Source organism: Sminthopsis crassicaudata, chromosome 2, assembly GCF_048593235.1.
Source record: "Sminthopsis crassicaudata isolate SCR6 chromosome 2, ASM4859323v1, whole genome shotgun sequence".
In the NCBI taxonomy this organism is placed as follows: domain Eukaryota; kingdom Metazoa; phylum Chordata; class Mammalia; order Dasyuromorphia; family Dasyuridae; genus Sminthopsis; species Sminthopsis crassicaudata.
Genome location: NC_133618.1, coordinates 156668762 through 156740850, shown reverse-complemented (window position 1 = coordinate 156740850; position 72089 = coordinate 156668762).

Genomic DNA, 72089 nt, shown 5'->3' with positions numbered 1-72089 from the left:
GGACAAATACCTTTAAAAATTGGATGACAATGGAAGTGAAGCGAAGCAGAAGTGTGGACATACTGACAGCAACATTCTCAGAGGAAGGACTCCACACGACTCTGCCATTCTCTGTCACCATAGAGCACAATCCCAAAGACTGAGGATGAAGCAAACTCTGGAGAGACAAGTGATATTGTTTGTAGACATACTATTTTCAACTTCTTTCTTTCATTCTTTCATGTTATGTTAATTTGAATCTTCTTTTACCAAATGATGAAAATAAAAAGCTTTCATGATTGCACATAAATAACTTCTACCTGTTTGCTTATAATCTCTGGGCTGGGGAGGGAGAAGAAGGGAAGAGAAACGAGGGAGCAACACAATTCAGAAATGAAAATTTCAAGTAAAAGCCAAATGCAAAGAAATTATTTTGCCAGGTCTTTGGGGGAAAAATGCGTGTATGTGTGTGTGTGTGTGTGTGTGTGTGTGTGTGTGTGTGTGTGTGTGTGCGTGAATAGTTAGATAGATAGATAGATAGATAGATAGAGAGATAGACAGATAAACAATTAGTCCCTTTTACTCATGAGTGAGAAAGGAGATATCCTTTCAAATCAAAGATATGGAGAAGGAGAGGGAGCCCACTCCAAGATCTTTGCTGAAAAACAAAAATAGAAGATGACAGAAAAAGATAATAACAAATGCTGGAGCGAATGTGGGAAAACTAGGACCCTGATACTTTGTTGGTGGAACTGTGAATACATCCAGCCATTGTGGAGAGCAGTTTGCAACTGTGCTCAAAAAGTTATCACACTGTGCAAACCCTTTGACCCAGTAGTGTTTTCCAAAGAGACCTTAAAGGAGAGAAAGAAACCCACAAGTGAAAAAAGGGTTGTGGCAGCCCTCTGTGTAGTGGCAAGACACTGGAAACTGAGTGGATGCCCATCAGATGGGGAGTAGTTGAATAAATCATATTATATGAGTGATATGCAATGTTACTGTTCCATGCAAAGAACAATCAGGAGGTTGATATCAGAGAGTCCTAGAAAGACTTACGTGACCTGTTGCTGAGTCAAATGTTCAGACCCAGGTGATCATTATGCATGGCTACAGGGACTATAGGAATTATAAGGGAGACTATAGGGAGAACTATTCTCCTGGATGTGGCTCTCTTCAACAGTGAGAGATTTCAAACCACTCCCACTTGTTCAGTGATGAAGAGAATCAGATACACCTAGAGGGAAAACTGAGAACAGAGTGTGGGACACAACATAGCATTTTAACTCTTACTCTCGTTGTTTGTTGCACTTTGTTTTCTTTCTCAGTTGTTCTCCATTCATGTTGATCTGATGTTCTAAACAGCAAGATAACTATATATATATATATGTATATATATATATATATTTAACATGTAATTCAACATATTTAACATGTATTGGACTAACTGCCACAAATGAAGTAGGTGGGAGGAAAAGGAGTAATTGTGGAAGGAAAGATTTTGCAAAGGTCAATGCCTTGTAAAGAAATAAATAAATGCAAAAAAAAAACCTCAAATAGGGTCAGAAGAGTTGGACAACCATGAAAGAACTCAACAAAATTACATATGATATATGTAATAATAAATTTGTATTAACAGCTAGGGTCTGCATGGAATTCCATGAGAAATGGAAGAGGATTTGTACTCTGTCTTGTGTCCCTGGAATAAGGGCAAAAGAAGAAGAAGAGAAGAGAAATTAGGGAGCAACAGAATTTAGGAATAGAAATTTAAAAGCCTAGTGTTAAAAATGGTTTTGCCAAGTCTTTGGAAGGATAAATATGTGTGTGTGAGTGTGTGTGTGTGTATGTGTGTGTGTATGTGTGTGTTTGTGTGTGAATACACAGATAGATAGATCGATATACAATTTTCTTTGCAGCAAGATAATTATAAATATATATATATATATACATATACACACACACTCAAATATATATATATATATATATATATATATATATATATATATATATATATATATATATATATATATATATATATATATATATGGATTTAACCTGTATTTCAACCTAATTAACATGTATTGCACTACCTGCCAGTTAGGGGAGTGGGTGTGAGGAAGGAGTGGTCATTTAGGAAGGAAAGGTTTGCAAAGGACAGTGTTTTTCTAAATAAAGACATATGATTTGTATATAAACAAATAAATAAGTAATCGAATAAATAAATAAAAAAAGAAATAGGTAGATAGATAAATAAATAAATAAAAGATAAATAAATAAATAAATACACAAAATAAAAAAATAAAAACCAAAATATGATCAGAAGATTTGGACAAGCATGAAAGAACTCAACAGCAATACATTTAGCATAAATATAATAATAAAAATGTAAAAACAGCTAGGGTCATATATGAGTATATATGCATGTGTATTATATAATCATCACCACACACATACCTCCATAAATATGTGTAAACTCCTAAGAGAAGAAAAACGTCGTATATATATACCTTGAAGCGGCAGGGCTGAAACTGAAAGGACTCTGGTATTTGAAGTTCTTTATGAAGCAATACTTTTGCTTGGAATTGAAGTAAGCCAATTTAAACTTCCAAAAGGGAAAGACTTGGACACAGAGAACACAGACAGAGTCTAAGGAGAAGACCTTCTTCTTACACACAGTTTATTTCCAAGGATAAAAAAATGCACCAGTCCTTACAGAGTGGGGAAAATCTACACTTGTCCCAAGGGGAGCATCCAGGCAAACCAAGTTAATCAGACAGAGTTGCGGAGAAGGCTGTCAGTAGAATTCCAAAATCAACATGGAATTGCATTGGAAATGGAAGAGAATTTGCCACCTGTCTGGAAGGGCCCAGGTGTGAACATCATTCTGAATGACAGGCCCATTGTTAGGCTCCAAGGTGAGAACTCAGCCAGCCCAGGAGTTCTCACCTCCAGCTAGTGAAATAGAAGGAGGGGCTACCCAGAGGAAGACTTATAAAAGGCCTCAGCAATTCAGTCCTTCTGTCTTTTGCTGAACAGAGCTCAGGAAAAAAGGCCAGCATTCTCCTTCCTGCCAAGAGGATCTGAGAAGGAAGAGATCCGAAGCGTGGCGCCATGGATGTCAAAAAGTTAGTTGCAAAGTTCAATGCAGAGCTCACTTGCTCCATCTGTCAGAGATACCTGACTGACCCAGTGATAATCCCTTGTGGTCACTGCTTTTGCAAAGGGTGTGTGGACCCAAACAAGGCAAGCTTCACCTGCCCCTGCTGCTGCAAGGTCATGAGGTGCAGAAGTAACTTGACCATCACCAGGAGCCTGCAGAAACTCTCCCTCACTACCAACTTGATAAGATCTCATCTACAGCAGACCATCTTGGCTGTGACACCCCGCGAGCCTTGGGAGGAAAAAGAGAAGCCGCGCTGTGAGGAAGACCCCGGAACCGTCTCTGTATCTGGCTCCTGTGCCCCATAGCACAAAGAGGACCAAACCCTTCCAGTGGAAGGGGCTGCTGGGGACTGCAAGGGGAAACTCCCCTAGACTCGGAGCACCTTGCAAGGAAAACAACCGCAATTGCAAATGGCTTGGACAAATACCTTTAAAAATTGGATGACAATGGAAGTGAACCCAAGCAGAAGTGTGGACATACTGACAGCAACATTCTCAGAGGAAGGACTCCACACGCCTCTGCCATTCTCTGTCACCATAGAGCACAATCCCAAAGACTGAGGATGAAGCAAACTCTGGAGAGACAACTGATATTGTTTGTAGACAGACTATTTTCAACTTCTTTCTTTCATTCTTTCATGTTATGTTAATTTGAATCTTCTTGTACCAAATGATGAAAATAAAAAGCTTTCATGATTGCACATAAATAACTTCTACCTGTTTGCTTATAATCTCTGGGCTGGGTAGGGAGAAGAAGGGAAGAGAAACGAGGGAGCAACACAATTCAGAAATGAAAATTTCAAGTAAAAGCCAAATGCAAAGAAATTACTTTGCCAGGTCTTTGGGGGAAAAATGCATGTATGTGTGTGTGTGTGTGTGTGTGTGTGTGTGTGTGTGTGTGTGTGTGTGCGTGAATAGTTAGATAGATAGATAGATAGATAGATAGAGAGATAGACAGATAAACAATTAGTCCCTTTTACTCATGAGTGAGAAGGGAGATATCCTTTCAAATCAAAGATATGGAGAAGGAGAGGGAGCCCACTCCAAGATCTTTGCTGAAAAACAAAAATAGAAGATGACAGAAAAAGATAATAACAAATGCTGGAGCGGATGAGGGAAAACTAGGACCCTGATACTTTGTTGGTGGAACTGTGAATACATCCAGCCATTGTGGAGAGCAGTTTGCAACTGTGCTCAAAAAGTTATCACACTGTGCAAACCCTTTGACCCAGTAGTGTTTTCCAAAGAGACCTTAAAGGAGAGAAGGAGACCCACAAGTGAAAAAAGGGTTGTGGCAGCCCTCTGTGTAGTGGCAAGACACTGGAAACTGAGTGGATGCCCATCAGATGGGGAGTGGTTGAATAAATCATATTATATGAGTGATATGCAATGTTACTGTTCCATGCAAAGAACAATCAGGAGGTTGATATCAGAGAGTCCTAGAAAGACTTACGTGACCTGTTGCTGAGTCAAATGTTCAGACCCAGGTGATCATTATGCATGGCTACAGGGAGTATAGGAATTATAAGGGAGACTATAGGGAGAACTATTCTCCTGGATGTGGCTCTCTTCAACAGTGAGAGATATCAAACCACTCCCACTTGTTCAGTGATGAAGAGAATCAGATACACCTAGAGGGAAAACTGAGAACAGAGTGTGGGACACAACATAGCATTTTAACTCTTACTCTCGTTGTTTGTTGCACTTTGTTTTCTTTCTCAGTTGTTCTCCATTCACGTGGATCTGATGTTCTAAACAGCAAGATAACTATATAAATATATAAATATATATATATATATATATTTAACATGTAATTCAACATATTTAACATGTATTGGACTAACTGCCACAAATGAAGTAGGTGGGAGGAAAAGGAATAATTGTGGAAGGAAAGATTTTGCAAAGGTCAATGCCTTGTAAAGAAATAAATAAATGCAAAAAAAAAAACCTCAAATAGGGTCAGAAGAGTTGGACAACCATGAAAGAACTCAACAAAATTACATATGATATATGTAATAATAAATTTGTATTAACAGCTAGGGTCTGCATGGAATTCCATGAGAAATGGAAGAGTATTTGTACTCTGTCTTGTGTCCCTGGAATAAGGGCAAAAGAAGAAGAAGAGAAGAGAAATTAGGGAGCAACAGAATTTAGGAATAGAAATTTAAAAGCCTAGTGTTAAAAATGGTTTTGCCAAGTCTTTGGAAGGATAAATATGTGTGTGTGAGTGTGTGTGTGTGTATGTGTGTGTGTATGTGTGTGTTTGTGTGTGAATACACAGAGAGATAGATCGTTATACAATTTTCTTTGCAGCAAGATAATTATAAATATATATATATATACATATACACACACACTTATATATATATATATATATATATATATATGGATTTAACCTGTATTTCAACCTAATTAACATGTATTGGACTACCTGCCAGTTAGGGGAGTGGGTGTGAGGAAGGAGTGGTCATTTAGGAAGGAAAGGTTTGCAAAGGACAGTGTTTTTCTAAATAAAGACATATGATTTGTATATAAACAAATAAATAAGTAATCGAATAAATAAATAAAAAAAGAAATAGGTAGATAGATAAATAAATAAATAAAAGATAAATAAATAAATAAATACACAAAATAAAAAAATAAAAACCAAAATATGATCAGAAGATTTGGACAAGCATGAAAGAACTCAACAGCAATACATTTAGCATAAATATAATAATAAAAATGTAAAAACAGCTAGGGTCATATATGAGTATATATGCATGTGTATTATATAATCATCACCACACACATACCTCCATAAATATGTGTAAACTCCTAAGAGAAGAAAAACGTCGTATATATATACCTTGAAGCGGCAGGGCTGAAACTGAAAGGACTCTGGTATTTGAAGTTCTTTATGAAGCAATACTTTTGCTTGGAATTGAAGTAAGCCAATTTAAACTTCCAAAAGGGAAAGACTTGGACACAGAGAACACAGACAGAGTCTAAGGAGAAGACCTTCTTCTTACACACAGTTTATTTCCAAGGATAAAAAAATGCACCAGTCCTTACAGAGTGGGGAAAATCTACACTTGTCCCAAGGGGAGCATCCAGGCAAACCAAGTTAATCAGACAGAGTTGCGGAGAAGGCTGTCAGTAGAATTCCAAAATCAACATGGAATTGCATTGGAAATGGAAGAGAATTTGCCACCTGTCTGGAAGGGCCCAGGTGTGAACATCATTCTGAATGACAGGCCCATTGTTAGGCTCCAAGGTGAGAACTCAGCCAGCCCAGGAGTTCTCACCTCCAGCTAGTGAAATAGAAGGAGGGGCTACCCAGAGGAAGACTTATAAAAGGCCTCAGCAATTCAGTCCTTCTGTCTTTTGCTGAACAGAGCTCAGGAAAAAAGGCCAGCATTCTCCTTCCTGCCAAGAGGATCTGAGAAGGAAGAGATCCGAAGCGTGGCGCCATGGATGTCAAAAAGTTAGTTGCAAAGTTCAATGCAGAGCTCACTTGCTCCATCTGTCAGAGATACCTGACTGACCCAGTGATAATCCCTTGTGGTCACTGCTTTTGCAAAAGGTGTGTGGACCCAAACAAGGCAAGCTTCACCTGCCCCTGCTGCTGCAAGGTCATGAGGTGCAGAAGTAACTTGACCATCACCAGGAGCCTGCAGAAACTCTCCCTCACTACCAACTTGATAAGATCTCATCTACAGCAGACCATCTTGGCTGTGACACCCCGTGAGCCTTGGGAGGAAAAAGAGAAGCCGCGCTGTGAGGAAGACCCCGGAACCGTCTCTGTATCTGGCTCCTGTGCCCCATAGCACAAAGAGGACCAAACCCTTCCAGTGGAAGGGGCTGCTGGGGACTGCAAGGGGAAACTCCCCTAGACTCGGAGCACCTTGCAAGGAAAACAACCGCAATTGCAAATGGCTTGGACAAATACCTTTAAAAATTGGATGACAATGGAAGTGAACCCAAGCAGAAGTGTGGACATACTGACAGCAACATTCTCAGAGGAAGGACTCCACACGCCTCTGCCATTCTCTGTCACCATAGAGCACAATCCCAAAGACTGAGGATGAAGCAAACTCTGGAGAGACAACTGATATTGTTTGTAGACAGACTATTTTCAACTTCTTTCTTTCATTCTTTCATGTTATGTTAATTTGAATCTTCTTGTACCAAATGATGAAAATAAAAAGCTTTCATGATTGCACATAAATAACTTCTACCTGTTTGCTTATAATCTCTGGGCTGGGTAGGGAGAAGAAGGGAAGAGAAACGAGGGAGCAACACAATTCAGAAATGAAAATTTCAAGTAAAAGCCAAATGCAAAGAAATTACTTTGCCAGGTCTTTGGGGGAAAAATGCATGTATGTGTGTGTGTGTGTGTGTGTGTGTGTGTGTGTGTGTGTGTGTGTGTGTGTGTGTGCTTGAATAGTTAGATAGATAGATAGATAGAGAGATAGACAGATAAACAATTAGTCCCTTTTACTCATGAGTGAGAAGGGAGATATCCTTTCAAATCAAAGATATGGAGAAGGAGAGGGAGCCCACTCCAAGATCTTTGCTGAAAAACAAAAATAGAAGATGACAGAAAAAGATAATAACAAATGCTGGAGCGGATGAGGGAAAACTAGGACCCTGATACTTTGTTGGTGGAACTGTGAATACATCCAGCCATTGTGGAGAGCAGTTTGCAACTGTGCTCAAAAAGTTATCACACTGTGCAAACCCTTTGACCCAGTAGTGTTTTCCAAAGAGACCTTAAAGGAGAGAAAGAAACCCACAAGTGAAAAAAGGGTTGTGGCAGCCCTCTGTGTAGTGGCAAGACACTGGAAACTGAGTGGATGCCCATCAGATGGGGAGTAGTTGAATAAATCATATTATATGAGTGATATGCAATGTTACTGTTCCATGCAAAGAACAATCAGGAGGTTGATATCAGAGAGTCCTAGAAAGACTTACGTGACCTGTTGCTGAGTCAAATGTTCAGACCCAGGTGATCATTATGCATGGCTACAGGGACTATAGGAATTATAAGGGAGACTATAGGGAGAACTATTCTCCTGGATGTGGCTCTCTTCAACAGTGAGAGATTTCAAACCACTCCCACTTGTTCAGTGATGAAGAGAATCAGATACACCTAGAGGGAAAACTGAGAACAGAGAGTGTGGGACACAACATAGCATTTTAACTCTTACTCTCGTTGTTTGTTGCACTTTGTTTTCTTTCTCAGTTGTTCTCCATTCATGTTGATCTGATGTTCTAAACAGCAAGATAACTATATATATATATATATATATATATATATATATATATGTATATATATATATATATATATTTAACATGTAATTCAACATATTTAACATGTATTGGACTAACTGCCACAAATGAAGTAGGTGGGAGGAAAAGGAGTAATTGTGGAAGGAAAGATTTCGCAAAGGTCAATGCCTTGTAAAGAAATAAATAAATGCAAAAAAAAAACCTCAAATAGGGTCAGAAGAGTTGGACAACCATGAAAGAACTCAACAAAATTACATATGATATATGTAATAATAAATTTGTATTAACAGCTAGGGTCTGCATGGAATTCCATGAGAAATGGAAGTGTATTTGTACTCTGTCTTGTGTCCCTGGAATAAGGGCAAAAGAAGAAGAAGAGAAGAGAAATTAGGGAGCAACAGAATTTAGGAATAGAAATTTAAAAGCCTAGTGTTAAAAATGGTTTTGCCAAGTCTTTGGAAGGATAAATATGTGTGTGTGAGTGTGTGTGTGTGTATGTGTGTGTGTATGTGTGTGTTTGTGTGTGAATACACAGATAGATAGATCGATATACAATTTTCTTTGCAGCAAGATAATTATAAATATATATATATATACATATACACACACACTCAAATATATATATATATATATGGATTTAACCTGTATTTCAACCTAATTAACATGTATTGGACTACCTGACAGTTAGGGGAGTGGGTGTGAGGAAGGAGTGGTCATTTAGGAAGGAAAGGTTTGCAAAGGACAGTGTTTTTCTAAATAAAGACATATGATTTGTATATAAACAAATAAATAAGTAATCGAATAAATAAATAAAAAAAGAAATAGGTAGATAGATAAATAAATAAATAAAAGATAAATAAATAAATAAATAAATACACAAAATAAAAAAATAAAACCAAAATATGATCAGAAGATTTGGACAAGCATGAAAAAACTGAACAGCAATACATTTAGCATAAATATAATAATAAAACTGTAAAAACAGCTAGGGTCATATATGAGTATATATGCATGTGTATTATATAATCATCACCACAAACATACCTCCATAAATATGTGTAAACTCCTAAGAGAAGAAAAACGTCGTATATATATACCTTGAAGCGGCAGGGCTGAAACTGAAAGGACTCTGGTATTTGAAGTTCTTTATGAAGCAATACTTTTGCTTGGAATTGAAGTAAGCCAATTTAAACTTCCAAAAGGGAAAGACTTGGACACAGAGAACACAGACAGAGTCTAAGGAGAAGACCTTCTTCTTACACACAGTTTATTTCCAAGGATAAAAAAATGCACCAGTCCTTACAGAGTGGGGAAAATCTACACTTGTCCCAAGGGGAGCATCCAGGCAAACCAAGTTAATCAGACAGAGTTGAGGAGAAGGCTGTCAGTAGAATTCCAAAATCAACATGGAATTGCATTGGAAATGGAAGAGAATTTGCCACCTGTCTGGAAGGGCCCAGGTGTGAACATCATTCTGAATGACAGGCCCATTGTTAGGCTCCAAGGTGAGAACTCAGCCAGCCCAGGAGTTCTCACCTCCAGCTAGTGAAATAGAAGGAGGGGCTACCCAGAGGAAGACTTATAAAAGGCCTCAGCAATTCAGTCCTTCTGTCTTTTGCTGAACAGAGCTCAGGAAAAAAGGCCAGCATTCTCCTTCCTGCCAAGAGGATCTGAGAAGGAAGAGATCCGAAGCGTGGCGCCATGGATGTCAAAAAGTTAGTTGCAAAGTTCAATGCAGAGCTCACTTGCTCCATCTGTCAGAGATACCTGACTGACCCAGTGATAATCCCTTGTGGTCACTGCTTTTGCAAAGGGTGTGTGGACCCAAACAAGGCAAGCTTCACCTGCCCCTGCTGCTGCAAGGTCATGAGGTGCAGAAGTAACTTGACCATCACCAGGAGCCTGCAGAAACTCTCCCTCACTACCCACTTGATAAGATCTCATCTACAGCAGACCATCTTGGCTGTGACACCCCGTGAGCCTTGGGAGGAAAAAGAGAAGCCGCGCTGTGAGGAAGACCCCGGACCGTCTCTGTATCTGGCTCCTGTGCCCCATAGCACAAAGAGGACCAAACCCTTCCAGTGGAAGGGGCTGCTGGGGACTGCAAGGGGAAACTCCCCTAGACTCGGAGCACCTTGCAAGGAAAACAACCGCAATTGCAAATGGCTTGGACAAATACCTTTAAAAATTGGATGACAATGGAAGTGAACCCAAGCAGAAGTGTGGACATACTGACAGCAACATTCTCAGAGGAAGGACTCCACACGCCTCTGCCATTCTCTGTCACCATTGAGCACAATCCCAAAGACTGAGGATGAAGCAAACTCTGGAGAGACAAGTGATATTGTTTGTAGACATACTATTTTCAACTTCTTTCTTTCATTCTTTCATGTTATGTTAATTTGAATCTTCTTGTACCAAATGATGAAAATAAAAAGCTTTCATGATTGCACATAAATAACTTCTACCTGTTTGCTTATAATCTCTGGGCTGGGGAGGGAGAAGAAGGGAAGAGAAACGAGGGAGCAACACAATTCAGAAATGAAAATTTCAACTAAAAGCCAAATGCAAAGAAATTATTTTGCCAGGTCTTTGGGGGAAAAATGCATGTATGTGTGTGTGTGTGTGTGTGTGTGTGTGTGTGTGTGTGTGTGTGCGTGAATAGTTAGATAGATAGATAGATAGATAGAGAGATAGACAGATAAACAATTAGTCCCTTTTACTCATGAGTGAGAAAGGAGATATCCTTTCAAATCAATGATATGGAGGAGAGGGAGTCCACTCCAAGATCTTTGCTGAAAAACCCAAATAGAAGATGACAGAAAAAGATAATAACAAATGCTGGAGCGGATGTGGGAAAACTAGGACCCTGATACTTTGTTGGTGGAACTGTGAATACATCCAGCCATTGTGGAGAGCAGTTTGCAACTGTGCTCAAAAAGTTATCACACTGTGCAAACCCTTTGACCCAGTAGTGTTTTCCAAAGAGACCTTAAAAGAGAGAAGGAGACCCACAAGTGAAAAAAGGGTTGTGGCAGCCCTCTGTGTAGTGGCAAGACACTGGAAACTGAGTGGTTGCCCATCAGATGGGGAGTGGTTGAATAAATCATATTATATGAGTGATATGCAATGTTACTGTTCCATGCAAAGAACAATCAGGAGCTTGATATCAGAGAGTCCTAGAAAGACTTACGTGACCTGTTGCTGAGTCAAATGTTCAGACCCAGGTGATCATTATGCATGGCTACAGGGAGTATAGGAATTATAAGGGAGACTATAGGGAGAACTCTTCTCCTGGATGTGGCTCTCTTCAACAGTGAGAGATTTCAAACCACTCCCACTTGTTCAGTGATGAAGAGAATCAGATACACCTAGAGGGAAAACTGAGAACAGAGTGTGGGACACAACATAGCATTTTAACTCTTACTCTCGTTGTTTGTTGCACTTTGTTTTCTTTCTCAGTTGTTCTCCATTCATGTTGATCTGATTTTCTAAACAGCAAGATAACTGTATAATATATATATATATATATATATATATTATATTTAACATGTAATTCAACATACTTAACCTGTATTGGACTAACTGCCACAAATGAAGTGGGTGGGAGGAAAAGGAGTAATTGTGGAAGGAAAGATTTTGCAAAGGTCAATGCCCTGTAACGAAATGAATAAATGCGAAAAAAAATAAAAACAACCCAAATAGGGTCAGAAGAGTTGGACAATCATGAAAGAACTCAACAAAATTACTATATATGTAATGATAAATCTGTATTAACAGCTAGGGTCTGCATGGAATTCCATGAGAAATGGAAGAGAATTTGCACTCTGTCTTGCGTCCCTGGAATAAGAGCAAAAGAGGAAGAAGAGAAGAGAAAATAGGGAGCAACAGAATTTAGGAATAGAAATTTAAATTAAAAGCGTAGTGTTAAAAATGGTTTTGCCAATTCTTTGGGGGGGGATAAATGTGTGTGTGTGTGTGTGTGTGTGTGTGTGTGTGTGTGTATGTGTGTGTATGTGTGTGTTTGTGTGTGAATACACAGATAGATAGATAGATCGATATACAGTTTTCTTTGCAGCAAGATAATTATAAATATATATATATATATATGTATATATATATAAATATACACATACACACACAATTATATATCTGTATTTCAACCTACTTAACACGTATTGGACTACCTGCCAGTTAGGGGAGGGTGTGTGAGGAAGGAGTGGTCATTTAGGAAGGAAAGGTTTGCAAAGGACAATGTTTTTCTAAATAAAGACATATGCTTTGCATATAAATAAAAAAATAAGTAATAGAATAAATAAATAAATAGGTAGATAGATAGATACATAAATAAATAAAAAAATAAATAAATAAATAAATACACAAAATAAATAAATAAAAAACAAAATAGGATCAGAAGATTTGGGCAAGCATGAAACAAATCAACAGCAATACATTTAGGATAAATATAATAATAAAACTGTAGTAACAGCTAGGGTCATATATGAATATATATGCATTTGTACTGTATAATCATCACCACAAACATACCTCCATAAATATGTGTAAACTCCTAAGAGAAGAAAAACTTAGTATATATATATATACCTTGAAGCGGCAGGGCTGCAACTGAAAGGACTCTGGTATTTGAAGTTCTTTATGAAGCAATACTTTTGCTTGGAATTGAAGTAAGACAATTTAAACTTCCAAAAGGAAAAAACTTGGACGTAGAGAAGACAGAGTCTAAGGAGAAGACCTTCTTCTTACACACAGTTTATTTCCAAGGATAAAAAAAAATGTACCAGTCCTTACACAGTTGGGAAAATCTACACTTGTCCCAAGGAGAGTATCCAGGCAAACCAAATTAATCAGACGAGCTGAGGAGAAGGCTGTCATTAGAATTCCAAAATCAACATGGAATTGCATTGGAAAAGGAGGAGAATTTGCCCCCTGTCAGGAAGGGCCCAGGTGTGAACATCATTCTGAAGGACAGGCTGATTTTCTCAACAGCAAGATAACTGTATATATATATATATATATATATATATATATATACATATATATATATATATTTAACATGTAATTCAACATACTTAACATGTATTGGACTAACTGCCACAAATGAAGTGGTTGGGAGGAAAAGGAGTAATTGTGGAAGGAAAATTTTGCAAAGGTCAATGCCTTGTAAAGAAATGAATAAATGCAAAAAAAAAAAAAAAAAAACCCGAATAGGGTCAGAAGAGTTGGTCAACCATGAAAGAACTCATCAAAATTACATATGATATATGTAATAATAAATCTGTATTAACAGCTAGGGTCTGCATGGAATTCCATGAGAAATGGAAGAGAATTTGTATTCTGTCTTGCGTCCCTGGAGTAAGGCCAAAAGAGGAAGAAGAGAAGTGAAATTAGGGAGAAACAGAATTTAGGAATAGAAATTTAAATTAAAAGCGTAGTGTTAAAAATGGTTTTGCCAAGTCTTTGGGGGGGGATAAATGTGTGTGTGTGTATGTGTGTATTTGTGTGTGAATACACAGATAGATAGAATGATAGATAGATATACAATTTTCTTTGCAGCAAGATAACTATAAATATATATATATATATATATACATATACACACACACAAATATATATATATATATATACATATACACACACACACAAATATATATATATATATATATATATACATATACACACACACACAAATATATATATATATATATATATATGGATGGATTTAACCTGTATTTCAACCTACTTAACATGTATTGGACTACTTGCCAGTTAGGGGAGGGGGTGTGAGGAAGGAGGGGTCATTACGAAGGAAAGTTTTGCAAGTTTCAGTGGTTTCTAAATAAAGACATATGCTTTGTATATAAATAAATAAATAAGTATTTGAATGAATAAATATTTAGATAGATAGATAATTAAATAAATAAATATACGAAATAAATAAATAAAAAACAAAACAAAACAGGATCAGAAGAGTTGGACAAGCATGAAAGAACTCAACAGCAATACATTTAGGATAAATATAATAATTAAACTGTAGTAACAGCTAGGGTCATATATGAGTATGTATGCATGTGTATTATATAATCATCACCACAAACGTACCTCCATAAATATGTGTAAACTCCTAAGAGAAGAAAAACGTTGTATATATATAATTTGAAGCGGCAGGGCTGCAACTGAAAGGACTCTGGTATTTGAAGTTCTTTATGAAGCAATACTTTTGCTTGGAATTGAAGTAAGACAATTTATACATCAAAAAGGAAAAGACTTGGACACAGAGAAGACAGACAGAGTCTAAGGAGAAGACCTTCTTCTTACACACAGTTTATTTCCAAGGATAAAAAAAATGCACCAGTCCTTACAGAGTGGGGAAAATCTACACTTGTCCCAAGGGGAGCATCCAGGCAAACCAAGTTAATCAGACAGAGTTGAGGAGAAGGCTGTCAGTAGAATTCCAAAATCAACATGGAATTGCATTGGAAATGGAAGAGAATTTGCCACCTGTCTGGAAGGGCCCAGGTGTGAACATCATTCTGAATGACAGGCCCATTGTTAGGCTCCAAGGTGAGAACTCAGGCAGCCCAGGAGTTCTCACCTCCAGCTAGTGAAATAGAAGGAGGGGCTACCCAGAGGAAGACTTATAAAAGGCCTCAGCAATTCAGTCCTTCTGTCTTTTGCTGAACAGAGCTCAGGAGAAAAGGCCAGCATTCTCCTTCCTGCCAAGAGGATCTGAGAAGGAAGAGATCCGAAGCCTGGAGCCATGGATGTCAAAAAGTTAGTTGAAAAATTCAATGCAGAGCTCACTTGCTCCATGTGCCAGAGATACAAGACTGACCCAGTGATAGTCCCTTGTGGTCACTCCTTTTGCAAAGGGTGTGTGGACCCAAACAAGGCAAGCTTCACCTGCCCCTGCTGCCACAAGGTCATGAGGTGCAGAAGTAACTTGAGCATCACCAGGAGCCTGCAGAAACTCTCCCTCACTGCCCACTTGATAAGACCTCATCTACAGCAGACCATCTTGGATCTGACAACCCGTGAGCCTTGGGAGGAAAAAGAGAAGCCGCACTGCGAGGAAGACCCGGGAAATGTCTCTGTATCTGGCTCCTGTGCCACAGAGCCCAAAGAGGACCAAGATCTTCCAGTGGAAGGAGCAGCTGGGGACTGCATATGAAACTCCCCTAGACTTGGAGCAACTTGCATGGAAAACAACAGCCATTGCAAATGGCTTGGAGAACAAAAAAAGTTTAAAAAAAATTTGGGGGCTTTATTGCATTGGATACTCCCTAGCAGATTGTTTCCTTTCTTTGGGATCAGAAGAATTAACGGAAGAGCTTGAAATTTGATACTCAAAAGTATGACAAAAAAAATTAATCCCTGAAAGTTTTATGCCAAATTTATCAATGTTGCAGGGGATGTGGGAAAGCTAGGCCACTGATGCAGTGCTGAAGAAGTGCTGGGCCTATGCAGGCATTCTGAAAGGCAATTGGGGACTTCACCCAAAAGACAAGAAAGTCGGACATTCAGCTCCAGCTCTAGCACTGCTTAGCTTCAGCTCCAAAGACATCTCCCAAATGGAAGAAATGGCCAATTTTCCTACAAAGATAAATAGCACCTCTTTTCTCTGAAGGCTAAGGACTGGAAATCAAAGGGATGCCCATCAATGGGGGAATGACTACACTAGCTATGGTATGGGATGATTGGGGAAGTTTATTGGGCTAGAAACAAGGACCAGAAGGATCATTTTAGTAAAACGTGGAAAGTCATACACAACCTGATGCAAAGGGAATTCAACCCGAGCAGGAGAAGTGTAGACATACTGACAGCAACATTCTCTGATGAAGAAATCTGCACGACTCTGCCATTCTCTGTCATGATCAAGGACAATCCCAAAGACTGAGGATGAAGCAAACTCTGGAGAGATAACTGATATTGTTTGTAGACATACTATTTTTTACCTTGATTCTTTCATTCTTTCATGTTATGTAAACTTGATTCGTCTTGTACAAAATGATTAAAATAAAATGCTTTCATGACTGCACATAAATAAACTCTACCTGATTGCTTATAATCTCTGGGCTGGGGGAGGGAGTGGAAGAAGGAATAGAAAAGAGAGAGCACCCCAATTTAGAAACAAAAATTTAAACTAAAAGCCAAGTGTAAAGAAATTGTTTTGTCAGGTCTTTGGGCAAGAAAAATGTATGTGTGTGTTTGTGTTTGTGTGTGTGTGTGTGTGTGTGTGTGTGTGTGTATAGATGCATATATATATTTAGATAGATAGATAGATAGATAGATAGAGATATATAGAGATAAACAAATAGTTCTTTTTAATTGTAATTGAGAAAAAAGATATCCTTCCAGATCAATGACATGGAGAAGGAGAGGGTGGCCAACTCCGGTCTTTGCTGAAAAAACCCAAATAGAAGTTAACAGGAAAAATTAATAAATGCTGGAGGGGATGTGGGAAAACTGGGGCACTGATACTGTTAGTGGAACTATGAATACATCCAGCCATTCTGTAGAGCAGTTTGCATGTATGCTGAAAAAGTTATCACACTGTGCATATCCATTGACCCAGTAGTGTTTTCTAAAGAGACTTTAAAGGAGGGAAAGGGACCCACATGTGCAAAAAGGTTTGTGGCAGCCCTCTGTGTAGTGGCAAAACACTGGAAACTGAATGGATGCCCATCACATGGGGAATGGCTGAATAAATTATAGTATATGAGTGATATGGAATATTACTGTTCTATGAGAAGAACAATCAGCAGGGTGATATCAGAGAGGACTGGAGAGACTTACATGACCTGTTGTTGAGTAAAATCAGCAGACCCAGGAGATCATTATGCAGGGCTATAGGGACTATAGGACTATAGGCAATAAGATAGGGAGATCACTTCTCCTGGATGTGGCTCTCTTCAACAAAGAGAGATTTCAAACCACTCCCACTTCTTCAGTGATGAAGAGAATCAGCTGCAGACAGAGGGAAAACTGTGAGAACAGAGTGTGGGACACAACATAGCATTCTATCTATGGCTCTTGTTGTTTGTTGCACTTTGTTTTCTTTTTCATTTGTTCTTCTCCATCCATTTTGATCTGATTTTTTTCGCAGCAAGATAACTGCATAAATATTGATACATGGATTTAACATGTGTTTCAACGTACTTAACATGGCAGTTACGGGAGGGGGTGTGGGGAAGGAGGGGTCATTTAGGAAGGAAAGGTTTGCAAGCGTCAGTGTTTTCTAAATAAAGACATATGCTTTGTATATAAATAAATAAATAAGTATTTGAATGAATAAATATTTAGATAGATAGATAATTAAATAAATAAATATACAAAATAAATAAATAAAAAAAAAAAAACAAATAGTATCAGAAGTGTTGGACAAGCATGAAAGAACTCAACAGCAATACATTTAGGATAAATATAATAATAAAACTGTAATAACAGCTAGTGTCATATATGAGTATGTATGCATGTGTATTATATAATCATCACCACAAACATACCTCCATAAATATGTGTAAACTCCTAAGAGAAGAAAAATGTAGGATATATATACCTTGATGCGGCAGGGCTGAAACTGAAAGGACTCTGGTATTTGAAGTTCTTTATGAAGCAATACTTTTGCTTGGAATTGAAGTAAGCCAATTTAAACTTCCAAAAGGGAAAGACTTGGACACAGAGAACACAGACAGAGTTTAAGGAAAAGACCTTCTTCTTACACACAGTTTATTTCCAAGGATAAAAAAAATGCACCAGTCCTTACAGAGTGGGGAAAATCTACACTTGTCCCAAGGGGAGCATCCAGGCAAACCAAGTTAATCAGACAGAGTTGAGGAGAAGGCTGTTAGTAGAATTCCAAAATCAACATGGAATTGCATTGGAAATGGAAGAGAATTTGCCACCTGTCTAGAAGGGCCCAGGTGTGAACATCATTCTGAATGACAGGCCCATTGTTAGGCTCCAAGGTGAGAACTCAGGCAGCCCAGGAGTTCTCACCTCCAGTTTGTGAAATAGAAGGAGGGGCTACCCAGAGGAAGACTTATAAAAGGCCTCAGCAATTCAGTCCTTCTGTCTTTTGCTGAACAGAGCTCAGGAGAAAAGGCCAGCATTCTCCTTCCTGCCAAGAGGATCTGAGAAGGAAGAGATCCGAAGCCTGGAGCCATGGATGTCAAAAAGTTAGTTGAAAATTTCAATGCAGAGCTCACTTGCTCCATGTGCCAGAGATACAAGACTGACCCAGTGATAGTCCCTTGTGGTCACTCCTTTTGCAAAGGGTGTGTGGACCCAAACAAGGCAAGCTTCACCTGCCCCTGCTGCCACAAGGTCATGAGGTGCAGAAGTAACTTGAGCATCACCAGGAGCCTGCAGAAACTCTCCCTCACTGCCCACTTGATAAGATCTCATCTACAGCAGATCATCTTAGCTGTGACACCCCGTGAGCCTTGGGAGGAAAAAGAGAAGCCGCGCTGCGAGGAAGACCCCGGAACCGTCTCTGTATCTGGCTCCTGTGCCACAGAGCCCAAAGAGGACCAAGATCTTCCAGTGGAAGGAGCAGCTGGGGACTGCAAAGGGAAACTCCCCTAGACTCGGCACCTTGCAAGGAAAACAACAGCCATTGCAAATGGCTTGGAGAACAAAAAAAGTTTAAAAAAAATTTGGGGGCTTTATTGCATTGGATACTCCCTAGCAGATTGTTTCCTTTCTTTGGGATCAGAAGAATTAACAGAAGAGCTTGAAATTTGATACTCAAAAGTATGACAAAAAAATTAATCCCTGAAAGTTTTATGCCAAATTTATCAATGTTGCAGGGGATGTGGGAAAGCTAGGCCACTGATGCAGTGCTGAAGAAGTGCTGGGCCTATGCAGGCATTCTGAAAGGCAATTGGGGACTTCACCCAAAAGACAAGAAAGTCGGACATTCAGCTCCAGCTCTAGCACTGCTTAGCTTCAGCTCCAAAGACATCTCCCAAATGGAAGAAATGGCCAATTTTCCTACAAAGATAAATAGCACCTCTTTTCTCTGAAGGCTAAGGACTGGAAATCAAAGGGATGCCCATCAATGGGGGAATGACTACACTAGCTATGGTATGGGATGATTGGGGAAGTTTATTGGGCTAGAAACAAGGACCAGAAGGATCATTTTAGTAAAACGTGGAAAGTCATACACAACCTGATGCAAAGGGAATTCAACCCGAGCAGGAGAAGTGTAGACATACTGACAGCAACATTCTCTGATGAAGAAATCTGCACGACTCTGCCATTCTCTGTCATGATCAAGGACAATCCCAAAGACTGAGGATGAAGCAAACTCTGGAGAGATAACTGATATTGTTTGTAGACATACTATTTTTTACCTTGATTCTTTCATTCTTTCATGTTATGTAAACTTGATTCGTCTTGTACAAAATGATTAAAATAAAATGCTTTCATGACTGCACATAAATAAACTCTACCTGATTGCTTATAATCTCTGGGCTGGGGGAGGGAGTGGAAGAAGGAATAGAAAAGAGAGAGCACCCCAATTTAGAAACAAAAATTTAAACTAAAAGCCAAGTGTAAAGAAATTGTTTTGTCAGGTCTTTGGGCAAGAAAAATGTATGTGTGTGTTTGTGTTTGTGTGTGTGTGTGTGTGTGTGTGTGTGTGTGTATAGATGCATATATATATTTAGATAGATAGATAGATAGATAGATAGAGATATATAGAGATAAACAAATAGTTCTTTTTAATTGTAATTGAGAAAAAAGATATCCTTCCAGATCAATGACATGGAGAAGGAGAGGGTGGCCAACTCCGGTCTTTGCTGAAAAAACCCAAATAGAAGTTAACAGGAAAAATTAATAAATGCTGGAGGGGATGTGGGAAAACTGGGGCACTGATACTGTTAGTGGAACTATGAATACATCCAGCCATTCTGTAGAGCAGTTTGCATGTATGCTGAAAAAGTTATCACACTGTGCATATCCATTGACCCAGTAGTGTTTTCTAAAGAGACTTTAAAGGAGGGAAAGGGACCCACATGTGCAAAAAGGTTTGTGGCAGCCCTCTGTGTAGTGGCAAAACACTGGAAACTGAATGGATGCCCATCACATGGGGAATGGCTGAATAAATTATAGTATATGAGTGATATGGAATATTACTGTTCTATGAGAAGAACAATCAGCAGGGTGATATCAGAGAGGACTGGAGAGACTTACATGACCTGTTGTTGAGTAAAATCAGCAGACCCAGGAGATCATTATGCAGGGCTATAGGGACTATAGGACTATAGGCAATAAGATAGGGAGATCACTTCTCCTGGATGTGGCTCTCTTCAACAAAGAGAGATTTCAAACCACTCCCACTTCTTCAGTGATGAAGAGAATCAGCTGCAGACAGAGGGAAAACTGTGAGAACAGAGTGTGGGACACAACATAGCATTCTATCTATGGCTCTTGTTGTTTGTTGCACTTTGTTTTCTTTTTCATTTGTTCTTCTCCATCCATTTTGATCTGATTTTTTTCGCAGCAAGATAACTGCATAAATATTGATACATGGATTTAACATGTGTTTCAACGTACTTAACATGGCAGTTACGGGAGGGGGTGTGGGGAAGGAGGGGTCATTTAGGAAGGAAAGGTTTGCAAGCGTCAGTGTTTTCTAAATAAAGACATATGCTTTGTATATAAATAAATAAATAAGTATTTGAATGAATAAATATTTAGATAGATAGATAATTAAATAAATAAATATACAAAATAAATAAATAAAAAAAAAAAAACAAATAGTATCAGAAGTGTTGGACAAGCATGAAAGAACTCAACAGCAATACATTTAGGATAAATATAATAATAAAACTGTAATAACAGCTAGTGTCATATATGAGTATGTATGCATGTGTATTATATAATCATCACCACAAACATACCTCCATAAATATGTGTAAACTCCTAAGAGAAGAAAAATGTAGGATATATATACCTTGATGCGGCAGGGCTGAAACTGAAAGGACTCTGGTATTTGAAGTTCTTTATGAAGCAATACTTTTGCTTGGAATTGAAGTAAGCCAATTTAAACTTCCAAAAGGGAAAGACTTGGACACAGAGAACACAGACAGAGTTTAAGGAAAAGACCTTCTTCTTACACACAGTTTATTTCCAAGGATAAAAAAAATGCACCAGTCCTTACAGAGTGGGGAAAATCTACACTTGTCCCAAGGGGAGCATCCAGGCAAACCAAGTTAATCAGACAGAGTTGAGGAGAAGGCTGTTAGTAGAATTCCAAAATCAACATGGAATTGCATTGGAAATGGAAGAGAATTTGCCACCTGTCTAGAAGGGCCCAGGTGTGAACATCATTCTGAATGACAGGCCCATTGTTAGGCTCCAAGGTGAGAACTCAGGCAGCCCAGGAGTTCTCACCTCCAGTTTGTGAAATAGAAGGAGGGGCTACCCAGAGGAAGACTTATAAAAGGCCTCAGCAATTCAGTCCTTCTGTCTTTTGCTGAACAGAGCTCAGGAGAAAAGGCCAGCATTCTCCTTCCTGCCAAGAGGATCTGAGAAGGAAGAGATCCGAAGCCTGGAGCCATGGATGTCAAAAAGTTAGTTGAAAATTTCAATGCAGAGCTCACTTGCTCCATGTGCCAGAGATACAAGACTGACCCAGTGATAGTCCCTTGTGGTCACTCCTTTTGCAAAGGGTGTGTGGACCCAAACAAGGCAAGCTTCACCTGCCCCTGCTGCCACAAGGTCATGAGGTGCAGAAATAACTTGAGCATCACCAGGAGCCTGCAGAAACTCTCCCTCACTGCCCACTTGATAAGATCTCATCTACAGCAGATCATCTTAGCTGTGACACCCCGTGAGCCTTGGGAGGAAAAAGAGAAGCCGCGCTGCGAGGAAGACCCCGGAACCGTCTCTGTATCTGGCTCCTGTGCCACAGAGCCCAAAGAGGACCAAGATCTTCCAGTGGAAGGAGCAGCTGGGGACTGCAAAGGGAAACTCCCCTAGACTCGGCACCTTGCAAGGAAAACAACAGCCATTGCAAATGGCTTGGAGAACAAAAAAAGTTTAAAAAAAATTTGGGGGCTTTATTGCATTGGATACTCCCTAGCAGATTGTTTCCTTTCTTTGGGATCAGAAGAATTAACAGAAGAGCTTGAAATTTGATACTCAAAAGTATGACAAAAAAATTAATCCCTGAAAGTTTTATGCCAAATTTATCAATGTTGCAGGGGATGTGGGAAAGCTAGGCCACTGATGCAGTGCTGAAGAAGTGCTGGGCCTATGCAGGCATTCTGAAAGGCAATTGGGGACTTCACCCAAAAGACAAGAAAGTCGGACATTCAGCTCCAGCTCTAGCACTGCTTAGCTTCAGCTCCAAAGACATCTCCCAAATGGAAGAAATGGCCAATTTTCCTACAAAGATAAATAGCACCTCTTTTCTCTGAAGGCTAAGGACTGGAAATCAAAGGGATGCCCATCAATGGGGGAATGACTACACTAGCTATGGTATGGGATGATTGGGGAAGTTTATTGGGCTAGAAACAAGGACCAGAAGGATCATTTTAGTAAAACGTGGAAAATCATACACAACCTGATGCAAAGGGAATTCAACCCGAGCAGGAGAAGTGTAGACATACTGACAGCAACATTCTCTGATGAAGAACTCTGCACGACTCTGCCATTCTCTGTCATGATAAGGACAATCCCAAAGACTGAGGATGAAGCATACTCTGGAGAGATAACTGATATTGTTTGTAGACATACTATTTTTTACCTTGATTCTTTCATTCTTTCATGTTATTTAAACTTGATTCGTCTTGTACAAAATGATTAAAATAAAATGCTTTCATGACTGCACATAAATAAACTCTACCTGATTGCTTATAATCTCTGGGCTGGGGGAGGGAGTGGAAGAAGGAATAGAAAAGAGAGAGCACCCCAATTTAGAAACAAAAATTTAAACTAAAAGCCAAGTGTAAAGAAATTGTTTTGTCAGGTCTTTGGGCAAGAAAAATGTATGTGTGTGTTTGTGTTTGTGTGTGTGTGTGTGTGTGTGTGTGTGTGTGTGTGTATAGATGCATATATATATTTAGATAGATAGATAGATAGATAGATAGATAGAGATATATAGAGATAAACAAATAGTTCTTTTTAATTGTAATTGAGAAAAAAGATAACCTTCCAGATCAATGACATGGAGAAGGAGAGGGTGGCCAACTCCGGTCTTTGCTGAAAAAACCCAAATAGAAGTTAACAGGAAAAATTAATAAATGCTGTAGGGGATGTGGGAAAACTGGGGCACTGATACTGTTAGTGGAACTATGAATACATCCAGCCATTCTGTAGAGCAGTTTGCATCTATGCTGAAAAAGTTATCACACTGTGCATATCCATTGACCCAGTAGTGTTTTCTAAAGAGACTTTAAAGGAGGGAAAGGGACCCACATGTGCAAAAAGGTTTGTGGCAGCCCTCTGTGTAGTGGCAAAACACTGGAAACTGAATGGATGCCCATCACATGGGGAATGGCTGAATAAATTATAGTATATGAGTGATATGGAATATTACTGTTCCATGAGAAGAACAATCAGCAGAGTGATATCAGAGAGGACTGGAGAGACTTACATGACCTGTTGTTGAGTAAAATCAGCAGACCCAGGAGATCATTATGCATGGCTATAGGGACTATAGGACTATAGGCAATAAGATAGGGAGATCACTTCTCCTGGATGTGGCTCTCTTCAACAAAGAGAGATTTCAAACCACTCCCACTTCTTCAGTGATGAAGAGAATCAGCTGCAGAAAGAGGGAAAACTGTGAGAACAGAGTGTGGGACACAACATAGCATTCTATCTATGGCTCTTGTTGTTTGTTGCACTTTGTTTTCTTTTTCATTTGTTCTTCTCCATCCATTTTGATCTGATTTTTTTCGCAGCAAGATAACTGCATAAATATAGATACATGGATTTAACATGTGTTTCAACGTACTTAACATGGCAGTTAGGGGAGGGGGTGTGGGGAAGGAGGGGTCATTTAGGAAGGAAAGGTTTGCAAGCGTCAGTGTTTTCTAAATAAAGACATATGCTTTGTATATAAATAAATAAATAAGTATTTGAATGAATAAATATTTAGATAGATAGATAATTAAATAAATAAATATACAAAATAAATTAAAAAAAAAAAAAAACCAAATAGTATCAGAAGTGTTGGACAAGCATGAAAGAACTCAACAGCAATACATTAAAGATAAATATAATAATAAAACTGTAATAACAGCTAGGGTCATATATGAGTATGTATGCATGTGTACTATATAATCATCACCACAAACATACCTCCATAAATATGTGTAAACTCCTATGAGAAGAAAAACGTCGTATATATATACCTTGAAGCGGCAGGGCTGCAACTGAAAGGACTCTGGTATTTGAAGTTCTTTATGAAGCAATACTTTTGCTTGGAATTGAAGTAAGACAATTTAAACATCAAAAAGGGAAAGACTTGGACACAGAGAACACAGACAGAGTCTAAGGAGAAGACCTTCTTCTTACACACAGTTTATTTCCAAGGATAAAAAAAATGCACCATTCCTTACAGAGTGGGGAAAATCTACACTTGTCCCAAGGGGAGCATCCAGGCAAACCAAGTTAATCAGACAGAGTTGAGGAGAAGGCTGTTAGTAGAATTCCAAAATCAACATGGAATTGCATTGGAAATGGAAGAGAATTTGCCCCCTGTCAGGAAGGGCCCAGGTGTGAACCTCATTCTGAATGACAGGCCCATTGTTAGGCTCCAAGGTGAGAACTCAGCCAGCCCAGGAGTTCTCACCTCCAGTTTGTGAAATAGAAGGAGGGGCTACCCAGAGGAAGACTTATAAAAGGCCTCAGCAATTCAGTCCTTCTGTCTTTTGCTGAACAGAGCTCAGGAGAAAAGGCCAGCATTCTCCTTCCTGCCAAGAGGATCTGAGAAGGAAGAGATCCGAAGCCTGGAGCCATGGATGTCAAAAAGTTAGTTGAAAAATTCAATGCAGAGCTCACTTGCTCCATGTGCCAGAGATACAAGACTGACCCAGTGATAGTCCCTTGTGGTCACTCCTTTTGCAAAGGGTGTGTGGACCCAAACAAGGCAAGCTTCACCTGCCCCTGCTGCCACAAGGTCATGAGGTGCAGAAGTAACTTGAGCATCACCAGGAGCCTGCAGAAACTCTCCCTCACTGCCCACTTGATAAGACCTCATCTACAGCAGACCATCTTGGATCTGACAACCCGTGAGCCTTGGGAGGAAAAAGAGAAGCCGCGCTGCGAGGAAGACCCCGGAACCGTCTCTGTATCTGGCTCCTGTGCCACAGAGCCCAAAGAGGACCAAGATCTTCCAGTGGAAGGAGCAGCTGGGGACTGCAAAGGGAAACTCCCCTAGACTCGGCACCTTGCAAGGAAAACAACAGCCATTGCAAATGGCTTGGAGAACAAAAAAAGTTTAAAAAAAATTTGGGGGCTTTATTGCATTGGATACTCCCTAGCAGATTGTTTCCTTTCTTTGGGATCAGAAGAATTAACAGAAGAGCTTGAAATTTGATACTCAAAAGTATGACAAAAAAAATTAATCCCTGAAAGTTTTATGCCAAATTTATCAATGTTGCAGGGGATGTGGGAAAGCTAGGCCACTGATGCAGTGCTGAAGAAGTGCTGGGCCTATGCAGGCATTCTGAAAGGCAATTGGGGACTTCACCCAAAAGACAAGAAAGTCGGACATTCAGCTCCAGCTCTAGCACTGCTTAGCTTCAGCTCCAAAGACATCTCCCAAATGGAAGAAATGGTCAATTTTCCTACAAAGATAAATAGCACCTCTTTTCTCTGAAGGCTAAGGACTGGAAATCAAAGGGATGCCCATCAATGGGGGAATGACTACACTAGCTATGGTATGGGATGATTGGGGAAGTTTATTGGGCTAGAAACAAGGACCAGAAGGATCATTTTAGTAAAACGTGGAAAGTCATACACAACCTGATGCAAAGGGAATTCAACCCGAGCAGGAGAAGTGTAGACATACTGACAGCAACATTCTCTGATGAAGAACTCTGCACGACTCTGCCATTCTCTGTCATGATAAGGACAATCCCAAAGACTGAGGATGAAGCATACTCTGGAGAGATAACTGATATTGTTTGTAGACATACTATTTTTTACCTTGATTCTTTCATTCTTTCATGTTATTTAAACTTGATTCGTCTTGTACAAAATGATTAAAATAAAATGCTTTCATGACTGCACATAAATAAACTCTACCTGATTGCTTATAATCTCTGGGCTGGGGGAGGGAGTGGAAGAAGGAATAGAAAAGAGAGAGCACCCCAATTTAGAAACAAAAATTTAAACTAAAAGCCAAGTGTAAAGAAATTGTTTTGTCAGGTCTTTGGGCAAGAAAAATGTATGTGTGTGTTTGTGTTTGTGTGTGTGTGTGTGTGTGTGTGTGTGTGTGTGTGTGTATAGATGCATATATATATTTAGATAGATAGATAGATAGATAGATAGATAGAGATATATAGAGATAAACAAATAGTTCTTTTTAATTGTAATTGAGAAAAAAGATAACCTTCCAGATCAATGACATGGAGAAGGAGAGGGTGGCCAACTCCGGTCTTTGCTGAAAAAACCCAAATAGAAGTTAACAGGAAAAATTAATAAATGCTGTAGGGGATGTGGGAAAACTGGGGCACTGATACTGTTAGTGGAACTATGAATACATCCAGCCATTCTGTAGAGCAGTTTGCATCTATGCTGAAAAAGTTATCACACTGTGCATATCCATTGACCCAGTAGTGTTTTCTAAAGAGACTTTAAAGGAGGGAAAGGGACCCACATGTGCAAAAAGGTTTGTGGCAGCCCTCTGTGTAGTGGCAAAACACTGGAAACTGAATGGATGCCCATCACATGGGGAATGGCTGAATAAATTATAGTATATGAGTGATATGGAATATTACTGTTCCATGAGAAGAACAATCAGCAGAGTGATATCAGAGAGGACTGGAGAGACTTACATGACCTGTTGTTGAGTAAAATCAGCAGACCCAGGAGATCATTATGCATGGCTATAGGGACTATAGGACTATAGGCAATAAGATAGGGAGATCACTTCTCCTGGATGTGGCTCTCTTCAACAAAGAGAGATTTCAAACCACTCCCACTTCTTCAGTGATGAAGAGAATCAGCTGCAGAAAGAGGGAAAACTGTGAGAACAGAGTGTGGGACACAACATAGCATTCTATCTATGGCTCTTGTTGTTTGTTGCACTTTGTTTTCTTTTTCATTTGTTCTTCTCCATCCATTTTGATCTGATTTTTTTCGCAGCAAGATAACTGCATAAATATAGATACATGGATTTAACATGTGTTTCAACGTACTTAACATGGCAGTTAGGGGAGGGGGTGTGGGGAAGGAGGGGTCATTTAGGAAGGAAAGGTTTGCAAGCGTCAGTGTTTTCTAAATAAAGACATATGCTTTGTATATAAATAAATAAATAAGTATTTGAATGAATAAATATTTAGATAGATAGATAATTAAATAAATAAATATACAAAATAAATTAAAAAAAAAAAAAAACCAAATAGTATCAGAAGTGTTGGACAAGCATGAAAGAACTCAACAGCAATACATTAAAGATAAATATAATAATAAAACTGTAATAACAGCTAGGGTCATATATGAGTATGTATGCATGTGTACTATATAATCATCACCACAAACATACCTCCATAAATATGTGTAAACTCCTATGAGAAGAAAAACGTCGTATATATATACCTTGAAGCGGCAGGGCTGCAACTGAAAGGACTCTGGTATTTGAAGTTCTTTATGAAGCAATACTTTTGCTTGGAATTGAAGTAAGACAATTTAAACATCAAAAAGGGAAAGACTTGGACACAGAGAACACAGACAGAGTCTAAGGAGAAGACCTTCTTCTTACACACAGTTTATTTCCAAGGATAAAAAAAATGCACCATTCCTTACAGAGTGGGGAAAATCTACACTTGTCCCAAGGGGAGCATCCAGGCAAACCAAGTTAATCAGACAGAGTTGAGGAGAAGGCTGTTAGTAGAATTCCAAAATCAACATGGAATTGCATTGGAAATGGAAGAGAATTTGCCCCCTGTCAGGAAGGGCCCAGGTGTGAACCTCATTCTGAATGACAGGCCCATTGTTAGGCTCCAAGGTGAGAACTCAGCCAGCCCAGGAGTTCTCACCTCCAGTTTGTGAAATAGAAGGAGGGGCTACCCAGAGGAAGACTTATAAAAGGCCTCAGCAATTCAGTCCTTCTGTCTTTTGCTGAACAGAGCTCAGGAGAAAAGGCCAGCATTCTCCTTCCTGCCAAGAGGATCTGAGAAGGAAGAGATCCGAAGCCTGGAGCCATGGATGTCAAAAAGTTAGTTGAAAAATTCAATGCAGAGCTCACTTGCTCCATGTGCCAGAGATACAAGACTGACCCAGTGATAGTCCCTTGTGGTCACTCCTTTTGCAAAGGGTGTGTGGACCCAAACAAGGCAAGCTTCACCTGCCCCTGCTGCCACAAGGTCATGAGGTGCAGAAGTAACTTGAGCATCACCAGGAGCCTGCAGAAACTCTCCCTCACTGCCCACTTGATAAGACCTCATCTACAGCAGACCATCTTGGATCTGACAACCCGTGAGCCTTGGGAGGAAAAAGAGAAGCCGCGCTGCGAGGAAGACCCCGGAACCGTCTCTGTATCTGGCTCCTGTGCCACAGAGCCCAAAGAGGACCAAGATCTTCCAGTGGAAGGAGCAGCTGGGGACTGCAAAGGGAAACTCCCCTAGACTCGGCACCTTGCAAGGAAAACAACAGCCATTGCAAATGGCTTGGAGAACAAAAAAAGTTTAAAAAAAATTTGGGGGCTTTATTGCATTGGATACTCCCTAGCAGATTGTTTCCTTTCTTTGGGATCAGAAGAATTAACAGAAGAGCTTGAAATTTGATACTCAAAAGTATGACAAAAAAAATTAATCCCTGAAAGTTTTATGCCAAATTTATCAATGTTGCAGGGGATGTGGGAAAGCTAGGCCACTGATGCAGTGCTGAAGAAGTGCTGGGCCTATGCAGGCATTCTGAAAGGCAATTGGGGACTTCACCCAAAAGACAAGAAAGTCGGACATTCAGCTCCAGCTCTAGCACTGCTTAGCTTCAGCTCCAAAGACATCTCCCAAATGGAAGAAATGGTCAATTTTCCTACAAAGATAAATAGCACCTCTTTTCTCTGAAGGCTAAGGACTGGAAATCAAAGGGATGCCCATCAATGGGGGAATGACTACACTAGCTATGGTATGGGATGATTGGGGAAGTTTATTGGGCTAGAAACAAGGACCAGAAGGATCATTTTAGTAAAACGTGGAAAGTCATACACAACCTGATGCAAAGGGAATTCAACCCGAGCAGGAGAAGTGTAGACATACTGACAGCAACATTCTCTGATGAAGAACTCTGCACGACTCTGCCATTCTCTGTCATGATAAGGACAATCCCAAAGACTGAGGATGAAGCATACTCTGGAGAGATAACTGATATTGTTTGTAGACATACTATTTTTTACCTTGATTCTTTCATTCTTTCATGTTATTTAAACTTGATTCGTCTTGTACAAAATGATTAAAATAAAATGCTTTCATGACTGCACATAAATAAACTCTACCTGATTGCTTATAATCTCTGGGCTGGGGGAGGGAGTGGAAGAAGGAATAGAAAAGAGAGAGCACCCCAATTTAGAAACAAAAATTTAAACTAAAAGCCAAGTGTAAAGAAATTGTTTTGTCAGGTCTTTGGGCAAGAAAAATGTATGTGTGTGTTTGTGTTTGTGTGTGTGTGTGTGTGTGTGTGTGTGTGTGTGTGTATAGATGCATATATATATTTAGATAGATAGATAGATAGATAGATAGATAGAGATATATAGAGATAAACAAATAGTTCTTTTTAATTGTAATTGAGAAAAAAGATAACCTTCCAGATCAATGACATGGAGAAGGAGAGGGTGGCCAACTCCGGTCTTTGCTGAAAAAACCCAAATAGAAGTTAACAGGAAAAATTAATAAATGCTGTAGGGGATGTGGGAAAACTGGGGCACTGATACTGTTAGTGGAACTATGAATACATCCAGCCATTCTGTAGAGCAGTTTGCATCTATGCTGAAAAAGTTATCACACTGTGCATATCCATTGACCCAGTAGTGTTTTCTAAAGAGACTTTAAAGGAGGGAAAGGGACCCACATGTGCAAAAAGGTTTGTGGCAGCCCTCTGTGTAGTGGCAAAACACTGGAAACTGAATGGATGCCCATCACATGGGGAATGGCTGAATAAATTATAGTATATGAGTGATATGGAATATTACTGTTCCATGAGAAGAACAATCAGCAGGGTGATATCAGAGAGGACTGGAGAGACTTACATGACCTGTTGTTGAGTAAAATCAGCAGACCCAGGAGATCATTATGCATGGCTATAGGGACTATAGGACTATAGGCAATAAGATAGGGAGATCACTTCTCCTGGATGTGGCTCTCTTCAACAAAGAGAGATTTCAAACCACTCCCACTTCTTCAGTGATGAAGAGAATCAGCTGCAGAAAGAGGGAAAACTGTGAGAACAGAGTGTGGGACACAACATAGCATTCTATCTATGGCTCTTGTTGTTTGTTGCACTTTGTTTTCTTTTTCATTTGTTCTTCTCCATCCATTTTGATCTGATTTTTTTCGCAGCAAGATAACTGCATAAATATAGATACATGGATTTAACATGTGTTTCAACGTACTTAACATGGCAGTTAGGGGAGGGGGTGTGGGGAAGGAGGGGTCATTTAGGAAGGAAAGGTTTGCAAGCGTCAGTGTTTTCTAAATAAAGACATATGCTTTGTATATAAATAAATAAATAAGTATTTGAATGAATAAATATTTAGATAGATAGATAATTAAATAAATAAATATACAAAATAAATAAATAAAAAAAAACAAGATCAGAAGAGTTGGACAAGCATGAAAGAACTCAATAGCAATAAATTTAGGATAAATATAATAATAAAACTGTAGTAACAGCTAGGGTCATATATGAGTATATATGCATTTGTACTATATAATCATCCCCACACACGTACCTCCATAAATATGTGTAAACTCCTAAGAGAAGAAAAACGTAGTATATATATACCTTGAAGAGGCAGGGCTGCAATGAAAGGACTCTGGTATTTGAAGTTCTTTTTGAAGCAATACTTTTGCTTGGAATTGAAGTAAGCCAATTTAAACTTCCAAAAGGGAAAGACTTGGACACAGAGAGGACAGACAGAGTCTAAGGAGAAGACCTTCTTCTTACACACAGTTTATTTCCAAGGATAAAAAAAATGCACCAGTCCTTACAGAGTGGGGAAAATCTACACTTGTCCCAAGGGGAGCATCCAGGCAAACCAAGTTAATCAGACAGAGTTGAGGAGAAGGCTGTCAGTAGAATTCCAAAATCAACATGGAATTGCATTGGAAATGGAAGAGAATTTGCCACCTGTCTGGAAGGGCCCAGGTGTGAACATCATTCTGAAGGACAGGCCCATTGTTAGGCTCCAAGGTGAGAACTCAGCCAGCCCAGGAGTTCTCACCTCCAGCTAGTGAAATAGAAGGAGGGGCTACCCAGAGGAAGACTTATAAAAGGCCTCAGCAATTCAGTCCTTCTGTCTTTTGCTGAACAGAGCTCAGGAGAAAAGGCCAGCATTCTCCTTCCTGCCAAGAGGATCTGAGAAGGAAGAGATCCAAAGCGTGGGGCCATGGATGTCAAAAAGTTAGTTGAAAAGTTCACTGCAGAGCTCACTTGCTCCATCTGCCAGAGATACCTGACTGACCCAGTGAGGATCCCTTGTGGTCACTGCTTTTGCAAAGGGTGTGTGGACCCAAACAAGGCAAGCTTCACCTGCCCCTGCTGCTGCAAGGTCATGAGGTGCAGAAGTAACTTGAGCATCACCAGGAGCCTGCAGAAACTCTCCCTCACTACCCACTTGATAAGATCTCATCTACAGCAGACCATCTTGGCTGTGACACCCCGTGAGCCTTGGGAGGAAAAAGAGAAGCCGCGCTGTGAGGAAGACCCCGGAACCGTCTCTGTATCTGGCTCCTGTGCCCCATGGCACAAAGAGGACCAAACCCTTCCAGTGGAAGGGGCTGCTGGGGACTGCAAGGGGAAACTCCCCTAGACTCGGAGCACCTTGCAAGCAAAACAACAGCAATTGCAAAGGGCTTGGACAAAAACCTTCAAAAATTGGACGACAATGGAAGTGAAGCGAAGCAGAAGTGTGGACATACTGACAGCAACATTCTCAGAGGAAGGACTCCACACGACTCTGCCATTGTCTGTCACCATTGAGCACAATCCCAAAGACTGAGGATGAAGTAAACTCTGGAGAGACAACTGATATTGTTTGTAGACATACTATTTTCAACTTCTTTCTTTCATTCCTTCATGTTATGTAAATTTCAGTCTTCTTGTACAAAATGATGAAAATAAAAAGCTTTCATGATTGCACATAAATAACTTCTACCTGTTTGCTTATAATCTCTGGGCTGGGGAGGGAGAAGAAGGGAAGAGAAACGAGGGAGCAACACAATTCAGAAATGAAAATTTCAACTAAAAGCCAAATGAAAAGAAATTATTTTGCCAGGTCTTTGGGGGAAAAATGCGAGTGTGTGTGTGTGTGTGTGTGTGTGTGTGTGTGTGTGTGTGTGTGAATAGTTAGATAGATAGATAGAGAGATAGACAGATAAACAATTAGTCCCTATTACTCATGAGTGAGAAAGGAGATATCCTTTCAAATCAAAGATATGGAGAAGGAGAAGCTGCACACTCCAGGATCTCCTGAAAAACCCAAAGAGAAGATGACAGAAAAAGATAATAACAAATGCTGGAGCGGATGTGGGAAAACTAGGACCCTGATACTATGTTGGTGGAACTGTGAATACATCCAGCCATTGTGGAGAGCAGTTTGCAACTGTGCTCAAAAAGTTATCACACTGTGCAAACCCTTTGACCCAGTAGTGTTTTCCAAAGAGACCTTAAAGGAGAGAAAGAGACTCACAAGTGAAAAAAGGGTTGTGGCAGCCCTCTGTGTAGTGGCAAGACACTGGAAACTGAGTGGGTGCCCATCAGATGGGGAGTGGTTGAATAAATCATATTATATGAGTGATATGCAATGTTACTGTTCCATGCAAAGAACAATCAGGAGGTTGATATCAGAGAGTCCTAGAAAGACTTACGTGACCTGTTGCTGAGTCAAATGTTCAGACCCAGGTGATCATTATGCATGGCTACAGGGACTATAGGAATTATAAGGGAGACTATAGGGAGAACTATTCTCCTGGATGTGGCTCTCTTCAACAGTGAGAGATTTCAAACCACTCCCACTTGTTCAGTGATGAAGAGAATCAGATACACCCAGGGGGAAAACTGTGAGAAGAGAGTGTGGGACACAACATAGCATTTTAACTCTTACTCTCGTTGTTTGTTGCACTTTGTTTTCTTTCTCAGTTGTTCTCCATTCATGTTGATCTGATTTTCTAAAAAGCAAGATAACTGTACAATATATATATATATATATATATATATATATGTATATATATATATATATATTTAACATGTTATTCAACATATTTAACATGTATTGGACTAACTGCCACAAATGAAGTGGGTGGGAGGAAAAGGAGTAATTGTGGAAGGAAAGATTTTGCAAAGGTCAATGCCTTGTAACGAAATGAATAAATGCAAAAAAAAAAAAAAACACCCAAATAGGGTCAGAAGAGTTGGACAACCATGAAAGAACTCAACAAAATTACCTATGATATATGTAATAATAAATCTGTATTAACAGCTAGGGTCTGCATGGAATTCCATGAGAAATGGAAGAGGATTTGTACTCTGTCTTGTGTCCCTGGAATAAGGGCAAAAGAGGAAGAAGAGAAGAGAAAATAGGGAGCAACAGAATTTAGGAATAGAAATTTAAATTAAAAGCGTAGTGTTAAAAATGGTTTTGCCAAGTTTTTTGGGGGGGATAAATGTGTGTGTGTGTGTGTGTGTGTGTGTGTGTGTGTGTGGGTGTGTGTGTGTGTGTATGTGTGTGTATGTGTGTATGTGTGTGTGTGAATATACAGATAGAGGGATCGATATACAATTTTCTTTGCAGTAAGATAATTATAAACATATATATATATATATACATACACACAAATATATATATATATGGATTTAACCTGTATTTCAACCTACTTAACATGTATTGGACTACCTGCCAGTTAGGGGAGGGGGTGTGAGGAAGGAGTGGTAATTTAGGAAGGAAAGGTTTGCAAAGGATAGTGTTTTTCTAAATAAAGACATATGCTTTGCATATAAATAAATAAATAAGTAATCGAATAAATAAATAAATAGGTAGATAGATAGATAAAGAAATAAATAAAAAGATAAATAAATAGATAAATACACAAAATAATTAAAAAAACAGGATCAGAAGTGTTGGACAAGCATGAAAGAAATCGACAGCAATACATTTAGGATAAATATAATAATAAAACTGTAGTAACAGGTAGGGTCATATATGAGTATATATGCATTTGTACTATATAATCATCACCACAAACATACCTCCACAAATATGTGTAAACTCCTAAGAGAAGAAAAATGTAGGATATATATACCTTGAAGAGGCAGGGCTGCAACTGAAAGGACTCTGGTATTTGAAGTTCTTTATGAAGCAATACTTTTGCTTGGAATTGAAGTAAGCCAATCTAAACTTCCAAAAGGAAAAGACTTGGACACAGAGAAGACAGACAGAGTCTAAGGAGAAGACCTTCTTCTTACACACAGTTTATTTCCAAGGATAAAAAAATGCACCAGTCCTTACAGAGTGGGGAAAATCTACACTTGTCCCAAGCGGAGCATCCAGGCAAACCAAGTTAATCAGACAGAGTTGAGGAGAAGGCTGTCAGTAGAATTCCAAAATCAACATGGAATTGCATTGGAAATGGAAGAGAATTTGCCACCTGTCTGGAAGGGCCCAGGTGTGAACATCATTCTGAATGACAGGCCCATTATTAGGCTCTAAGGTGAGAACTCAGCCAGTCCAGGAGTTCTCACCTCCAGATTGTGAAATCGAAGCAGGGCTTATCCAGTGGAAACCTTATAAAAGGCCTCAGCAATTCAGTCCTTCTGTCTTTTGCTGAACAGAGCTCAGGAGAAAAGGCCAGCATTCTCCTTCCTGCCAAGAGGATCTGAGAAGGAAGAGATCCGAAGCCTGGAGCCATGGATGTCAAAAAGTTAGTTGAAAAGTTCACTGCAGAGCTCACTTGCTCCATCTGCCAGAGATACCTGACTGATCCAGTGAGGATCCCTTGTGGTCACTGCTTTTGCAAAGGGTGTGTGGACCCAAACAAGGCAAGCTTCACTTGCCCCTGCTGCTGCAAGGTCATGAGGTGCAGAAGTAACTTGACCATCACCAGGAGCCTGCAGAAACTCTCCCTCACTACCCACTTGATAAGATCTCATCTACAGCAGACCATCTTGGCTGTGACACCCCGTGAGCCTTGGGAGGAAAAAGAGAAGCCGTGCTGTGAGGAAGACCCCGGAACCGTCTCTGTATCTGGCTCCTGTGCCCCATAGCACAAAGATGACCAAACCCTTCCAGTGGAAGGGGCTGCTGGGGACTGCAAGGGGAAACTCCCCTAGACTCGGAGCACCTTGCAAGCAAAACAACAGCAATTGCAAAGGGCTTGGACAAATACCTTCAAAAATTGGATGACAATGGAAGTGAAGCGAAGCAGAAGTGTGGACATACTGACAGCAACATTCTCAGAGGAAGGACTCCACACGCCTCTGCCATTCTCTGTCACCATTGAGCACAATCCCAAAGACTGAGGATGAAGCAAACTCTGGAGAGACAACTGATATTGTTTGTAGACATACTATTTTCAACTTCTTTCTTTCATTCCTTCATGTTATGTAAATTTCAGTCTTCTTGTACAAAATGATGAAAATAAAAAGCTTTCATGATTGCACATAAATAACTTCTACCTGTTTGCTTATAATCTCTGGGCTGGGGAGGGAGAAGAAGGGAAGAGAAACGAGGGAGCAACACAATTCAGAAATGAAAATTTCAACTAAAAGCCAAATGAAAAGAAATTATTTTGCCAGGTCTTTGGGGGAAAAATGCGTGTATGTGTGTGTGTGTGTGTGTGTGTGTGTGTGTGTGTGTGTGTGTGCGTGAATAGTTAGATAGATAGATAGATAGATAGAGAGATAGACAGATAAACAATTAGTCCCTTTTACTCATGAGTGAGAAAGGAGATATCCTTTCAAATCAAAGATATGGAGAAGGAGAAGCTGCACACTCCAGGATCTCCTGAAAAACCCAAAGAGAAGATGACAGAAAAAGATAATAACAAATGCTGGAGCGGATGCGGGAAAACTCGGACCCTGATACTATGTTGGTGGAACTGTGAATACATCCAGCCATTGTGGAGAGCAGTTTGCAACTGTGCTCAAAAAGTTATCACACTGTGCAAACCCTTTGACCCAGTAGTGTTTTCCAAAGAGACCTTAAAGGAGAGAAAGAAACCCACAAGTGAAAAAAGGGTTGTGGCAGCCCTCTGTGTAGTGGCAAGACACTGGAAACTGAGTGGATGCCCATCAGATGGGGAGTGGTTGAATAAATCATATTATATGAGTGATATGCAATGTTACTGTTCCATGCAAAGAACAATCAGGAGGTTGATATCAGAGAGTCCTAGAAAGACTTACGTGACCTGTTGCTGAGTCAAATGTTCAGACCCAGGTGATCATTATGCATGGCTACAGGGACTATAGGAATTATAAGGGAGACTATAGGGAGAACTATTCTCCTGGATGTGGCTCTCTTCAACAGTGAGAGATTTCAAACCACTCCCACTTGTTCAGTGATGAAGAGAATCAGATACACCCAGGGGGAAAACTGTGAGAAGAGAGTGTGGGACACAACTTAGCATTTTAACTCTTACTCTCGTTGTTTGTTGCACTTTGTTTTCTTTTTCAGTTGTTCTCCATTCATGTTGATCTGATTTTCTAAACAGCAAGATAACTGTGTAATATATATATATATTTAACATGTAATTCAACATACTTAACCTGTATTGGACTAACTGCCACAAATGAAGTGGGTGGGAGGAAAAGGAGTAATTGTGGAAGGAAAGATTTTGCAAAGGTCAATGCCTTGTAACGAAATGAATAAATGCAAAAAAAAATAAAAACAACCCAAATGGGGTCAGAAGAGTTGGACAATCATGAAAGAACTCAACAAAATTACTATATATGTAATGATAAATCTGTATTAACAGCTAGGGTCTGCATGGAATTCCATGAGAAATGGAAGAGAATTTGCACTCTGTCTTGTGTCCCTGGAATAAGAGCAAAAGAGGAAGGAGAGAAGAGAAAATAGGGAGCAACAGAATTTAGGAATAGAAATTTAAATTAAAAGCGTAGTGTTAAAAATGGTTTTGCCAATTCTTTGGGGGGGGATAAATGTGTGTGTGTGTGTGTGTGTGTGTGTGTGTGTGTGTATGTGTGTGTTTGTGTGTGAATACACAGATAGATAGATAGATCGATATACAGTTTTCTTTGCAGCAAGATAATTATAAATATATATATATATGTATATATATATAAATATACACATACACACACAATTATATATCTGTATTTCAACCTACTTAACACGTATTGGACTACCTGCCAGTTAGGGGAGGGTGTGTGAGGAAGGAGTGGTCATTTAGGAAGGAAAGGTTTGCAAAGGACAATGTTTTTCTAAATAAAGATATATGCTTTGCATATAAATAAAAAATAAGTAATAGAATAAATAAATAAATAGGTAGATAGATAGATAAATAAATAAAAAGATAAATAAATAAATAAATACACAAAATAAATAAATAAAAAACAAAATAGGAACAGAAGATTTGGGCAAGCATGAAACAAATCAACAGCAATACATTTAGGATAAATATAATAATAAAACTGTAGTAACAGCTAGGGTCATATATGAATATATATGCATTTGTACTGTATAATCATCACCACAAACATACCTCCATAAATATGTGTAAACTCCTAAGAGAAGAAAAACTTAGTATATATATATACCTTGAAGCGGCAGGGCTGAAACTGAAAGGACTCTGGTATTTGAAGTTCTTTATGAAGCAATACTTTTGCTTGGAATTGAAGTAAGGCAATTTAAACTTCCAAAAGGAAAAAAACTTGGACGTAGAGAAGACAGAGTCTAAGGAGAAGACCTTCTTCTTACACACAGTTTATTTCCAAGGATAAAAAAAAATGTACCAGTCCTTACACAGTTGGGAAAATCTACACTTGTCCCAAGGAGAGCATCCAGGCAAACCAAATTAATCAGACGAGTTGAGGAGAAGGCTGTCAGTAGAATTCCAAAATCAACATGGAATTGCATTGGAAAAGGAGGAAAATTTGCCCCCTGTCTGGAAGGGCCCAGGTGTGAACATCATTCTGAATGACAGGCTGATTTTCTCAACAGCAAGATAACTGTATATATATATATATATATATATATATATATATATATATATATATATATATATATATATATATACATATATATATATTTAACATGTAATTCAACATACTTAACATGTATTGGACTAACTGCCACAATTGAAGTGGTTGGGAGGAAAAGGAGTAATTGTGGAAGGAAAATTTTGCAAAGGTCAATGCCTTGTAAAGAAATGAATAAATGCAAAAAAAAAAAAACCCCGAATAGGGTCAGAAGAGTTGGTCAACCATGAAAGAACTCATCAAAATTACATATGATATATGTAATAATAAATCTGTATTAACAGCTAGGGTCTGCATGGAATTCCATGAGAAATGGAAGAGAATTTGTATTCTGTCTTGCGTCCCTGGAGTAAGGCCAAAAGAGGAAGAAGAGAAGTGAAATTAGGGAGCAACAGAATTTAGGAATAGAAATTTAAATTAAAAGCGTAGTGTTAAAAATGGTTTTGCCAAGTCTTTGGGGGGGGATAAATGTGTGTGTGTGTATGTGTGTATTTGTGTGTGAATACACAGATAGATAGAATGATAGATAGATATACAATTTTCTTTGCAGCAAGATAACTATAAATATATATATATATATACACATATACACACACACACAAATATATATATATATATGGATGGATTTAACCTGTATTTCAACCTACTTAACATGTATTGGACTACTTGACAGTTAGGGGAGGGGGTGTGAGGAAGGAGGGGTCATTACGAAGGAAAGTTTTGCAAGTTTCAGTGGTTTCTAAATAAAGACATATGCTTTGTATATAAATAAATAAATAAGTATTTGAATGAATAAATATTTAGATAGATAGATAATTAAATAAATAAATATACGAAATAAATAAATAAAAAACAAAACAAAACAGGATCAGAAGAGTTGGACAAGCATGAAAGAACTCAACAGCAATACATTTAGGATAAATATAATAATTAAACTGTAGTAACAGCTAGTGTCATATATGAGTATGTATGCATGTGTATTATATAATCATCACCACAAACATACCTCCATAAATATGTGTAAACTCCTAAGAGAAGAAAAACGTCGTATATATATACCTTGAAGCGGCAGGGCTGCAACTGAAAGGACTCTGGTATTTGAAGTTCTTTATGAAGCAATATTTTTGCTTGGAATTGAAGTAAGACAATTTATACATCAAAAAGGAAAAGACTTGGACACAAAGAAGACAGACAGAGTCTAAGGAGAAGACCTTCTTCTTACACACAGTTTATTTCCAAGGATAAAAAAAATGCACCAGTCCTTACAGAGTGGGGAAAATCTACACTTGTCCCAAGGGGAGCATCCAGGCAAACCAAGTTAATCAGACAGAGTTGAGGAGAAGGCTGTCAGTAGAATTCCAAAATCAACATGGAATTGCATTGGAAATGGAAGAGAATTTGCCACCTGTCAGGAAGGGCCCAGGTGTGAACATCATTCTGAATGACAGGCCCATTGTTAGGCTCCAAGGTGAGAACTCAGGCAGCCCAGGAGTTCTCACCTCCAGCTAGTGAAGTAGAAGGAGGGGCTACCCAGAGGAAGCCTTATAAAAGGCCTCAGCAATTCAGTCCTTCTGTCTTTTGCTGAACAGAGCTCAGGAGAAAAGGCCAGCATTCTCCTTCCTGCCAAGAGGATCTGAGAAGGAAGAGATCCGAAGCCTGGAGCCATGGATGTCAAAAAGTTAGTTGAAAAGTTCAATGCAGAGCTCACTTGCTCCATGTGCCAGAGATACAAGACTGACCCAGTGATAGTCCCTTGTGGTCACTCCTTTTGCAAAGGGTGTGTGGACCCAAACAAGGCAAGCTTCACCTGCCCCTGCTGCCACAAGGTCATGAGGTGCAGAAGTAACTTGAGCATCACCAGGAGCCTGCAGAAACTCTCCCTCACTGCCCACTTGATAAGACCTCATCTACAGCAGACCATCTTGGATCTGACAACCCGTGAGCCTTGGGAGGAAAAAGAGAAGCCTCGCTGCGAGGAAGACCCCGGAACCGTCTCTGTATCTGGCTCCTGTGCCACAGAGCCCAAAGAGGACCAAGATCTTCCAGTGGAAGGAGCAGCTGGGGACTGCAAAGGGAAACTCCCCTAGACTCGGCACCTTGCAAGGAAAACAACAGCCATTGCAAATGGCTTGGAGAACAAAAAAAGTTTAAAAAAAATTTGGGGGGTTTATTGCATTGGATATTCCCTAGCAGATTGTTTCCTTTCTTTGGGATCAGAAGAATTAACGGAAGAGCTTGAAATTTGATACTCAAAAGTATGACAAAAAAAAATTAATCCCTGAAAGTTTTATGCCAAATTTATCAATGTTGCAGGGGATGTGGGAAAGCTAGGCCACTGATGCAGTGCTGAAGAAGTGCTGGGCCTATGCAGGCATTCTGAAAGGCAATTGGGGACTTCACCCAAAAGACAAGAAAGTCGGACATTCAGCTCCAGCTCTAGCACTGCTTAGCTTCAGCTCCAAAGACATCTCCCAAATGGAAGAAATGGCCAATTTTCCTACAAAGATAAATAGCACCTCTTTTCTCTGAAGGCTAAGGACTGGAAATCAAAGGGATGCCCATCAATGGGGGAATGACTACACTAGCTATGGTATGGGATGATTGGGGAAGTTTATTGGGCTAGAAACAAGGACCAGAAGGATCATTTTAGTAAAACGTGGAAAGTCATACACAACCTGATGCAAAGGGAATTCAACCCGAGCAGGAGAAGTGTAGACATACTGACAGCAACATTCTCTGATGAAGAACTCTGCACGACTCTGCCATTCTCTGTCATGATCAAGGACAATCCCAAAGACTGAGGATGAAGCATACTCTGGAGAGATAACTGATATTGTTTGTAGACATACTATTTTTTACCTTGATTCTTTCATTCTTTCATGTTATTTAAACTTCATTCGTCTTGTACAAAATGATTAAAATAAAATGCTTTCATGACTGCACATAAATAAACTCTACCTGATTGCTTATAATCTCTGGGCTGGGGGAGGGAGTGGAAGAAGGAATAGAAAAGAGAGAGCACCACAATTAAGAAACAAAAATTTAAACTAAAAGCCAAGTGTAAAGAAATTGTTTTGTCAGGTCTTTGGGCAAGAAAAATGTATGTGTGTGTGTGTGTTTGTGTGTGTGTGTGTGTGTGTGTGTGTGTGCATAGATGCATATATATATTTAGATAGATAGATAGATAGATAGAGATATATAGAGATAAACAAATAGTTCTTTTTAATTGTAATTGAGAAAAAAGATATCCTTCCACATCAATGACATGGAGAAGGAGAGGGAGGCCAACTCCGGTCTTTGCTAAAAAAACCCAAATAGAAGTTAACAGGAAGAATTAATAAATGCTGTAGGGGATGTGGGAAAACTGGGGCACTGATACTGTTAGTGGAACTATGAATACATCCAGCCATTCTGTAGAGCAGTTTGCATCTATGCTGAAAAAGTTATCACACTGTGCATATCCATTGACCCAGTAGTGTTTTCTAAAGAGACTTTAAAGGAGGGAAAGGGACCCACATGTGCAAAAAGGTTTGTGGCAGCCCTCTGTGTAGTGGCAAAACACTGGAAACTGAATGGATGCCCATCACATGGGGAATGGCTGAATAAATTATAGTATATGAGTGATATGGAATATTACTGTTCCATGAGAAGAACAATCAGCAGGGTGATATCAGAGAGGACTGGAGAGACTTACATGACCTGTTGCTGAGTAAAATCAGCAGACCCAGGAGATCATTATGCATGGCTATAGGGACTAGAGGACTATAGGCAATAAGATAGGGAGATCACTTCTCCTGGATGTGGCTCTCTTCAACAATGAGAGATTTCAAACCACTCCCACTTCTTCAGTGATGAAGAGAATCAGCTGCAGACAGAGGGAAAACTGTGAGAACAGAGTGTGGGACACAACATAGCATTCTATCTATGGCTCTTGTTGTTTGTTGCACTTTGTTTTCTTTTTCATTTGTTCTTCTCCATCCATTTTGATCTGATTTTTTTCGCAGCAAGATAACTGCATAAATATAGATACATGGATTTAACATGTGTTTCAACGTACTTAACATGGCAGTTAGGGGAGGGGGTGTGGGGAAGGAGGGGTCATTTAGGAAGGAAAGGTTTGCAAGCGTCAGTGTTTTGTAAATAAAGACATATGCTTTGTATATAAATAAATAAATAAGTATTTGAATGAATAAATATTTAGATAGATAGATAATTAAATAAATAAATATACAAAATAAATAAATAAAAAAAAAACACCAAATAGTATCAGAAGTGTTGGACAAGCATGAAAGAACTCAACAGCAATACATTTAGGATAAATATAATAATAAAACTGTAATAACAGCTAGTGTCATATATGAGTACGTATGCATGTGTATTATATAATCATCACCACAAACATACCTCCATAAATATGTGTAAACTCCTATGAGAAGAAAAACGTCGTATATATATACCTTGAAGCGGCAGGGCTGCAACTGAAAGGACTCTGGTATTTGAAGTTCTTTATGAAGCAATACTTTTGCTTGGAATTGAAGTAAGACAATTTAAACATCAAAAAGGGAAAGACTTGGACACAGAGAGGACAGACAGAGTCTAAGGAGAAGACCTTCATCTTACACACAGTTTATTTCCAAGGATAAAAAAAATGCACCAGTCCTTACAGAGTGGGGAAAATCTACACTTGTCCCAAGGGGAGCATCCAGGCAAACCAAGTTAATCAGACAGAGTTGAGGAGAAGGCTGTCAGTAGAATTCCAAAATCAACATGGAATTGCATTGGAAATGGAAGAGAATTTGCCCCCTGTCTGGAAGGGCCCAGGTGTGAACATCATTCTGAATGACAGGCCCATTGTTAGGCTCCAAGGTGAGAACTCAGCCAGCCCAGGAGTTCTCACCTCCAGATTGTGAAATAGAAGGAGGGGTTATCCAGTGGAAGCCTTATAAAAGGCCTCAGCAATTCAGTCCTTCTGTCTTTTGCTGAACAGCGCTCAGGAGAAAAGGCCAGCATTCTCCTTCATGCCAAGAGGATCTGAGAAGGAAGAGATCCGAAGCCTGGAGCCATGGATGTCAAAAAGTTAGTTGAAAAATTCACTGCAGAGCTCACTTGCTCCATGTGCCAGAGATACAAGACTGACCCAGTGATAGTCCCTTGTGGTCACTCCTTTGCAAAGGGTGTGTGGACCCAATACAAGGCAAGCTTCACCTGCCCCTGCTGCCACAAGGTCATGAGGTGCAGAAGTAACTTGAGCATCACCAGGAGCCTGCAGAAACTCTCCCTCACTGCCCACTTGATAAGACCTCATCTACAGCAGACCATCTTGGATCTGACAACCCGTGAGCCTTGGGAGGAAAAAGAGAAGCCTCGCTGCGAGGAAGACCCCGGAAACGTCTCTGTATCTGGCTCCTGTGCCACAGAGTTCAAAGAGGACCAAGATCTTCCAGTGGAAGGAGCAGCTGGGGACTGCAAAGGGAAACTCCCCTAGACTCGGCACCTTGCAAGGAAAACAACAGCCATTGCAAATGGCTTGGAGAACAAAAAAAGTTTAAAAAAATTTTGGGGGGTTTATTGCATTGGATAACCCCTAGCAGATTGTTTCCTTTCTTTGGGATCAGAAGAATTAACGGAAGAGCTTGAAATTTGAAACTCAAAAGTATGACAAAAAAAGATTAATCCCTGAAAATTTTATGCCAAATTTATCAATGTTGCAGGGGATGTGGGAAAGCTAGGCCACTGATGCAGTGCTGAAGAAGTGCTGGGCCTATGCAGGCATTCTGAAAGGCAATTGGGGACTTCACCCAAAAGACAAGAAAGTCGGACATTCAGCTCCAGCTCTAGCACTGCTTAGCTTCAGCTGCAAAGACATCTCCCAAATGGAAGAAATGGCCAATTTTCCTACAAAGATAAATAGCATCTCTTTTCTCTGAAGGCTAAGGACTGGAAATCAAAGGGATGCCCATCAATGGGGGAATGACTACACTAGCTATGGTATGGGATGATTGGGGAAGTTTATTGGGCTAGAAACAAGGACCAGAAGGATCATTTTAGTAAAACGTGGAAAGTCATACACAACCTGATGCAAAGGGAATTCAACCCGAGCAGGAGAAGTGTAGACATACTGACAGCAACATTCTCTGATGAAGAACTCTGCACGACTCTGCCATTCTCTGTCATGATCAAGGACAATCCCAAAGACTGAGGATGAAGCATACTCTGGAGAGATAACTGATATTGTTTGTAGACATACTATTTTTTACCTTGATTCTTTCATTCTTTCATGTTATTTAAACTTGATTCGTCTTGTACAAAATGATTAAAATAAAATGCTTTCATGACTGCACATAAATAAACTCTACCTGATTGCTTATAATCTCTGGGCTGGGGGAGGGAGTGGAAGAAGGAATAGAAAAGAGAGAGCACCACAATTTAGAAACAAAAATTTAAACTAAAAGCCAAGTGTAAAGAAATTGTTTTGTCAGGTCTTTGGGCAAGAAAAATGTATGTGTGTGTGTGTGTGTGTGTGTGTGTGTGTGCATAGATGCATATATATATTTAGATAGATAGATAGATAGATAGATAGATAGAGATATAGAGAGATAAACAAATAGTTCTTTTTAATTGTAATTGAGAAAAAAGATATCCTTCCACATCAATGACATGGAGAAGGAGAGGGAGGCCAACTCCGGTCTTTTCTGAAAAAACCCAAATAAAAGTTAACAGGAAGAATTAATAAATGCTGTAGGGGATGTGGGAAAACTGGGGCACTGATACTGTTAGAGGAACTATGAATACATCCAGCCATTCTGTAGAGCAGTTTGCATCTATGCTGAAAAAGTTATCACACTGTGCATATCCATTGACCCAGTAGTGTTTTCTAAAGAGACTTTAAAGGAGGGAAAGGGACCCACATGTGCAAAAAGGTTTGTGGCAGCCCTCTGTGTAGTGGCAAAACACTGGAAACTGAATGGATGCCCATCACATGGGGAATGGCTGAATAAATTATAGTATATGAGTGATATGGAATATTACTGTTCCATGAGAAGAACAATCAGCAGGGTGATATCAGAGAGGACTGGAGAGACTTACATGACCTGTTGCTGAGTAAAATCAGCAGACCCAGGAGATCATTATGCATGGCTATAGGGACTATAGGACTATAGGCAATAAGATAGGGAGATCACTTCTCCTGGATGTGGCTCTCTTCAACAAAGAGAGATTTCAAACCACTCCCACTTCTTCAGTGATGAAGAGAATCAGCTGCAGACAGAGGGAAAACTGTGAGAACAGAGTGTGGGACACAACATAGCATTCTATCTATGGCTCTTGTTGTTTGTTGCACTTTGTTTTCTTTTTCATTTGTTCTTCTCCATCCATTTTGATCTGATTTTTTTCGCAGCAAGATAACTGCATAAATATAGATACATGGATTTAACATGTGTTTCAACGTACTTAACATGGCAGTTAGGGGAGGGGGTGTGGGGAAGGAGGGGTCATTTAGGAAGGAAAGGTTTGCAAGCGTCAGTGTTTTGTAAATAAAGACATATGCTTTGTATATAAATAAATAAATAAGTATTTGAATGAATAAATATTTAGATAGATAGATAATTAAATAAATAAATATACAAAATAAATAAATAAAAAAAAAACACCAAATAGTATCAGAAGTGTTGGACAAGCATGAAAGAACTCAACAGCAATACATTTAGGATAAATATAATAATAAAACTGTAATAACAGCTAGTGTCATATATGAGTATGTATGCATGTGTATTATATAATCATCACCACAAACATACCTCCATAAATATGTGTAAACTCCTATGAGAAGAAAAACGTCGTATATATATACCTTGAAGCGGCAGGGCTGCAACTGAAAGGACTCTGGTATTTGAAGTTCTTTATGAAGCAATACTTTTGCTTGGAATTGAAGTAAGACAATTTAAACATCAAAAAGGGAAAGACTTGGACACAGAGAGGACAGACAGAGTCTAAGGAGAAGACCTTCATCTTACACACAGTTTATTTCCAAGGATAAAAAAAATGCACCAGTCCTTACAGAGTGGGGAAAATCTACACTTGTCCCAAGGGGAGCATCCAGGCAAACCAAGTTAATCAGACAGAGTTGAGGAGAAGGGTGTCAGTAGAATTCCAAAATCAACATGGAATTGCATTGGAAATGGAAGAGAATTTGCCACCTGTCTGGAAGGGCCCAGGTGTGAACATCATTCTGAATGACAGGCCCATTGTTAGGCTCCAAGGTGAGAACTCAGCCAGCCCAGGAGTTCTCACCTCCAGATTGTGAAATAGAAGGAGGGGTTATCCAGTGGAAGCCTTATAAAAGGCCTCAGCAATTCAGTCCTTCTGTCTTTTGCTGAACAGCGCTCAGGAGAAAAGGCCAGCATTCTCCTTCCTGCCAAGAGGATCTGAGAAGGAAGAGATCCGAAGCCTGGAGCCATGGATGTCAAAAAGTTAGTTGAAAAATTCACTGCAGAGCTCACTTGCTCCATGTGCCAGAGATACAAGACTGACCCAGTGATAGTCCCTTGTGGTCACTCCTTTTGCAAAGGGTGTGTGGACCCAAACAAGGCAAGCTTCACCTGCCCCTGCTGCCACAAGGTCATGAGGTGCAGAAGTAACTTGAGCATCACCAGGAGCCTGCAGAAACTCTCCCGCACTGCCCACTTGATAAGACCTCATCTACAGCAGACCATCTTGGATCTGACAACCCGTGAGCCTTGGGAGGAAAAAGAGAAGCCCCGCTGCGAGGAAGACCCCGGAAACGTCTCTGTATCTGGCTCCTGTGCCACAGAGTTCAAAGAGGACCAAGATCTTCCAGTGGAAGGAGCAGCTGGGGACTGCAAAGGGAAACTCCCCTAGACTCGGCACCTTGCAAGGAAAACAACAGCCATTGCAAATGGCTTGGAGAACAAAAAAAGTTTAAAAAAATTTTGGGGGGTTTATTGCATTGGATAACCCCTAGCAGATTGTTTCCTTTCTTTGGGATCAGAAGAATTAACAGAAGAGCTTGAAATTTGAAACTCAAAAGTATGACAAAAAAAGATTAATCCCTGAAAATTTTATGCCAAATTTATCAATGTTGCAGGGGATGTGGGAAAGCTAGGCCACTGATGCAGTGCTGAAGAAGTGCTGGGCCTATGCAGGCATTCTGAAAGGCAATTGGGGACTTCACCCAAAAGACAAGAAAGTCGGACATTCAGCTCCAGCTCTAGCACTGCTTAGCTTCAGCTCCAAAGACATCTCCCAAATGGAAGAAATGGCCAATTTTCCTACAAAGATAAATAGCACCTCTTTTCTCTGAAGGCTAAGGACTGGAAATCAAAGGGATGCCCATCAATGGGGGAATGACTACACTAGCTATGGTATGGGATGATTGGGGAATTTTATTGGGCTAGAAACAAGGACCAGAAGGATCATTTTAGGAAAACGTGGAAAGTCATACACAACCTGATGCAAAGGGAATTCAACCCGAGCAGGAGAAGTGTAGACATACTGACAGCAACATTCTCTGATGAAGAACTCTGCACGACTCTGCCATTCTCTGTCATGATCAAGGACAATCCCAAAGACTGAGGATGAAGCATACTCAGGAGAGATAACTGATATTGTTTGTAGACATACTATTTTTTACCTTGATTCTTTCATTCTTTCATGTTATTTAAACTTGATTCGTCTTGTACAAAATGATTAAAATAAAATGCTTTCATGACTGCACATAAATAAACTCTACCTGATTGCTTATAATCTCTGGGCTGGGGGAGGGAGTGGAAGAAGGAATAGAAAAGAGAGAGCACCACAATTTAGAAACAAAAATTTAAACTAAAAGCCAAGTGTAAAGAAATTGTTTTGTCAGGTCTTTGGGCAAGAAAAATGTATGTGTGTGTGTGTGTTTGTGTGTGTGTGTGTGTGTGTGTGTGTGTGTGTATAGATTCATATATATATTTATATAGATAGATAGATAGATAGATAGAGATATAGAGAGATAAACAAATAGTTCTTTTTAATTGTAATTTAGAAAAAAGATATCCTTCCACATCAATGACATGGAGAAGGAGAGGGAGGCCAACTCCGGTCTTTGCTGAAAAAACCCAAATAAAAGTTAACAGGAAGAATTAATAAATGCTGTAGGGGATGTGGGAAAACTGGGGCACTGATACTGTTAGTGGAACTATGAATACATCCAGCCATTCTGTAGAGCAGTTTGCATGTATGCTGAAAAAGTTATCACACTGTGCATATCCATTGACCCAGTAGTGTTTTCTAAAGACACTTTAAAGGAGGGAAAGGGACCCACATGTGCAAAAAGGTTTGTGGCAGCCCTCTGTGTAGTGGCAAAACACTGGAAACTGAGTGGATGCCCATCACATGGGGAATGGCTGAATAAATTATAGTATATGAGTGATATGGAATATTACTGTTCCATGAGAAGAACAATCAGCAGGGTGATATCAGAGAGGACTGGAGAGACTTACATGACCTGTTGCTGAGTAAAATCAGCAGACCCAGGAGATCATTATGCATGGCTATAGGGACTATAGGACTATAGGCAATAAGATAGGGAGATCACTTCTCCTGGATGTGGCTCTCTTCAACAAAGAGAGATTTCAAACCACTCCCACTTCTTCAGTGATGAAGAGAATCAGCTGCAGACAGAGGGAAAACTGTGAGAACAGAGTGTGGGACACAACATAGCATTCTATCTATGGCTCTTGTTGTTTGTTGCACTTTGTTTTCTTTTTCATTTGTTCTTCTCCATCCATTTTGATCTGATTTTTTTCGCAGCAAGATAACTGCATAAATATAGATACATGGATTTAACATGTGTTTCAACGTACTTAACATGGCAGTTACGGGAGGGGGTGTGGGGAAGGAGGGGTCATTTAGGAAGGAAAGGTTTGCAAGCGTCATTGTTTTGTAAATAAAGACATATGCTTTGTATATAAATAAATAAATAAGTATTTGAATGAATAAATATTTAGATAGATAGATAATTAAATAAATAAATATACAAAATAAATAAATAAAAAAAACAAATATTATCAGAAGTGTTGGACAAGCATGAAAGAACTCAACAGCAATACATTTAGGATAAATATAATAATAAAACTGTAATAACAGCTAGTGTCATATATGAGTACGTATGCATGTGTATTATATAATCATCACCACAAACATACCTCCATAAATATGTGTAAACTCCTAAGAGAAGAAAAACGTAGTATATATATACCTTGAAGCGGCAGGGCTGCAACTGAAAGGACTCTGGTATTTGAAGTTCTTTATGAACCAATACTTTTGCTTGGAATTGAAGTAAGACAATTTAAACATCAAAAAGGGAAAGACTTGGACACAGAGAACACAGACAGAGTCTAAGGAGAAGACCTTCATCTTACACACAGTTTATTTCCAAGGATAAAAAAATGCACCAGTCCTTACAGAGTGGGGAAAATCTACACTTGTCCCAAGGGGAGCATCCAGGCAAACTAAATTAATCAGACGAGCTGAGGAGAAGGCTGTCAGTAGAATTCCAAAATCAACATGGAATTGCATTGGAAATGGAAGAGAATTTGCCCCCTGTCAGGAAGGGGCCAGGTGTGAACATCATTCTGAATGACAGGCTGATATTCTCAACAGCAAGATAACTGTATGTATATATATATATATATATATATATATATATATATATATATATATATATATATATATATACACATATGTATATATATTTAACATGTAATTCAATATCCTTAACCTGTATTGGACTAACTGCCACAAATGAAGTGGTTGGGAGGAAAAGGAGTAATTGTGGAAGGAAAGATTTTGCAAAGGTCAATGCCTTGTAAAGAAATGAATAAATGAAAAAAAAAACCGAATAGGGTCAGAAGAGTTGGTCAATCATGAAAGAACTCATCAAAATTACATATGATATATGTAATAATAAATCTATATTAACAGCTAGGGCCTGCATGGAATTCCATGAGAAATGGAAGAGGATTTGTATTCTGTCTTGCGTCCCTGGAATAAGGGCAAAAGAGGAAGAAGAGAAGTGAAATTAGGGAGCAACAGAATTTAGGAATAGAAATTTAAATTAAAATGTAGTGTTAAAAATAGTTTTGCCAAGTCTTTGGGGTGGGATAAATGTGTGTGTGTGTATGTGTGTGTTTGTGTGTGAATACACAGATAGATAGAATGATAGATAGATATACAATTTTCTTTGCAGCAAGATAACAATAAATATATATATATACTTATATACACACACGCAAATATATATATATATATATATATATATATATATATATATAGATGGATTTAACCTGTATTTCAACCTACTTAACATGTATTGGACTACTTGCCAGTTAGGGGAGGGGGTGTGAGGAAGAAGGGGTCGTTACGAAGGAAAGGTTTGCAAGTTTCAGTGTTTTCTAAATAAAGACATATGCTTTGTATATAAATAAATAAATAAGTATTTGAATGAATAAATATTTAGATAGATAATTAAATAAATAAATATGCGAAATAAATAAATAAAAAACAAAACAAAACAGGATCAGAAGAGTTGGACAAGCATGAAAGAACTCAACAGCAATACATTTAGGATAAATATAATAATTAAACTGTAGTAACAGCTAGGGTCATATATGAGTATATATGCATGTGTATTATATAATCATCACCACAAACATACCTCCATAAATATGTGTAAACTCCTAAGAGAAGAAAAACGTAGTATATATATACCTTGAAGAGGCAGGGCTGCAACTGAAAGGACTCTGGTATTTGAAGTTCTTTTTGAAGCAATACTTTTGCTTGGAATTGAAGTAAGCCAATTTAAACTTCCAAAAGGAAAAGACTTGTACACAGAGAGGACAGTCAGAGTTTAAGGAAAAGACCTTCTTCTTACACACAGTTTATTTCCAAGGATAAAAAAAATGCACCAGTCCTTACAGAGTGGGGAAAATCTACACTTGTCCCAAGGGGAGCATCCAGGCAAACCAAGTTAATCAGACAGAGTTGAGGAGAAGGCTGTCAGTAGAATTCAAAAATCAACATGGAATTGCATTGGAAAAGGAGGAGAATTTGCCACCTGTCTGGAAGGGCCCAGGTGTGAACATCATTCTGAATGACAGGCCCATTGTTAGGCTCCAAGGTGAGAACTCAGCCAGCCCAGGAGTTCTCACCTCCAGCTAGTGAAATAGAAGGAGGGGCTACCCAGAGGAAGACTTATAAAAGGCCTCAGCAATTCAGTCCTTCTGTCTTTTGCTGAACAGAGCTCAGGAGAAAAGGCCAGCATTCTCCTTCCTGCCAAGAGGATCTGAGAAGGAAGAGATCCGAAGCCTGGAGCCATGGATGTCAAAAAGTTAGTTGAAAAGTTCACTGCAGAGCTCACTTGCTCCATCTGCCAGAGATACCTGACTGACCCAGTGAGGATCCCTTGTGGTCACTGCTTTTGCAAAGGGTGTGTGGACCCAAACAAGGCAAGCTTCACCTGCCCCTGCTGCTGCAAGGTCATGAGGTGCAGAAGTAACTTGAGCATCACCAGGAGCCTGCAGAAACTCTCCCTCACTACCCACTTGATAAGATCTCATCTACAGCAGACCATCTTGGCTGTGACACCCCGTGAGCCTTGGGAGGAAAAAGAGAAGCCGCGCTGTGAGGAAGACCCCGGAACCCTCTCTGTATCTGGATCCTGTGCCCCATAGCACAAAGAGGACCAAACCCTTCCAGTGGAAGGGGCTGCTGGGGACTGCAAGGGGAAACTCCCCTAGACTCGGAGCACCTTGCAAGGAAAACAACAGCAATTGCAAATGGCTTGGACAAATACCTTTAAAAATTGGATGACAATGGAAGTGAACCCAAGCAGAAGTGTGGACATACTGACAGCAACATTCTCAGAGGAAGGACTCCACACGCCTCTGCCATTCTCTGTCACCATAGAGCACAATCCCAAAGACTGAGGAAGAAGCAAACTCTGGAGAGACAACTGATATTGTTTGTAGACATACTATTTTCAACTTCTTTCTTTCATTCCTTCATGTTATGTAAATTTCAGTCTTCTTGTACAAAATGATGAAAATAAAAAGCTTTCATGATTGCACATAAATAACTTCTACCTGTTTGCTTATAATCTCTGGGCTGGGGAGGGAGAAGAAGGGAAGAGAAACGAGGGAGCAACACAATTCAGAAATGAAAATTTCAACTAAAAGCCAAATGCAAAGAAATTATTTTGCCAGGTCTTTGGGGGAAAAATGCGTGTATGTGTGTGTGTGTGTGTGTGTGTGTGTGTGTGTGTGTGTGTGTGTGCGTGAATAGTTAGATAGATAGATAGATAGACAGATAGACAGATAAACAATTAGTCCCTTTTACTCATGAGTGAGAAAGGAGATATCCTTTCAAATCAAAGATATGGAGAAGGAGCGGGAGCCCACTCCAAGATCTTTGCTGAAAAACAAAAATAGAAGATGACAGAAAAAGATAATAACAAATGCTGGAGCGGATGTGGGAAAACTAGGACCCTGATACTATGTTGGTGGAACTGTGAATACATCCAGCCATTGTGGAGAGCAGTTTGCAACTGTGCTCAAAAAGTTATAACACTGTGCAAACCCTTTGACCCAGTAGTGTTTTACAAAGAGACCTTAAAGGAGAGAAAGAGACTCACAAGTGAAAAAAGGGTTGTGGCAGGCCTCTTTGTAGTGGCAAGACACTGGAAACTGAGTGGATGCCCATCAGATGGGGAGTGGTTGAATAAATCATATTATATGAGTGATATGCAATGTTACTGTTCCATGCAAAGAACAATCAGGAGGTTGCTAACAGAGAGTCCTAGAAAGACTTACATGACCTGTTGCTGAGTCAAATGTTCAGACCCAGGTGATCATTATGCATGGCTACAGGGACTACAGGAATTATAAGGGAGACTATAGGGAGAACTATTCTCCTGGATGTGGCTCTCTTCAACAGTGAGAGATTTCAAACCACTCCCACTTGTTCAGTGATGAAGAGAATCAGATACACCCAGGGGGAAAACTGTGAGAAGAGAGTGTGGGACACAACATAGCATTTTAACTCTTACTCTCCTTGTTTGTTGCACTTTGTTTTCTTTCTCAGTTGTTCTCCATTCATGTTTTTTTTTTTTTTTTTTTGAATTTTTAATTTTATTTTATAATTATAACATTTTTTTTTTAATTTTTTTTTTATTTTATTTTATAATTATAACATTTTTTGACAATACATATGCATGGGTAATTTTTTATAACATTATCCCTTGCACTTACTTCTATTCAGATTTTTTCCCTTCCTCCCCCAAACCCCTCCCCCAGATGGCAAGCAGTCTTATATATGTTAAATATATTGCAGTATAATTTAGATACAATATATGTGTGTAGAACCGAATTTTTTGTTGCACAGGAAGAATTGGATTCAGAAGGTAAAAATAACAGTTTACATTCATTTCCCATTGTTCCTTTTCTGGATGTAGCTGGTTCTTTCCATCATTAATCAATTGGAATTGGATTAGCTCTTCTCTATGTTGAAGAAATCCACTTCCATCAGCATACATCCTCGTACAGTATCATTGTTGAAGTGTATAATGATCTTCTGGTTCTGCTCGTTTCACTCAGCATCAGTTGATGTAAGTCTCTCCAAGCCTCTCTATATTTCTCCTGTTGGTCATTTCTTATAGAACAATAATATTCCATAACATTCATATACCATAGTTTACCCAACCATTCTCCAATTGATGGACATCCATTCATCTTCCAGCTTCTAGCCACTATGAAAAGGGCTGCCACAAACATTTTGGCACATACAGGACCCTTTCCCTTCTCTAGTAGTTCCTTGGGGTATAAGCCCAGTAGTAGTATGGCTGGGTCAAAGGGTATGCACATTTTGATAACTTTTTGGGCATAATTCCAGATTGCTCTCCAGAATGGTTGGATTCTTTCACAACTCCACCAACAATGCATCAGTGTCCCAGTTTTCCCACAGCCCCTCCAACATTCATCGTTATTTGTTCCTGTCATCTTAGCCAATCTGACAGGTGTGTAATGATACCTCAGAGTTGTCTTAATTTGCATTTCTCTGATCAATAGTGATTTGGAACACTCTTTCATATGAGTGGAAATAGTTTTAATTTCATCATCTGAAAATTGTCTGTTCATATCCTTTGACCATTTATCAGTTGGAGAATGGCTTGATTTCTTATAGATTAAAGTCAATTCTCTGTATATTTTGGAGATGAGGCCTTTATCAGAACCTTTAACTGTAAAAATTTTTTCCCAATTTGTTACTTCCCTTCTAATCTTGTTTGCATTAGTTTTGTTTGTGCAGAAACTTTTTAATTTGGTGTAATCAAAATGTTCTATTTTGTGATCAATAATGGTCTCTAGTTCTCCCTTGGACACAAACTCCTTCCTTCTCCACAAGTCTGAGAGGTGAACCATCCCATGTTCCTCCAATTTATTTATGATTTCGTTCTTTATGCCTAAATCTTGGACCCATTTTGATCTAATCTTAGTATGTGGTGTTAAATGTGGGTCCATGCCTAGTTTCTGCCATACTAATTTCCAGTTTTCCCAGCAGTTTTTGTCAAATAATGAATTTTTATCCCAAAATTTGGGATCTTTGGGTTTGTCAAAGATTAGATTGCTATTTTTATTCACTATCTTGTCCTGTGAACCTAACCTATGCCACTGATCAACTAGTCTATTTCCTAGCCAATACCAAATGGTTTTGGTGACTGTTGCTTTATAATATAGCTTTAAATCAGGTACACTTAGACCACCTTCCTCTGACTTTTTTTTCATTAGTTCTCTTGCAATTCTCGACCTTTTATTCTTCCATATGAATTTTGTTGTTATTTTTTCTAGGTCATTAAAATAGTTTCTTGGGAGTCTGATTGGTATAGCACTAAATAAATAGATTAGTTTGGGGAGTATTGTCATCTTTATTATATTCGCTCGGCCTATCCAAGAACATTGAATGTCTTTCCAATTATTTAAATCTGACTTTATTTTTGTGGCAAGTGTTTTGTAATTTTGCTCATATAATTCCTGACTCTCCTTTGGTAGATATATTCCCAAATATTTGATACTATCGACTGTTATTTTGAATGGAATTTCTCTTTGTATCTCTTGCTGTTGGATTGTGTTGGTAATGTATAAAAATCCTGAGGATTTATGTGGATTTATTTTGTATCCTGCGACTTTGCTAAAATTCTGAATTATTTCTAATAGCTTTTTAGCAGAGTGTTTGGGGTTCTCTAAGTATACCATCATGTCATCTGCGAAAAGTGACAATTTGATTTCTTCATTTCCTACTCTAATTCCTTGGATCTCTTTCTCGGCTCTTATTGCCAAGGCTAGAGTTTCTAGTACTATATTGAATAGTAATGGTGATAGTGGGCAACCTTGTTTCACTCCTGATCTAACAGGGAAAGGTTCTAGTTTATCACCATTACATATGATGTTTACTGAAGGTTTTAAATATATGCTCCTTATTATTTTAAGGAATAGTCCATTTATTCCTATACTCTCAAGCGTTTTTAGTAGGAATGGATGTTGGATTTTATCAAATGCCTTTTCTGCATCTATTGAGATGATCATATGGTTTTTATTAATTTGATTATTAATATGGTCAATTATACTAATAGTTTTCCTAATATTAAACCAGCCCTGCATTCCTGGTATAAATCCCACTTGGTCATAGTGTATTATTCTGGGGATGATTTTCTGAAGTCTATTTGCTAATATCTTATTTAAGATTTTAGCATCAATATTCATTAAGGAAATTGGTCTATAGTTTTCTTTCTCAGTTTTCGATCTACCTGGTTTAAGTATCAGTACCATGTCTGTGTCATAGAAGGAATTTGGTAGGACTCCTTCAATCCCTATTTTTTCAAATAGTTTACATAGCATTGGAGTTAGTTGTTCTTTAAATGTTTGGTAGAATTCACCTGTAAATCCATCTGGTCCTGGGGACTTTTTCTTAGGAAGTTGGTTAATAGCTTGGTCTATTTCTTTTTCTGAGATGGGACTATTTAGACTACTTACTTCTTCCTCTGTTAATCTGGGCAAGCTATATTTTTGAAGGTATTCTTCCATTTCATTTAAGCTATCAAATTTATCGGCATAAAGTTGAGCAAAGTAGCTCCTAACTATTGTTCTAATTTCCTCTTCATTAGTGGTGAGTTCACCCTTTTCATTTTCAAGACTATCAATTTGCTTTTTCTCTTTCCTTTTTTTAATCAGGTTTACTAAGGGTTTGTCTATTTTGTTGGTTTTTTCATAAAACCAACTCTTAGTTTTATTAATTAATTCAATAGTTTTTTTACTTTCAATTTTATTAATCTCACCTTTTATTTTTTGAATTTCAAGTTTTGTGTTTGTCTGGGGGTTTTTAATTTGTTCCTTTTCTAGCAATTTTAGTTGTAAACCCAATTCGTTGGCCCTCTCTTTCTCTATTTTATGCAAGTAGGCCTGTAGAGATATAAAACTTCCCCTAATTACTGCTTTGGCTGTATCCCACACATTTTGGTATGATGTCTCATTATTGTCATTTTCTTGGGTGAAGTTATTAATTATGTCTATGATTTGCTGTTTTACCCAATCATTCTTTAGTATAAGATTATTTAGTTTCCAATTATTTTTTGGTCTATTTTCCCCTGGCTTTTTATTAAATGTTATTTTGATTGCATTATGGTCTGAAAAGGATGCATTTACTATTTCTGCCTTACTGCATTTGATTTTGAGGTTTTTATGCCCTAGTATATGATCAATTTTTGTATAGGTTCCATGAACTGCTGAGAAGAAAGTATATTCCTTTCTGTCTCCATTTAGCTTTCGCCAAAGATCTATCATATCAAACTTTTCTAGTATTCTATTTACCTCTTTGACTTCTTTCTTATTTATTTTGTGGTTTGATTTATCTAATTCTGATAGTGCAAGGTTGAGATCTCCCGCTATTATAGTTTTGCTATCTATTTCCTCTTGCAGCTCTCTTAATTTCTCTTTTAAGAATTTAGATGCTGCACCACTTGGTGCATACATGTTTAATATTGATATGGCTTCACTATTGATGCTTCCCTTTAGCAGGATATAATGCCCTTCCTTATCTCTTTTAATTAGATCAATTTTTGTTTTTGCTTGATCTGAGATGAGGATGGCTACTCCTGCTTTTTTGGTTTTGCCTGAAGCATAATAGATTCTGCTCCACCCTTTTACTTTTAGTTTGAATGTCTCATCCTGTTTCAGGTGTGTTTCCTGTAAACAACATATAGTAGGATTCTGACTTTTAATCCAGTCTGCTAACTGCTTCCTCTTTATGAGGCAGTTTGCCCCATTCACATTTATGGCTAGAAGGACTAATTCTATATTGCTTGCCATCCTATTAACCCCTGCTTATGCTTTTCCCCTTTCCTTCCCTTTTACCCTCCTATCCAGTATTAAACTGGTAAACACCACTTGCTTTTCACAGCCCTCCCTTTTTAGGATCCCTCCCCCACCTTAAAGATCCTCCCCTTATTTTATCCCTTTTCCTCGAAATTACTGTATTCCCTTCCCCTTAGCTTACTCCTTCCCTTTCACTTTTCAATGAAGTGGAAGAAGTTTCACCATAAATCGAATATGTCTATTGATACACGCTATGCTCATCTCCCTCCTTTCTTTCTCTCAGATATAATAGGTTACCTTTGCCTCTTCATGAGATGTAGTACCACCACTTTATACTTTTTTATGATATAATCTCCTTTCCACCTCTAGTTTCTAAGACAAATTGTACATATGTTCTTTACATATTTTTTTGACAGAAGTATAGTTCTCAAGATTTCTTTTTACCTTTTTTAGAAGTCTCTTGAGTTCTGTATTTGAAGATCAAACCTTTTATGTAGGTCTGGCTTTTTCATCAAAAATAGATGGAATTCATTTATTTCGTTAAATGTCCATCTTCTTCCCTGGAAAATGATGCTCATTCTTGCTGGGTAAGTCACTCTTGGCTGCATACCAAGTTCCTTAGCCTTTCGGAATATCATGTTCCAGGCCCTGCGTTCTTTTAAGGTGGACGCTGCTAGATCCTGTGTTATCCTTATTGTGGATCCTCCATATCTGAATTGTTTTTTTCTAGCAGCTTCCAATATCTTTTCCTTTGTCTGATGGTTCTTGAACTTGGCCACTATATTTCTTGGCGTTTTGATTTTAGGGTCCCTTTCAGTAGGTGATCGATGAATTTTCTCAATGTCTATTTTACCCTCTGTTTCCAAAACGTCTGGGCAGTTCTCTTTGATAATTTCCTCGAAAATGGTGTCCAAGCTCTTTTTTTCCTCCCATTTTTCAGGGAGTCCGATTATTCTCAAATTGTCTCTCCTGGATCTGTTTTCCAGGTCTGTTGTCTTTCTGGTAAGGTACTTGACAGTCTTTTCAATTGTCTCATTTCTCTGGTTTTGCTTGACTCCCTCTTGGTTTCTCCTTGAGTCATTCATTTCTACTTGTTCCAGTCTAATTTTCAATGATGTATTTTCTTCACTCACTTTTTTTATATCTCTTTGTAATTGTCCAATTGAGTTTTTATCTTCTATGGAATTTTTTTCCATTGTATTTTTTAGAGAGCTGATTTCTTTTTCCAGCTCTCTAATCCTGTTTTCCTTGGAGTTGTTTACCTTTTCCAGCTCACTAATCTTGTTTCTCAATGATTTGATTTCTTTATCCATTCTGTCTTTGAATGCATGGGATGACTTCTCCAGGCTCTCTTGCCAAGCTTCCCTTTCCTTTTCCCATTTCTCTTCCAGCTCTCTTGTGAGAGCCTTTTTGATTTCCTCTATGAGGTTCTTTTGTATTGAGGAGCAGCTTATATCCCTCCCAGGGGATACATCTGGGGACATTCTGTTCCTAGTCTCTTCAGCATTTGAAGTCTGCTCCCTCTCCACACAGAAGCTGTCAATGGTTAGAGCCCTTTTGAATTTTTTGTTCATTTTGTCAGAGTAGGAATCAAAGAAAACAAACTGACAAGAGAAACAATTGGTCTGTTTTGCGGGGGATAGGGCTGGATGGTATTAATGGGCTTCCTCTACAGACTGGGGGTAGGGCAGTAGAGAGCCACTAATAGAACAGCAATGACTGTACTGAGTCTGCGCTCTGAGGCTCCGAGAACGCACCGAGTCAGTCCAGGTGGGGGTTGGGGGTGGCCGGGCTCTGAGAGACGCTGGCTTTCTGGGGTTTTAATCTTCACCTCCAGTGTTTACACCCTCTCCACCGCTCCTGGCTTGCTGCCAAGACGGAGCATCCACACTGGGGCAAAAGCCCTTTCACAAAAACGACAGAGATCACACCCCTCCCCCTCCGGTCTGAGCTGTGTGAGCTGCCTGTCTTGCTCTGGCTGTCTGCCCTCAGTCTGCGCCCAGTCTGATTGACCCTCCCCCGAACAAACACAGACCTTTTCTGGCGACTTTCAAGGATGTCTTCTCTTGGTGATAATTTGTGGATTTCTTTCTGGGTCAAGCATTAAGTCAGATGCTTGTCATGAAGTAAGTTCTGAGAGAAAACGAGGAGCTCAAGCAGCTGTCTGCCTCCACGCCGCCATCTTGGCCGGAAGACTGCCTAATTATAACATTTTTTGACAGTACATATGCATGGGTAATTTTTTACAACATTATCCCTTGCACTTACTTCTATTCAGATTTTTTCCCTTCCTCCCCCAACCCCCTCCCCCAGATGGCAAGCAGTCTTATATATGTTAAATATATTACAGTATAATTTAGATACAATATATGTGTGTAGAACCGAATTTTTTGTTGCACAGGAAGAATTGGATTCAGAAGGTAAAAATAACAGTTTACATTCATTTCCCAGTGTTCCTTTTCTGGATGTAACTGGTTCTGTCCATCATTAATCAATTGGAATTGGATTAGCTCTTCTCTATGTTGAAGAAATCCACTTCCATCAGCATACATCCTCGTACAGTATCATTGTTGAAGTGTATAATGATCTTCTGGTTCTGCTCGTTTCACTCAGCATCAGTTGATGTAAGTCTCTCCAAGCCTCTCTGTATTTCTCCTGTTGGTCATTTCTTATAGAACAATAATATTCCATAACATTCATATACCATAGTTTACCCAACCATTCTCCAATTGATGGACATCCTTTCATCTTCCAGCTTCTAGCCCCTATGAAAAGGGCTGCCACAAACATTTTGGCACATACAGGACCCTTTCCCTTCTCTAGTAGTTCCTTGGGGTATAAGCCCAGTAGTAGTATGGCTGGATCAAAGGGTATGCACATTTTGATAACTTTTTGGGCATAATTCCAGATTGCTCTCCAGAATGGTTGGATTCTTTCACAACTCCACCAACAATGCATCAGTGTCCCAGTTTTCCCACAGCCCCTCCAACATTCATCATTATTTGTTCCTGTCATCTTAGCCAATCTGACAGGTGTGTAATGATACCTCAGAGTTGTCTTAATTTGCATTTCTCTGATCAATAGTGATTTGGAACACTCTTTCATATGAGTGGAAATAGTTTTAATTTCATCATCTGAAAATTGTCTGTTCATATCCTTTGACCATTTATCAATTGGAGAATGGCTTGATTTCTTATAAATTAAAGTCAATTCTCTGTATATTTTGGAGATGAGGCCTTTATCAGAACCTTTAACTGTAAAAATTTTTTCCCAATTTGTTACTTCCCTTCTAATCTTGTTTGCATTAGTTTTGTTTGTGCAGAAACTTTTTAATTTGGTGTAATCAAAATGTTCTATTTTGTGATCAATAATGGTCTCTAGTTCTCCCTTGGACACAAACTCCTTCCTTCTCCACAAGTCTGAGAGGTGAACCATCCCATGTTCCTCCAATTTATTTATGATTTCGTTCTTTATGCCTAAATCTTGGACCCATTTTGATCTAATCTTAGTATGTGGTGTTAAATGTGGGTCCATGCCTAGTTTCTGCCATACTAATTTCCAGTTTTCCCAGCAGTTTTTGTCAAATAATGAATTTTTATCCCAAAATTTGGGATCTTTGGGTTTGTCAAAGATTAGATTGCTATTTTTATTCACTATCTTGTCCTGTGAACCTAACCTATGCCACTGATCAACTAGTCTATTTCCTAGCCAATACCAAATGGTTTTGGTGACTGTTGCTTTATAATATAGCTTTAAATCAGGTACACTTAGACCACCTTCCTCTGACTTTTTTTTCATTAGTTCTCTTGCAATTCTCGACCTTTTATTCTTCCATATGAATTTTGTTGTTATTTTTTCTAGGTCATTAAAATAGTTTCTTGGGAGTCTGATTGGTATAGCACTAAATAAATAGATTAGTTTGGGGAGTATTGTCATCTTTATTATATTCGCTCGGCCTATCCAAGAACATTGAATGTCTTTCCAATTATTTAAATCTGACTTTATTTTTGTGGCAAGTGTTTTGTAATTTTGCTCATATAATTCCTGACTCTCCTTTGGTAGATATATTCCCAAATATTTGATACTATCGACTGTTATTTTGAATGGAATTTCTCTTTGTATCTCTTGCTGTTGGATTGTGTTGGTAATGTATAAAAATCCTGAGGATTTATGTGGATTTATTTTGTATCCTGCGACTTTGCTAAAATTCTGAATTATTTCTAATAGCTTTTTAGCAGAGTGTTTGGGGTTCTCTAAGTATACCATCATGTCATCTGCGAAAAGTGACAATTTGATTTCTTCATTTCCTACTCTAATTCCTTGGATCTCTTTCTCGGCTCTTATTGCCAAGGCTAGAGTTTCTAGTACTATATTGAATAGTAATGGTGATAGTGGGCAACCTTGTTTCACTCCTGATCTAACAGGGAAAGGTTCTAGTTTATCACCATTACATATGATGTTTACTGAAGGTTTTAAATATATGCTCCTTATTATTTTAAGGAATAGTCCATTTATTCCTATACTCTCAAGCGTTTTTAGTAGGAATGGATGTTGGATTTTATCAAATGCCTTTTCTGCATCTATTGAGATGATCATATGGTTTTTATTAATTTGATTATTAATATGGTCAATTATACTAATAGTTTTCCTAATATTAAACCAGCCCTGCATTCCTGGTATAAATCCCACTTGGTCATAGTGTATTATTCTGGGGATGATTTTCTGAAGTCTATTTGCTAATATCTTATTTAAGATTTTAGCATCAATATTCATTAAGGAAATTGGTCTATAGTTTTCTTTCTCAGTTTTCGATCTACCTGGTTTAAGTATCAGTACCATGTCTGTGTCATAGAAGGAATTTGGTAGGACTCCTTCAATCCCTATTTTTTCAAATAGTTTACATAGCATTGGAGTTAGTTGTTCTTTAAATGTTTGGTAGAATTCACCTGTAAATCCATCTGGTCCTGGGGACTTTTTCTTAGGAAGTTGGTTAATAGCTTGGTCTATTTCTTTTTCTGAGATGGGACTATTTAGACTACTTACTTCTTCCTCTGTTAATCTGGGCAAGCTATATTTTTGAAGGTATTCTTCCATTTCATTTAAGCTATCAAATTTATCGGCATAAAGTTGAGCAAAGTAGCTCCTAACTATTGTTCTAATTTCCTCTTCATTAGTGGTGAGTTCACCCTTTTCATTTTCAAGACTATCAATTTGCTTTTTCTCTTTCCTTTTTTTAATCAGGTTTACTAAGGGTTTGTCTATTTTGTTGGTTTTTTCATAAAACCAACTCTTAGTTTTATTAATTAATTCAATAGTTTTTTTACTTTCAATTTTATTAATCTCACCTTTTATTTTTTGAATTTCAAGTTTTGTGTTTGTCTGGGGGTTTTTAATTTGTTCCTTTTCTAGCAATTTTAGTTGTAAACCCAATTCGTTGGCCCTCTCTTTCTCTATTTTATGCAAGTAGGCCTGTAGAGATATAAAACTTCCCCTAATTACTGCTTTGGCTGTATCCCACACATTTTGGTATGATGTCTCATTATTGTCATTTTCTTGGGTGAAGTTATTAATTATGTCTATGATTTGCTGTTTTACCCAATCATTCTTTAGTATAAGATTATTTAGTTTCCAATTATTTTTTGGTCTATTTTCCCCTGGCTTTTTATTAAATGTTATTTTGATTGCATTATGGTCTGAAAAGGATGCATTTACTATTTCTGCCTTACTGCATTTGATTTTGAGGTTTTTATGCCCTAGTATATGATCAATTTTTGTATAGGTTCCATGAACTGCTGAGAAGAAAGTATATTCCTTTCTGTCTCCATTTAGCTTTCGCCAAAGATCTATCATATCAAACTTTTCTAGTATTCTATTTACCTCTTTGACTTCTTTCTTATTTATTTTGTGGTTTGATTTATCTAATTCTGATAGTGCAAGGTTGAGATCTCCCGCTATTATAGTTTTGCTATCTATTTCCTCTTGCAGCTCTCTTAATTTCTCTTTTAAGAATTTAGATGCTGCACCACTTGGTGCATACATGTTTAATATTGATATGGCTTCACTATTGATGCTTCCCTTTAGCAGGATATAATGCCCTTCCTTATCTCTTTTAATTAGATCAATTTTTGTTTTTGCTTGATCTGAGATGAGGATGGCTACTCCTGCTTTTTTGGTTTTGCCTGAAGCATAATAGATTCTGCTCCACCCTTTTACTTTTAGTTTGAATGTCTCATCCTGTTTCAGGTGTGTTTCCTGTAAACAACATATAGTAGGATTCTGACTTTTAATCCAGTCTGCTAACTGCTTCCTCTTTATGAGGCAGTTTGCCCCATTCACATTTATGGCTAGAAGGACTAATTCTATATTGCTTGCCATCCTATTAACCCCTGCTTATGCTTTTCCCCTTTCCTTCCCTTTTACCCTCCTATCCAGTATTAAACTGGTAAACACCACTTGCTTTTCACAGCCCTCCCTTTTTAGGATCCCTCCCCCACCTTAAAGATCCTCCCCTTATTTTATCCCTTTTCCTCGAAATTACTGTATTCCCTTCCCCTTAGCTTACTCCTTCCCTTTCACTTTTCAATGAAGTGGAAGAAGTTTCACCATAAATCGAATATGTCTATTGATACACGCTATGCTCATCTCCCTCCTTTCTTTCTCTCAGATATAATAGGTTACCTTTGCCTCTTCATGAGATGTAGTACCACCACTTTATACTTTTTTATGATATAATCTCCTTTCCACCTCTAGTTTCTAAGACAAATTGTACATATGTTCTTTACATATTTTTTTGACAGAAGTATAGTTCTCAAGATTTCTTTTTACCTTTTTTAGAAGTCTCTTGAGTTCTGTATTTGAAGATCAAACCTTTTATGTAGGTCTGGCTTTTTCATCAAAAATAGATGGAATTCATTTATTTCGTTAAATGTCCATCTTCTTCCCTGGAAAATGATGCTCATTCTTGCTGGGTAAGTCACTCTTGGCTGCATACCAAGTTCCTTAGCCTTTCGGAATATCATGTTCCAGGCCCTGCGTTCTTTTAAGGTGGACGCTGCTAGATCCTGTGTTATCCTTATTGTGGATCCTCCATATCTGAATTGTTTTTTTCTAGCAGCTTCCAATATCTTTTCCTTTGTCTGATGGTTCTTGAACTTGGCCACTATATTTCTTGGCGTTTTGATTTTAGGGTCCCTTTCAGTAGGTGATCGATGAATTTTCTCAATGTCTATTTTACCCTCTGTTTCCAAAACGTCTGGGCAGTTCTCTTTGATAATTTCCTCGAAAATGGTGTCCAAGCTCTTTTTTTCCTCCCATTTTTCAGGGAGTCCGATTATTCTCAAATTGTCTCTCCTGGATCTGTTTTCCAGGTCTGTTGTCTTTCTGGTAAGGTACTTGACAGTCTTTTCAATTGTCTCATTTCTCTGGTTTTGCTTGACTCCCTCTTGGTTTCTCCTTGAGTCATTCATTTCTACTTGTTCCAGTCTAATTTTCAATGATGTATTTTCTTCACTCACTTTTTTTATATCTCTTTGTAATTGTCCAATTGAGTTTTTATCTTCTATGGAATTTTTTTCCATTGTATTTTTTAGAGAGCTGATTTCTTTTTCCAGCTCTCTAATCCTGTTTTCCTTGGAGTTGTTTACCTTTTCCAGCTCACTAATCTTGTTTCTCAATGATTTGATTTCTTTATCCATTCTGTCTTTGAATGCATGGGATGACTTCTCCAGGCTCTCTTGCCAAGCTTCCCTTTCCTTTTCCCATTTCTCTTCCAGCTCTCTTGTGAGAGCCTTTTTGATTTCCTCTATGAGGTTCTTTTGTATTGAGGAGCAGCTTATATCCCTCCCAGGGGATACATCTGGGGACATTCTGTTCCTAGTCTCTTCAGCATTTGAAGTCTGCTCCCTCTCCACACAGAAGCTGTCAATGGTTAGAGCCCTTTTGAATTTTTTGTTCATTTTGTCAGAGTAGGAATCAAAGAAAACAAACTGACAAGAGAAACAATTGGTCTGTTTTGCGGGGGATAGGGCTGGATGGTATTAATGGGCTTCCTCTACAGACTGGGGGTAGGGCAGTAGAGAGCCACTAATAGAACAGCAATGACTGTACTGAGTCTGCGCTCTGAGGCTCCGAGAACGCACCGAGTCAGTCCAGGTGGGGGTTGGGGGTGGCCGGGCTCTGAGAGACGCTGGCTTTCTGGGGTTTTAATCTTCACCTCCAGTGTTTACACCCTCTCCACCGCTCCTGGCTTGCTGCCAAGACGGAGCATCCACACTGGGGCAAAAGCCCTTTCACAAAAACGACAGAGATCACACCCCTCCCCCTCCGGTCTGAGCTGTGTGAGCTGCCTGTCTTGCTCTGGCTGTCTGCCCTCAGTCTGCGCCCAGTCTGATTGACCCTCCCCCGAACAAACACAGACCTTTTCTGGCGACTTTCAAGGATGTCTTCTCTTGGTGATAATTTGTGGATTTCTTTCTGGGTCAAGCATTAAGTCAGATGCTTGTCATGAAGTAAGTTCTGAGAGAAAACGAGGAGCTCAAGCAGCTGTCTGCCTCCACGCCGCCATCTTGGCCGGAAGACTGCCTAATTATAACATTTTTTGACAGTACATATGCATGGGTAATTTTTTACAACATTATCCCTTGCACTTACTTCTATTCAGATTTTTTCCCTTCCTCCCCCAACCCCCTCCCCCAGATGGCAAGCAGTCTTATATATGTTAAATATATTACAGTATAATTTAGATACAATATATGTGTGTAGAACCGAATTTTTTGTTGCACAGGAAGAATTGGATTCAGAAGGTAAAAATAACAGTTTACATTCATTTCCCAGTGTTCCTTTTCTGGATGTAACTGGTTCTGTCCATCATTAATCAATTGGAATTGGATTAGCTCTTCTCTATGTTGAAGAAATCCACTTCCATCAGCATACATCCTCGTACAGTATCATTGTTGAAGTGTATAATGATCTTCTGGTTCTGCTCGTTTCACTCAGCATCAGTTGATGTAAGTCTCTCCAAGCCTCTCTGTATTTCTCCTGTTGGTCATTTCTTATAGAACAATAATATTCCATAACATTCATATACCATAGTTTACCCAACCATTCTCCAATTGATGGACATCCTTTCATCTTCCAGCTTCTAGCCCCTATGAAAAGGGCTGCCACAAACATTTTGGCACATACAGGACCCTTTCCCTTCTCTAGTAGTTCCTTGGGGTATAAGCCCAGTAGTAGTATGGCTGGATCAAAGGGTATGCACATTTTGATAACTTTTTGGGCATAATTCCAGATTGCTCTCCAGAATGGTTGGATTCTTTCACAACTCCACCAACAATGCATCAGTGTCCCAGTTTTCCCACAGCCCCTCCAACATTCATCATTATTTGTTCCTGTCATCTTAGCCAATCTGACAGGTGTGTAATGATACCTCAGAGTTGTCTTAATTTGCATTTCTCTGATCAATAGTGATTTGGAACACTCTTTCATATGAGTGGAAATAGTTTTAATTTCATCATCTGAAAATTGTCTGTTCATATCCTTTGACCATTTATCAATTGGAGAATGGCTTGATTTCTTATAAATTAAAGTCAATTCTCTGTATATTTTGGAGATGAGGCCTTTATCAGAACCTTTAACTGTAAAAATTTTTTCCCAATTTGTTACTTCCCTTCTAATCTTGTTTGCATTAGTTTTGTTTGTGCAGAAACTTTTTAATTTGGTGTAATCAAAATGTTCTATTTTGTGATCAATAATGGTCTCTAGTTCTCCCTTGGACACAAACTCCTTCCTCCTCCACAAGTCTGAGAGGTAAACCATCCCATGTTCCTCCAATTTATTTATGATTTCATTCTTTATGCCTAAATCTTGGACCCATTTTGATCTAATCTTAGTATGTGGTGTTAAATGTGGGTCCATGCCTAGTTTCTGCCATACTAATTTCCAGTTTTCCCAGCAGTTTTTGTCAAATAATGAATTCTTATCCCAAAATTTGGGATCTTTGGGTTTGTCAAAGATTAGATTGCTATTTTTATTCACTATCTTGTCCTGTGAACCTAACCTATGCCACTGATCAACTAGTCTATTTCTTAGCCAATACCAAATGGTTTTGGTGACTGTTGCTTTATAATATAGCTTTAAATCAGGTACACTTAGACCACCTTCCTCTGACTTTTTTTTCATTAGTTCCCTTGCAATTCTCGACCTTTTATTCTTCCATATGAATTTTGTTGTTATTTTTTCTAGGTCATTAAAATAGTTTCTTGGGAGTCTGATTGGTATAGCACTAAATAAATAGATTAGTTTGGGGAGTATTGTCATCTTTATTATATTCGCTCGGCCTATCCAAGAACACTGAATGTCTTTCCAATTATTTAAATCTGACTTTATTTTTGTGGCAAGTGTTTTGTAATTTTGCTCATATAATTCCTGACTCTCCTTTGGTAGATATATTCCCAAATATTTGATACTATCGACTGTTATTTTGAATGGAATTTCTCTTTGTATCTCTTGCTGTTGGATTGTGTTGGTAATGTATAAAAATCCTGAGGATTTATGTGGATTTATTTTGTATCCTGCGACTTTGCTAAAATTCTGAATTATTTCTAATAGCTTTTTAGCAGAGTGTTTGGGGTTCTCTAAGTATACCATCATGTCATCTGCGAAAAGTGACAATTTGATTTCTTCATTTCCTACTCTAATTCCTTGGATCTCTTTCTTGGCTCTTATTGCCAAGGCTAGAGTTTCTAGTACTATATTGAATAGTAATGGTGATAGTGGGCAACCTTGTTTCACTCCTGATCTAACAGGGAAAGGTTCTAGTTTATCACCATTACATATGATGTTTACTGAAGGTTTTAAATATATGCTCCTTATTATTTTAAGGAATAGTCCATTTATTCCTATACTCTCAAGCGTTTTTAGTAGGAATGGATGTTGGATTTTATCAAATGCCTTTTCTGCATCTATTGAGATGATCATATGGTTTTTATTAATTTGATTATTAATATGGTCAATTATACTAATAGTTTTCCTAATATTAAACCAGCCCTGCATTCCTGGTATAAATCCCACTTGGTCATAGTGTATTATCCTGGGGATGATTTTCTGAAGTCTATTTGCTAATATCTTATTTAAGATTTTAGCATCAATATTCATTAAGGAAATTGGTCTATAGTTTTCTTTCTCAGTTTTCGATCTACCTGGTTTAGGTATCAGTACCATGTCTGTGTCATAGAAGGAATTTGGTAGGACTCCTTCAATCCCTATTTTTTCAAATAGTTTACATAGCATTGGAGTTAGTTGTTCTTTAAATGTTTGGTAGAATTCACCTGTAAATCCATCTGGTCCTGGGGACTTTTTCTTAGGAAGTTGGTTAATAGCTTGGTCTATTTCTTTTTCTGAGATGGGACTATTTAGACTACTTACTTCTTCCTCTGTTAATCTGGGCAAGCTATATTTTTGAAGGTATTCTTCCATTTCATCTAAGTTATCAAATTTATCGGCATAAAGTTGAGCAAAGTAGCTCCTAACTATTGTTCTAATTTCCTCTTCATTAGTGGTGAGTTCACCCTTTTCATTTTCAAGACTATCAATTTGCTTTTTCTCTTTCCTTTTTTTAATCAGGTTTACTAAGGGTTTGTCTATTTTGTTGGTTTTTTCATAAAACCAACTCTTAGTTTTATTAATTAATTCAATAGTTTTTTTACTTTCAATTTTATTAATCTCACCTTTTATTTTTTGAATTTCAAGTTTTGTGTTTGTCTGGGGGTTTTTAATTTGTTCCTTTTCTAGCAATTTTAGTTGTAAACCCAATTCGTTGGCCCTCTCTTTCTCTACTTTATGCAAGTAGGCCTGTAGAGATATAAAACTTCCCCTAATTACTGCTTTGGCTGTATCCCACACATTTTGGTATGATGTCTCATTATTGTCATTTTCTTGGGTGAAGTTATTAATTATGTCTATGATTTGCTGTTTTACCCAATCATTCTTTAGTATAAGATTATTTAGTTTCCAATTATTTTTTGGTCTATTTTCCCCTGGCTTTTTATTAAATGTTATTTTGATTGCATTATGGTCTGAAAAGGATGCATTTACTATTTCTGCCTTACTGCATTTGATTTTGAGATTTTTATGCCCTAGTATATGATCAATTTTTGTATAGGTTCCATGAACTGCTGAGAAGAAAGTATATTCCTTTCTGTCTCCATTTAGCTTTCGCCAAAGATCTATCATATCAAACTTTTCTAGTATTCTATTTACCTCTTTGACTTCTTTCTTATTTATTTTGTGGTTTGATTTATCTAATTCTGAGAGTGCAAGGTTGAGATCTCCCACTATTATAGTTTTGCTATCTATTTCCTCTTGCAGCTCTCTTAATTTCTCTTTTAAGAATTTAGATGCTGCACCACTTGGTGCATACATGTTTAATATAGATACTGCTTCACTATTGATGCTTCCCTTTAGCAGGATATAATGCCCTTCCTTATCTCTTTTAATTAGATCAATTTTTGTTTTTGCTTGATCTGAGATGAGGATGGCTACTCCTGCTTTTTTGGTTTTGCCTGAAGCATAATAGATTCTGCTCCACCCTTTTACTTTTAGTTTGAATGTCTCATCCTGTTTCAGGTGTGTTTCCTGTAAACAACATATAGTAGGATTCTGACTTTTAATCCAGTCTGCTAACTGCTTCCTCTTTATGAGGCAGTTTGCCCCATTCACATTTATGGTTAGAAGGACTAATTCTATATTGCTTGCCATCCTATTAACCCCTGCTTATGCTTTTCCCCTTTCCTTCCCTTTTACCCTCCTATCCAGTATTAAACTGGTAAACACCACTTGCTTTTCACAGCCCTCCCTTTTTAGGATCCCTCCCCCACCTTAAAGATCCTCCCCTTATTTTATCCCTTTTCCTCGAAATTACTGTATTCCCTTCCCCTTAGCTTACTCCTTCCCTTTCACTTTTCAATGAAGTGGAAGAAGTTTCACCATAAATCGAATATGTCTTTTGATACACGCTATATTCATCTCCCTCCTTTCTTTCTCTCAGATATAATAGGTTACCTTTGCCTCTTCATGAGATGTAGTACCACCACTTTATACTTTCCACCTCTAGTTTCTAAGACAAATTGTACATATGTTTTTTACATATTTTTTTGACAGAAGTATAGTTCTCAAGATTTCTTTTTACCTTTTTTAGAAGTCTCTTGAGTTCTGTATTTGAAGATCAAACCTTTTATGTAGGTCTGGTTTTTTCATCAAAAATAGATGGAATTCATTTATTTCGTTAAATGTCCATCTTCTTCCCTGGAAAACGATGCTCATTCTTGCTGGGTAAGTTATTCTTGGCTGCATACCAAGTTCCTTAGCCTTTCGGAATATCATGTTCCAGGCCCTGCGTTCTTTTAATGTGGACGCTGCTAGATCCTGTGTTATCCTTATTGTGGATCCTCCATATCTGAATTGTTTTTTTCTAGCAGCTTCCAATATCTTTTCCTTTGTCTGATGGTTCTTGAACTTGGCCACTATATTTCTTGGTGTTTTGATTTTAGGGTCCCTTTCAGTAGGTGATCGATGAATTTTCTCAATGTCTATTTTACCCTCTGTTTCCAAAACGTCTGGGCAGTTCTCTTTGATAATTTC